A 61,117-nucleotide genomic window follows, 5' to 3' on the forward strand; every position below is an offset into this window, starting at 1 on the left:
GGGGGTCCAGCAGGATGCATAAACAGGATGTATTACTACCTCCAAGATGTTTGTAAGTAAGTGGAGTGAGCAGACATACAATGCAAAGTTTCCATGCCTTCAGTGCAACAAGAGGCCCCTCTTACATAACTATACTGCCCACATAGATTTAAAGATAACAAACTGAAAGAGCTGCAGGGTTAGAAATGCAAAACACATTAAGGTAATACTTACTTTTAATTTCTATTTTGACCTTTTAAAGGTTGAATTTGATTTGTGTTTTAGGCCTTGCACAAAATACCTAAAAAATTAAAAGAATTGCTGTTCTCTCAAACGTAAGGTATGGGTATTGAACATGTCTTGTGGCATCTTCAGAGACTGATAATGATCTGCTATTAAAATGAAATGTTGCCCATTTGAAACAGCTGTTTGAGCAACACGTATTTGCACAGTGTGCAGCCATAAAACGCTGCAGTACACAAAGACCTGCTCAAACAATACTCTCTAATAAAGTCCTGGATGCGGCCCACATGGCTCACCTTGTGCTGTCACTCAGCATAAGGTCCTCCGCTGAATAGCAGCTTACGCATCACTTTCACATTAAAAGCCTCTGGCCAGCAACTTCCTGACACTGACGCTGTTGGTGTTCCACCATCCTTGTGAGTCAGTAGAACCACAGTAATTTCCCATGACATTCTGTAACATTTAGGATAATCATCAGAGCTGATGATTCTTTCTGGGTTTTAACCTCTGTGTTCTGGCTTGCAGTTCCTTGTGCTGCAGCCCGAGCCTCATTTTCAGACAATAAATTATTTTGATCTTCCTACATTTAGTGTCAGCGACAGTGAAATGGGAAAATAAGGCTCGCGTGACTCATGGTCACTGCTGTATAAATGTTTTGGATCCTGATTCTGCTTGAACAGCTTGTTATTCAGGAAGTCAACTCCAAGTTCAGTAGGTGGGTGGCATCTAATCAAGTCCAAGCAGTATTATTTCATTTTTTAAAATGCCTTTAAAACCAAGAATAACATCATTATCACTTGTAATGACACATCAAGAACAACAAAAAGAAGTGGCTGTACGCTTCATGACTAAAACCAAAGTATGAGGAGGCAATACCGCACCCCCTGCTGAGTGCACATGGGAGTCTGCCAACAATAACACACAGCGCTGCTGCCAAAATAAAAAAAAAAAACACTTTATGCTTGGCCACCTTGCTTTTTACTCCAGGTTGAGCTGGACCACCCCGGTGTTTGAATCCTCCAGACATTCCGAGCACTTCAAGTGTTAACCATCAAATCATTGCAGGTACTCTGTGGTTAGGAGGCTTTTGTTTTCCCTCTTGTTTTCAGTGATGAGCTGTTTTGATTAGATGTTAACTAAATGTGTTGCACATGACATAGTTGGAATAGTTATCTCATCTGAAGCGTTCATGTGTGGAAGAAAGGGAAAATACCTCATGTAAAGTTTGTTTAGTGAGCCTGACTAAATGTCATTTCTTCAAATGAAAATAAAAACAGTCACCTCCCAATAAAAATATAATCCACCACCGCACATCTGAAAATGACATGAACATGATCGAGGGGGACTTTAAAAAAAGACGCATAACATTTTAACTGGAATGAAGTTTATTCATTTTCAAGACTACATGATTTCACTTTCATCTTATCTCGTTTGTAAAGTTGCTTTTGTTTCTTTAAACATAAGATGCTTAGCATTTTGGTCTCAAATTGCTACATGTTTAAGACCAAACTCACAAAACTCTGCACGTTGGACCATACACCTTTACTGATTTCTTTACTTCAACTCAGAAGTTTAACAAGTCAATAGTTAGAAAACCCCACTGGAAAAAAAACACATATGTAACGTACAACCCCCGTATATAAAAGGCTACGTGATGGAAGAGTTAATCATAAAAGTGTATGTTTATTATTAAACATTCAAACCACACTTTGAAATGTCATGATAACCACATCCCACATCTCCTGAAACAACTGAACCATTGTCATTACAACTACACAACTCTAGGTGCTGAAAAAAGGCTATGCTCAAACCAGTTATTCAGACGTTGTTATTCTCCCTATCGTTCTTACAAATAGCTCTTTATTACTGATTTCATGATAAATGTGTCAAGATGTCATAACTTGTATTAAAACAATGCTCTTATAGCAGCAATTAAGCGCTCAATGAACGCAATATCACACAGGAGGGAGAGGGCTGTTTACAGGATGACAGAACAGCTGTGATCAGGTCATGGTAAAAGGACACAGACTTAGCGCAGATTTTAATAACATCTGTGCTTATAATCAGCAGCGTGACAACGAGTGTGATATTGCTATCATAAAACAGTTCTACAACTTGCAGTTTGCTTTAATGTTAATTGATGGCACGCAAAAAAAACCTGAGTAGGAGCGAAATATAAAGTCCCACTCCAGTTGCACTCTTTGTGAGAACTCAAAATGTCTCTTTTCCATCTTAATTATATATAGTTGTATAAATCAGAATAAAAGATTGTTTTTTAAATATAAAATGGAGCTGAGATAAGAAATACTTGCTCCTGTATGTAACAGTGCCTCTCTCTCTCTTTTCAAATTCAAATTAAAAAAACTTTATTTGTCCCCGGGGGGCAATTCAAAGGCACACAGAGCAGTAAATTAACAACAGTGCAAGTATGAAACATTTTAACCTAAATATAAAGTGTCAATTTAAATACAACTCAAAGCTTAAACTTGTATTAAAAATACAAAATATAAAAAAGAGTAGATATAAGTGGACAGAGATCGGACTAACAGATGTAACCATAACTATGTGCAGTAAACGAGAAATAAATATATATATACAGAGCTATGTGCAAGTCGGCTAAATACTAAATGATAAGTTATAAGGTGCATGGTGAAAAATGGAATAAGAGAACTAATATAAACAATATAACTGTAAAGGTAAAAATGAGATAAATAAAGTGACCGTAGTGCAATGATGGATAAGAAACAGCAGGAATAAAGTAACCAGAAGTGTATGAATGTCCATATTCTGTATATTATCTGTAATGTAGTATAACATGCTCACTGCACCTTAATCTGAAGAATATACTTATATTTATAGCATTTATTTATATTCATAGCATCCCATTAATCCAGCCATATATACCCAATAATTCACTTTTTTTTAAGTCTACATCTGTAAATTTTGTAATTACTGTACATAGCACAGATTCATGCACTTTCTGCTTATTGCACTTCTGGTGAAATGCCAAACTTAATTTCATAACTCTATACTTGCATATGTGTAATGACAAATGATGTTGAATCTCATGAATACTGATATAAAAATGGATAGAATAAAGCGATGTAGTGCAAGTGAGACCAGATCATTTTTAAAAGTTATGTAATACTTCAAGTGCTCTTGTCTTATTTGGTGTACACTGTCTATGTTCCCCACTCACGGCTCAAGCTAAAGGGAGACAGGGCCTTTTCAGTAAAAGCCCCTAAACTGTGGAACAGCCTCCCTCATTCAATCAGGTCTGCACCCTCTGTTGACTCTTTTAAGTCCCGTCTCAAGACATACTTTTATATTTTAGCATTTGAGTCCCCTGGTTCTGAATAGACCATTTCTTTCAGGTTCCTTTGTTGCTTTCTTTATATATTCTTTCTTTTTATTTGTATATGTGTATACATATATATTTCTCTCTTGTGGACGTTGTGATCTGAAGTTGTTTTTTCTTTTTTAATGTATTGTACAGCACTTATTTTTAAATGTGCTTTATAAATAAATTTGACTTGACTTGACTATAAGGGATTACCCAGCTCACTCTCTCCCATCATAATCTGCTGATGATGACGTTATACTGCAGCTCCTGAGCGCTCCACATCTCGCGAGACTATGGAACACAATCCAGACGCCATCTCTCGGCCCCTCTCTCTCTCTCTCTCTCTCTCTCCTGCTCTCTCTCTCCTGCTCTCTCTCCCTCTCTCTCTCTCTCTCTCAGTTTCCCCCTCCTCCCTTCCCACGCCCCAGTGCGCTGTGGGATAGTGGCACTATAAAGTATATCCTCCTCTCTCTCGGAGAAAAAAGATAAAAAGAAGCCCCGAGACCACAGGAGGGGGATGAAGATGGCGGACGCCAAGCAGAAGAGGAACGAGCAGTTGAAGCGATGGCTGGGCTCGGAAACGGACCAGGAGCCTCCCGTGCTGAAGAAGAAGAAGACGAAGGTGAAGTTCGACGACGGCGCCGTGTTTCTGGCCGCTTGCTCCAGCGGCGACACGGAGGAGGTGCTGCGAATGCTCGACCGAGGCGCTGACATCAACTACGCCAATGTGGACGGTCTCACCGCCCTCCACCAGGTATGTGCGTGGGACACGTCTGTCACCGGGTGTCTGCCGCCGCTGCTGCCGCCGCCGCTGCCGCTTTGAGGGGGGGGGGGGGAACACCTGTCAAAATGGAAGAAGCCATTCTCATCCCGTTGTTTACCTTACCCCGCGGAGTAATACTGCATTTACCTCCAGCTTACACTTACATTACACCACTGACATTTTCAGAGTAGCAAAGTTTGAATGCTTCACTTTTTCCAGGACTTCACATTTCCTCTTGTGAAAGTAGCCTGAGTGTGTGTGTGTGTGTGTGTGAGTGTTGTTGGGCTCTGTGTAATTCCTGCGCTGCTGCTGCTGCATTTTCACACTGTAAAAATGTGTTTTTTTTTTTTAGTGTTTGGGTGGATCTATTTCCAGCTACTGCGATCGTGTTATCCCAGCAAAGTTATGTTTTTTTTAACATGTAACACCAGGTTGATGATATTTCGACTTGTAGGTGTAACCTGGCTGGCTGTTTTAAAAGTCAAAGAGGGGGGTTTGTTGATTTAAAAAAAAAAAAAAAACAATCCACCGCGTCTGCGTCTAGTCTCTGGGAAGGGCAGCAGGATGCTAAGCGGCTAACTCACTTTTTCACAACGTCACTCGGTTTTGCACGCTACGTTTCAAATAAAAAACTTGCACGACATTAAAAGTATGCAACACGTTGATGTTTAGGTCATGTTGTTGACACCGGTGTTTTTTGGTGAAATCTTGGCGATGTGGTTGAAATATCTCCGATGCAGTGTGAGCTCAGCGGAATGCATGCTAATGATACTTTTAGCAGGATGAGCTATCTTTTGGGTTTGATTCATTCGTTTCCCAGCGTCAGAAAAACGAAATAATTTGATGCCCCACGTAGTCAGAACTTCACGTTTGACTGCTAATGTGGTGTTTATGGGAGGCAGAAACGTGTGTCTGGTGGTAACATTGCAATTTTTTGCTGGGATGTCAGCAGTGCTAAGGCTAACTTGTGAAGCTACATCTTCTAGCCTCCTGTACTTTGAAAGCCAAATAATGAAAATGGCAGCCTGTTTTGGGCTGTCGTTAGTCAGTAAAAAAAAAAAAAATACCCCCAAAAAACCAGGTGCTACCAAATGAAAAAAGGCTTTTGAAACAGCTTCTGCAAAAAAAAAAAAAAAATGTCTGACTTTCAAGGTTCATAACACATTCACAGTCATTCAAATGTCATGGTATCTCATGGTGGCCAAGTTGGATTCAGTGATGATGTGTACTTAACAAAGAGTTGATTTGCTTTCGTTTAACTTCATGAAACATGGTTTGGTAATGCTGTTTTGTAACCTTTCAATTCTTCACTGTAGTTAGTGTATTTATCTGCATTGTATTGTTTGGTTAATGCTCTGCTTTTGCTCTCAGATATGACCTCACCTCTCTATTATTCAAGATTTTGTTTTATTTGTCACCTGCTCATACAGATGTGGAGTGAAATGTAAAGACTGTTCCGCAAAAGCCATGCAATAAACACTTAAAATTACTAATACACTTATATACATATATTGCTAAACATAGATTACCAGGTAGATATTGGTTGGCTTCTTTCTTTTGACAGGAACAATCTTAAACTATTGCTTCTGTTTTCATTCCTTATGGGAATTGGAATATAATAAGTTAATTACTCATTTAGGCTTTTTTTTCCAGTTTTAAATGCGTATATATTTGTTGGAAGTAAGCATTTATTAATGAAATGTGTAGGTACTTGGACCTTGCAGTTATGTTTTGTATCTTTGACCCTGGAAACAGGACAGCCCCTGACACATGATTGAGCAGTAAACAAGCGACTACTTATTGCTGGTGGAGATATAAAACAACACATGTTTCCGTGGATCTCGACAGCCACAGGATTCAGATAGCAAACAGTATATATTTTGGATCACCTGCCATGGTTATTTTTTTTCAGATTTTGTATGAATGACTCCATAATTGACAGAGAAGGCAAATTGCATTTTAGACAGGTAGGCTGAGCGGGGAAAGCCAAATATAACATTTGTTATTCACACCATCATTTTCACAACATCCTTTTTGTCAGTCTTATGATAAAGTCAGTATCTCTTTAATGAGCCTGTTATGTACCGTAGGTGGTTCAGTCTGTATGGAAACCAGTAATTTCACAGTTAAATTCATTGCACAAGCAAGGTTGCTTTATCCACCTGTTTGTTTGGACAGCGAGTGTTTATATAATCTAAGGATTAATGAAAGAGTTCTTACTTTAAATGTTTAATGCTAGCATAGATTTCCAATGATGTCACCTCATTACTCATGCCCACATGTCTAGTCTTAGTAAGCCTCAGTACTGTTAAGTGCACCACCTTGCTACATGTTATGTTTGTTGTCCAAGACTTGGCTATTAAAAGTTTTAAAAGCAAGTTTTCCGAGATAGGTCATTAGCTGTATATTTCGACGATGAATTCATTTTATTTGTGTGTATATTTCTCCGTCTGTTCATTAATGGTCTTGTTAAATCAACCATTTCTCTCTGCTCAGAGTCTGCTATAATTAAATCTGGAATTAACGTGGCCCCCTGTGCAAACTCACTGGGTGGAAACGTTGCCTTTTTTTGGGCCGATGTCCAGGGATGAGCTAGAGGGAAGAAAGAATTTGATTTGCAGTGCCGCTCTCCAGACCTAACCATCTCTGGAGACAAGAATGATGTGTGTGAGTGTGTGCAAGAGTTGTCAGCCAGCATGTGATCCAGGGGTTGAAGAAGGCGGTACAGGGATTCATGTTTAAAGTGCTAATCCTGTACTTTCAGAGTGATGAAGCTGATGTTCATCTCCTTTAATGAAGTGAAGATTTGATAGACAGCCAGAGTCATTTGATGTTTTCCTAGATGTCTTTGTTATTGTTACATTGGCAATAAAACCCTATTCTGATTCTGATTCTCTCCCTGTTGAATCCAGAAGGTAAACGCTGGAAGATTGTCTAAAACTTACAGGTTTTCTATTTTGGGAGAGAAAGCATACAGAAGTCTCCTCTTTCTGTTGAATGGCTGACCTCTGACTTTGTTGTGAAGTGTGTCATGTTGTTACATGAGGGCTCACTCCTCACTCGTATCACTCCAGACTGGTGACCAATGCCGGGTTATAAATACCCCTGCCACAAGTTCTCCTAACTGGGTTTCAGGAGATGATACTAAGTTTGGGTATGACTCAGAGTCTGTAGCTCTGCTTTGTAGTGCAGCTCTGGCATAATCTCACATTTAGACTACAGACTGTATCTTCATGTGAGTCATGACCCATCTGTCACTTTACAGATGAGTTGTAGCGGAGACATCTGTAAACATGTTCTCTTCATTGGGTTACGGTTAGGGTTACCCTTACAGGCCTGATTGTGTAAATGGACATTGCTGGGGATTTGAGAACTAAACCAATGATACCATGCGTCATCTTCAGTTTGTTGTAGAAGCAAAAGCACGAGAGTGATAGTTTGAGACTTGACTTTTCCTACCAAACCCCTTGTGAATTTTCCTCATGAAGTTGGGGTTAGCGGATGTAAGAATCCAGCAGGATATATTCAGGAAAATTCACCCTGAGCAACTCGGCAGGGGGTGGTGACGTTTATGTCCTGCGACCGCCGTGCAACTGGTGTGATCTCAGTGCACGCAATGAAGCTGCTGAATTATGTTTTCTGTTAGCCAGCATAGCTCTTCTACGCTCTGTGAGTGTGTACCGTGAATATGTCGAACTACTCGAAGCAATGATATGAATCTATTCCTGAAGATTTCAGAGGCAGCCGAAATTTGTTAGAAATCTACTGGCTTAAGTGAAAAGCACCTGTTTTGTGAAACATGACCGCATCGTCTCATGACCAGCCTTCAGTATTTAGTTAGCAGCTACTATCTAGACTAAAGCTCTCATAACTATGGTTTGGAGCACTGCAGCAGTCGAGGTAATGGTCTGAAGTTGATATAAATGTGAGGTGTTGTTGGATCTACTTCTGCCACATTATAGCTTTTTCTTGTTGCGTTGTTTTTAGCAGGCAGCTCCCTTCCATGTGTGTTTGTATTATGGGTATTTTATAGGCTAAATACATAGGTTTTATACTTCTCCTTATTGTTGCACAGTGCCTACAATTCCTCTTTTCATATTTCAGCCTTAGACCTAATCTTTTGTAGGTAAAAATAAAGATATGCCATTTCCCTGTTGAGTATCAAGAGACAGAGTAGTTCACCCAAACATAAACAGAATGGATTCAGGTTGCTGTAAAGAGGTCCTTTGAATGAATGGGGGGGTTCAGAAGACAAGTGGAGATTCCTGAACTCGTCGGCTAAACTCGTCTCAGAGAGTAGCATTCCTGTCGTCCCGGCTTGTGCATTCCTCACATGACAGTCGCTGGAAACCATGGCAAAGAGAGAGCAGAGCAGACATTCCTCAGCTGTCACCTAAACCCCTCCCCTCCAGTCATTCCCTCGCTCTCTCGCTCTGGCTTGCCTGTCCCCATGCAGTGCCAAGGCCCTGGCTGACTGTTGCCCACTGAGCTCCATCAAGGCAATTAGCGTGGAGGTAACCAGGGCTTGTCGCCTCACACAGGAAAATCTCCACACTGACCCACAACTGAACTTTTGTCTCTAGCGTCCATGATCCTTAGGATCGAGGTGACAGGACTCAGCTCAGCTTAACGTGTCCGAGTTGGGTATTACAATGCCTCTGCTCTGTTGACATTACACACCCTCATTATGGCCCTGAAGTCTATGAACATTATCTTGCACTGTCTCCATGACAACGACTCAGGCAAGGTTGCTAGTCACTTGTGTTGGTGGATTTGCATGTACAGAGTGGGAGTTGCATAACACAGCGAACAGAGAGAGAGAGAGCCTTTGGCAGTGCTCGGCAGTTAGAAATGAGAATCAACCTCCATGAATCTTGTAATGGAACAATTAGAGAGCATGTGATGGAAGGAAGATGGCGATGTGGCTGTTTCTTTTCAGCCTCACCAGCACCAGTCATATAAACACATTACATAATTACAGAGGATCTCACTACAGCCCCAGCCATGATATTCTCAGCTGTGCCTGGAGGAGCAAAAAAGAAATGCCTTTGACATGTCCCTGTCCCCCCTGTCCCCCCGCCCCCCGATGAAGACATCATGGCATCCTCTTGCACAGCCTGAGCCCCCTGTCTTTCTGCCTGAGGGAGAAAATCCCAACATCTCATGTGGAGCGGCCCCTTTGGCCAAGACAGGCAGAGCATCACATTGCATTTCAGAGCTTCCCTGTTGCTCTCACCTGTTCTGCTAGTTTACACAACACAGATGCTGGTTAGACATGTAATCCACTAGAATCTGTCAGAGCTCTAGCTCTCAAAATTTCTCTTTAATATCCCCAAGATTCAACAACAGTTAGCTTAAGACTATTAAGGATTGCATATTTTCAGGGGGAGATGTAATACACAGTGCTGGTTTGAGTTTTCAGCAGCTTGAATAGTTTGGGAGGATGTAGAGTACATGAGGCCCACATGAGAGAGGTTTGTGTTTTACACTAATGGGAAGCTTTTTGTAACAGCTCATTTGTTTTTGATAATAGCACGATTGGTTACTCTTTGTCTGAACTCATCTTTAGGCATCGATGTCCATGAAGTTCAGACTGCACTCACTTTGACTTTGAAGTGCAGCCTTTCATTCATATAGTTGTGTTCATTAAATTATTTAAAGAATTTCGACAGTACAGGATCTGATGAGCTAGACAATGGTGTGTCGTTGAGTCCATAGTACCCAGGAGCTTTGACGTGTGGAGGCCAGGGGTGCTTTTTGTCAGTTGTCAAACCAGCATGTCTAATTTTTTTTGTTGTTGGATTGATGCTGATTTGATGAGGTTAAACAGCGAGAGAGTGACTAGCAGGAGGATGAGCTTCAAATTGACGTTGTTAGAGGTTAATCGTTTTTGAATGTTTGCCCAATGAAATGAAAACGTATCATTGTGTTTTAATGGTACTTTACCTGAGTATTCAGTCTGGAACAGGATTTCTGTACCATTACTGTCATTAGGTGTTTGACCTGCCCATTTTAGAAGAAGTATGCTTTTACATCACATTTCCTGCAAGAGGTTGCACAAGGCTTCCAGGTTCTTTGTTTTGGCTTCAGGCTGTCGTACTGTAGCAGCTACTCGCTCATGCATTTCTAACATATTGCAGAATACATTAAACTGAAATTTAATAATTCATGGACTGGAATCTAGACAGTCTAGATTTGATAGTTCTTTGTCTAGCTCAAATAGTCAACTTCCCCAATCCTCTAGAATGTGTTTACCGCCGTGATATTTTGTTGTGGCTAATATTTAGGCTTAAATACTGCCTGCTGTATGAGTTATGATCGTATATAATTGCGATTTGATTTTTCAATACATGATCAAAAACTAATCCGACACTGACTCATGCTACTCGCTTCTGTGTCGACAAAGAGACGAATCGTAATTTAATTTTATTCCGCCCCTTGATGCCGTTGCACATAATTCTGATGAATGATCAGTTTCCAAAGGGTACAGTAGAGGAAATATTATTGCATCATAAAACCATGAACCACATGAAACAAAACAGGTCTTGCAGAAATAAACTGTAACCTATCTGCTGAGTTCAAACAGATGGCTGGAGCAACATTGGGGATACGGGGGAAGGAAGCTTGTCTGGGTCAATGTGAATCAAAGCCAACCAGCAGAAACAATAGTAGAGGGACAATGCAGCTACATTAAAGAATATTTTATTTAATTTTCTGCCAGTTCCTCCCTGTTTGCATTTTAATAATCAATAAGGCTGGCTTGTGTATAGTGTATGTCCTTTTAGGCTGTTTTGAATCAGCTTGGTAGTATCATAAGTCCACTGAAATGAGATAAACAAGACACCCTAAATGTATTTTCTTTCTCTGAAGTATAGGTCATTGTATGCATTGTTGAATTCCAGTCTGTAGTGAATCATTGCAGCAGTATTTTAACCTCAGCATGCTTGGGGGTTAATTTTAGAAATGCAGCCCTTGAACATGTCTATTTTACCTGTGCGTAATTGTCAGGTCTCTCCTTGTCAAGCTGGCTCTGCGCTCCGTTCCATTCAGCCTTTTTTTTTATATACCAACCCTGTAATCAACTGCAGGAAGTCCTTGCAGGGTGTTTGCGCGCCAATGCTTTGCAACACAGCCAGGTCATCTGCTCATTGTGACACGTCAATGTTGTTTCCTTGCACAGAGTGTCACGGTAACATGTATGACTTTGAAAGTATGCGGCCACTGTGTAAGTTTAAGAAAAGATAGCTTTCTACTGGTCTGTAGCCTTTTTTTAATTTTTTTTTTTAAAGGCAGACTTTTTAAATCCTAAATAGTCAGCCAAAATGTGTTAATTAACTTCACATGTCAGTACTGGATTTTAGTGTTGAGTAAGTAAAAAGGTGCCTATGATGTTGGTTTTTATTGATTACAATCCCTGTATTTACTTAAACCCCAATGGATTAATTGCAATATGTATTCAGTAAGAAACTCTCCTTGGATTTGATGAAAAATAATACATGAATCTCATCTGCTAGCTACAAAAACAACTACACTATAGAATCCCTCTATACTACACACCTGTTTGGCGCCGTTGACTCTTGTCTGGGTCGACTCTATGCATCCCAACTCTATTTCTGAACCTGCTGTGCTAATGCAGAGCAGGGATGAAAAGCCAGAGGCCTCCCTGCTGGTGGATGCGGAACAGTGAAGGCTATCTGAAGTATTTCGGATGAGCGTTGCTGCTGCAGGTTGGAACTGGTTCACCTGGGGTCGTAAGGAGAATTCCTCAGTAGAGTAAATCTGCTGCCACGTATATGAGCTGGGCTGTCTGCATTTCTACAGCAGAGCTATAGGCGCACACAGACTTGACCTTGCCTTATGGTTTATTTGATGCGGATTCTCTATTTTGACCTCATGCTAATGTCACATTGCTAAACATTGGAGTATTAATGTTTATGAGAAGATGGGGTAGTTGATTTCAATGTACAAGCTGCAATTTGTTATCTCTTCCTGCTGAATGTGTTGTGGTGATCTCAGTGAATACTTCTTGAAAGTTTTTTCACCCATAAATGATGTTGTATTTATCTGATAATCGATGGTATCCAAAAGCACCAAAGCTTTAAAAGAAATACAAATATTTTTAAATGGAAGCTGCAATGAAGGAAAGAGAGAGCACTGTCTTAATTGCACAAATATGTTGGCAATGTTTTTGGACCGAAATGTTGCCAGTGTTTTTGTGCACTTTGGTCAGTGTGCAGGAGTTTGCCTGCAATATTTGGTTATTGAAAATAAGAGATTACCAAGTGTTGGTCGCCAAACTTCTGTTTTTCTTGCTGTGATATTGAAATAGTTATTGATTTCGTGTGATTTAATATAATTCTGGTGTTGGGACTGTTCTGTCTGTGCCCCCCCTTGTCCTGGTCCTGCATAGTATTGAGCTGCTGTGAAATGTTTGTGTGATGACTTCAGCTTGTTTTTTTTCCCCCCCACCCCGTGGCACAAAGTGTCTGTCTTCCAATTAAGCCAGGTCTTCTTGAAGCTGTCCTGCTGCGGTTTCGTTGTCGGCAGTCACATGCCTCACGCTGGGTGTTTTTTATGAGCTTGTGTTTTAACCGAAAACACCTGGACCCAGAGACTCTGTGAATTCCTCATTGTCTTACAGAGCCGCGAGTACAATTAAGTCAGAGAGCGCGTGTCCATTTGTTGTCTGTACAAGGGTGAGGTTACATTCTTTCCGTTTATTCTCAAAATGGCTGCATCTTCGGATGATGTAATGAGGGGTAGAGGTGAACACGGGGATCGTACCATTTCAGCGGCGCATTTTGAGATCTGTATTCACCCGCTTATGAGAATTATTGTCCATATTCTCGTTCACCTGTCGAAAAATATCCAGTTCTATTTCTTTAAGTCCATCCTGATTTAACTATTATTTTGCTTTATAAAGAGTAGCAGTAGCTGACACTTCTTTGGAAAAATGAATAACTTTTATTCCAGGAAAACAACACCAGCGGAAATAGTATTATAGTGCTATAACATTAGCTTTTAAAGCTAATCTCTTTCTCCATTCTCACTTGATTGGCATTGATTTTTGTCAGCACTGATCCATGAGCAGCCATGAGATTAAATGAACCTGCTGTAAGCTGTGATGCTACCCCATTAGCCTTCTAGTGAGTGATACTCTTCCTGCAGATAAATAGCATTGTCAGTAAAAGTGCACAGAGCTTGACAGAGCACTTTGGCTTGTGATCCAAATGGACGTGCATGGCTTCTGTGTAAAGCAGGATACTTTAACACTGGGGTTGTGAATTGCAGGGTGACTCACAATATGACATGATGTGCAATACATGGCCCACAATAATACCACGTTTCTGCGATTACGTGATAATTGACATAGTGCAAGGCAATCATATAACAATACATCACCATATCTGATTAAATGAAGAATATGAAATGTCCTTAAAAGGCAAAGGGCATGATGAATGTATTTATTCACTGCAAGATAGTGTCAGTTTCACCTTTTTAATCACGCTTCATCTCTCAACTACTTTTTCACCGCTGTCTGACATCATCCCGCTGTCTGGCAACGTCTACTTTGGCCAATTAACTGCTGTTCAAGTTGCCCTCGTTAATGTCATAAACTCCACTGTGAGGAATCATGAAGTAGTGAGGCTGTGAGTCTATTGAATCGCAGCTCATGTACAATGCTACATATAGTGTTGACAGATTTTTGCTAGAGGACACCGCTGATCATAGTAATCTTTTGTTTACTATTGTAAGGATCAATTATCAGCATAGCTCTTTAAATACAGAAATCAGCTAATTCTCTTTACTCATAATATGAACTGGAAGAATACTTACAGAATACGTAACATTTTAATTAAATGCCTGATTGCAAAATAACAAGACACAGTAAAATGAATTCATTACATCGTCGTCTCCCATGTTTTATAGAGCATAAGTGTCCGGTCACTGAGTCCAATCGAGCTTAGATGGCCGCTGACTGTTTTTAATGAATATTTAATTAACCACAACCCGTCATCCAGCTGCTTACAGACCTAAAAAATCATCACAATGCGGCAGTCAGTCTATTAAAGATCAAGTTGTGTTAGAATCATGATCCTGTTGTGTCGTTAGCTGTTCTTATTTATTGATAACAAATGTGGCAAAGCATCAAATGAGACACTTAACGGTATTACCTAATTCATGCTTATTCAGAATTATTTGCATCCGTACCTCATTTTCAAAACATGCAATCTGTTATTTTTATGATCATTAGTATTGAGAAGTACCCAAGCTTTAAGAAAACTACAGATCGTCAGTCATATTTTCAATCCAAAACTGCTGCAAGAGGATTATAAGTGACAATTGAGATGGACGGATTGTGGCAAGATGTTGCCAGTGTTTTTGTGCAACTTGATGTGCAGGAGTTAGCTTGAAATGTTTGCTCAGTGACCTGTGGTATCAATACTTTTTAACTTGAACTTGTTTCATATCGGAGTATAACTCTTGGTATTGTTACAACCCTACCACTTTGTGTCCTATTCCAGTGGTCTAAAGTACAGGCGCTGTGTGATATCAGGCCCTGAACTTGGGGAGGAAAGAGGTATTGCTCTTCTTTGCTCACTGAGGTGGTGATGGTACGAGGGATCAGGGTGTTGGAGATTTCAGGCCAGAGAGGAACAGGAAGTGTGTGTTTATTTTTCTCATTTCCTCTTCGAGGCTCCACTGGTGAGCCTGCTTCTTCCCCTCCCTCTTCTTTATGACCGACGCAAGCCTAACATTGACATATGTACACTCAATGTAAGCAGAACACGGTTGTCTGTCCAGCCGTTTCTACTAATCTACCTAAAACTGAGGGAACTAATATTTATTATGTTTTAACATTTGGTTTGTTGAATTGAAAAGGTGTTTACATTTCTTATATGGAGATGACTGCATTGTGAACATGTTGCACATATCATTGCTTTGAAATCTGGACTACAGTATCACTCCTACATCTTAACCTTCTTTTTATTAAGGTGCTCAAGTCACCTGTTGGAAAAACTCTGATTTGTTTTCATGGTCAAATGCGAGAGAAAATGTTGGTGGTGCTTTTTAAAGTTATAGAAGCAAAATACTGAACTTACACAGCAGGTTGTTGACCACAAATAATCAATGGTTGTTTATTATCTTCTTACAGAAAAGGGCATTAGTAAATGCCTCAAAAGGAATAATAAAGTGTCAATGTACTATTAACATGTCTGATTATCATAAAAAAGTATAAAACCTATCAAAGCCAGAGCTTCGTACTATTTAACTAAATTATACATTACACAACTCAACAGAAAAACACTCATTAAGGCATTACATCTACTGGTAGGTCCTCAAAAGTAATGTAAGAGTATATACCGTACTAATGCACTGTATGCAACAAGTTAATGGTGTTTATATATGTGTACCTTGAATTATAAGTCTTAGTCCCATTAAAGCAGTCTGTTGTGTTGCTGTGATACTCTGCTGTGGATCCATATTTGTGCTCTGATGGCTGTAAAATAGGAGAATGCCTGCTGGGTAGTCCCTGGCACCCACACTATCCATTTAACCTCCCAGGTTCCCCGCTTGTTGGCGTGAGTGAGGACACAGTGCCAGTACGATGGGGAAAGAGGTTGGGGGGAGGGGGGGGGGGGGATCTTTCTCAATGCCTCTTTAGTAGACTGACTGTCAGTGAGTGCTGACCGAGCTATCTACTGTCCTCCGTATAGCAGCCTCCACATAAGGCTTCTATTATATGGAAATATCAACAGAGGTTGTATTCTGCCATCTCTCCATGGCTATATGACCTCTCTGCCTCCACCCACCGGTGCCCCCCTCTCGTCTTTGGACCCCTCACATGGAAACTAATTTGGCTCTCAAGTAGGGCTATTGTTTTGGCTGTTGAGCGAAAAGCCCAAGTGAAACATACAGTTACAATCTCGCCGGCATTTTTTTTTTGTTTTTCTCTTCTTCCCCCTCCTCTTCTTCCTCAATCCTGGTCTTCTTTTTCCATGGGAATCCCAAGGCCATATATGGTTGTTCTCAGTAGCAGGAGCAGCAGCTAGCACGCTGAAGGCAGAGGCTGTGTGTGTGTGTGTGTATATACGTGTGTGTGTGTGTGTGTGTGTGTGTGTGTGTGTGTGTGTGTATATACATGTGTGTGTAGTCTAGTTACAGCTCCCAACAGAGCTCATCTAGTGGAGGGACCCAGCTGGTCTCCCTGCAGCGCTCTAACCCTCCCCCTCGTACCCTCTGGCCTCATGAACCCTGCCAATAGCACAGGAGCTGTGAGCTCTTTGTCTCTGGCGTAAATACACACACACAAACATAGAAACACACCACTGTACAAAAAGGACAAACACACTTCAGCTTCCCTCATAAATATAGATTCACTCCTTCTCATACTGTATGATTCTCTTTGATATTATTTTTATTTTCTTCACCTTATCGTCTGGGCTGATCCGTTTCTAACGCGCACATGCAAACGCAGACACATAACGCACTCAAACTTACATGCAGGCGGTAAGAAGGAATTCCTTTTGTGGAAGTGGCTGCGCGCCTCTCAGCCAATGACGTAGCCCGCGAGGAGTGGCCTGAGCGCTGATGCCTGAAGCCCCAAGGCTAGGAGTATTACTTATCTGGGAATTTCTCCACTGGTATGCTAGTCCAGGGCCTCTGCTGCTTACTGGTAAGGTGGTTGCAGAGAGGATTGTGTACTTCTAGAGGCTGAGGGGGAGAGAAAGCTGATTTGCTGTTGCTTTATATGGCTGAAAACTGTGAGGAAACATAAAAGAAGTCCTGTTTTATTGAGCCTTACTGTAAATGCCCTAAGTACCCATTCTGGCCTCTTATTGTTTCCATTGTGTACATTAAATGATTGAGAAACCCTGCGCTATCATACCTTGATCTTTCTTGCTTTACTGACTGATGGTAGATGTTTTCAACCATCATTCATCTCCATGCAGAAATTGCAGCATTTCATCCCACCCTTAACATCGCACAAAGAAAAAAGCACCACACAGTGGCGAGAGCGAGAGCAAAATTAACAAATGTAACTTGTTTTTATGACTTTTAATGGGTTTTCTTTGAGAAAATTGGTTGTGATATCATCGCTTTCCTCTACATGCCTTTTTCTTTGTGGTTGGGAAGGTGCTTTGATCCCAGCCAAAGTCCGGATCACAATCGTAATGAAAGCCTTTTGTGGGTTTGGGAGGTTTAAACAGCTGTTGCAGACAATCCCAGTGATAATCTCTCAGGTTTGTTGCTGTTTTAGTTTTACATTTAGTGACTGTTGCATAATCCGCCGACATTTCTGTGCAGAGTTTGTCGTCGGGGCTGTTTATTCAGTGTAAAGTTCAGTTGTCCTTTATGACAACTGTTGACAGTGAGGTCTGCGGATCATCCTGAAAGAATCTGGACATTGTTTCTCAAAAGACATGTCTCTGTTGGATGACACTGTTCAATGATTGAGCACCACAAAGGAAATTCCATTCACCACCATTCGCAAATAAAGCCAAAACCTGAACTGTGCACAAGGCTTCAACGCCATCGGAAATAAAGTGAAATGATTTGAATAGATAGTCAGAGGGAAACTTTACCTTTAAGAAGAGCTGGTTTTTTGAGGTCTTTACGCACCTTCAGCAGGGTTTAAAAGTGCTTGGTACATGTTAATCAGAGCAGTATTGGCTTGACAATGAACCTGATGAATGAATGTACACTTTCGGTGAAGAGCAGCACAATTTAGCTGTATTAGAATCTGTGAGAAAGGATGGTTTGTAAATTGTATGATGATGCTTTTAACTGTATAATTAAAGATATCATGGATAGCAGTGTTTGTTGTTTACATGTCACGTGTTTAACATGTCTGATAATCACTTTACAACAAGACTTAAATGACCAGCTGTATCTTATTGAACGTCTTCTGATGGTCATTATATCCTTTGTTGACACTCAGGAGTGTAGAATGGCTGCTTGCACATTGAGCTTTAAGCTCGCTGCATATGCCACCCTCAGCAGTATAATGTGAAGGTGACACACCAGCAGCTTTCTGGAGGGAGCTTGAGTTGGCCAACTGAGGGGGCTACTGAAGGAAGTTAAGGAGGGGAGGGGTGTTCAAGTGTCTCCTTGATGTGGAGTGCTGCTAAATTAAGCTTACAGCTTTCTGCATGCTGGGCCAGAAGAAAATAAATGTACCCTTTTACTTACACACACACACACACACAAAATAGCTTTACCCCTTTACAGCAAAGTCGGGTACTTTTTATGGCTAATGTAGACAAAAAGCATGGTCACACACTTCCTTTTTTTAGAGCTGCTTATATCTGTAACGTTCACATTCATACACTGGTGTAATATATGGAAATTGTATTCAGATAATTGTTTGGGCAATATGTTTCCCTTTTTGTTTAACAGGACAGGAAGAAACAGAAAGGAAATATTGGGAAGTGAAAGTTGGGGATGACGTGTAGCAAAGAGCTGAGGATCAGAGTCCATGGGCTCCATGCTTCACCCGCTGAACTGGCATCATGGGCGACGAGTTTAAGACATGCGTCTGGTTGAATTGTTTTAAATGTTTGTAGGTATTTATTGAACACTTCTAGAAGATATTCAAAAAAAGATATCACCTTTTTAGCAAAAAAAAAAAAAAGAATGAGGAAGTGATTCTGTTGCAGAGTTACTATCTATAAAATGTGAAGCTGTTACTCTGTGGTTAACATCTGCAGACATTATGAAATGACTGTTCTCTGGATTCACCGTTCAGGTTCAGTTTTGGGTGAATGGATTGATACTCCGACACTTGGTCTTCTATTTCTTATTATGATGACTAATGTGTTTTGAATGATATTTTATATTTGACTGTAATTGTTAGCAGTGACCGCCACTTATAAGTACCACAGGACATCTTTTTTTTGCCATAAAAGGTCATGAGAATCATCCCTACAAGAGGTAAAAATAAAAATAAAAAGACGGCACCTTGAGATGCTCCATTCAACATGAGTTTTCTGATGTTGTCCCACAGTGGTTTGAGCTTTGTGCTGCCTTCAGGGGCTATCTAAGCAACCCCTCCGCGCTTTATAATGAAGTCTTTTCTCTATTTATTTATGTTTCTTTCAAAAGCCAGACAAAGCTTGAACCCATGTTCTCTTTTTGGCTTTTTTGTCATGGCAACAGGCCTGCCTCTTTTCTTAGGTGCATGTCATGGGTACATTTTTGGGCCTGCTCCGAGAATGGCTTAGTCCATCTTCTTTGCTGGTGCTGGTAGGGAGCAGGGCTCGAATTCCTACGTATTATATCAGGATTAGACTGATGCATATGAGGGATGCTATATTTTTTCTGTCCTAATCCTCTCCATGTTTATCTCCACTGGTTCGGGAAGGTTTATGAAGTTGATCTGTTGATAGCGCCCATAATTGGCCACGTTTAAGTGCAGTTAATTGATGAGTGCGTGACGTTTTTACAATATTTACACTGTATTTTCCCGTTTATGACTATGATTTATCTAGCTAAGTAAGGACATATAACATTTAAATGTTGCCTAGTCCAACAGGTTTGTTTTCCAGACGTAAGGTTGTGTGTATTATTTTACGTCATGCTTTCTTGAGGTACTTCACATTCACTCTGGCTGGCTCAGGACAGTTTTCTCTTAAATTCTCTTTCATAAAGTGCCACTTGAGACCATTTTCTTTCTCAACAAATACGAGCTGATTGTCCATCTACATCTGGCTGATGTTTATTTTATCATGCTCCCATCAGTGTACACCAGCTGACACATTTAGTGTTTCAAAGCCAGTGTTTTGAGGAGCACGGTACGAGTTGTCCTGTGTTGTGAAATGAGATGCTAAGTGGTTTGTCACAACCTCAAGGATCAAATAGACTGCTCTAGCATTATAGTTGATCCTGCTGCACTATGCAGTCCTACAGATATAAACTTTAGATCAACTAATGTGTTACACGTAATAAAAAATATTAATAACAAAATACTAATACTCCTTAAAGAACAAAAGGTCCCTCATTTCTGACTCCTGTTAACCCAGGTTCAGATTTTTCTACTATTTTTCTGCATTTCTTATTTGCTATTAGAAATAATTGTTTAGAATGTTTTTCCTGCTCCACACATCCCACAAAGTCTAAGAGATGAGCAAAGCTATGTCCAGTAGCTGCCTACATAGCATACATTAAACCCGGTCGGCAAATCAAATGGAGCATCCTGTGTCCATTGATTAGTTTCGTAATTGATTTTCTTTTCTTTTTTTTTTAAACGAAAGCTTCCCAGAAGCCTGAGTTTCCATTAGAGACGTCCTTTTATCAGAAAGGGCGGCAAGGACTTATCCTGCAGTTCAGCATGGCAAAGTGCTGAGATACATCCAGTGTTTTCTAACGTGTAGTGGCCACGTGCTGTCAAGCAAAACAGTTCACTTTCACTATCATCACAGTTGTTTGAAAGCCATTTTACATACATTTTGGCCTGCTCATTTGCTTACTTGACCTTTTTCTTAATATCTAAGACTTTTTTTTACTAGTGTAGCAGGTTAGGCCATTGCGTAGCGTCTTAAAAAATCCCCTCCCCCCTTTTTTTTAACCTGAGGTTTGGTTAATTTCAAGTCTTTGTCTTACCCTTTTTTTTTTTTTTATTGTACCATCTATCTTCTCCTCTTCATTCTTGACAGGGCCTCATCTCTTCTCCCCCTCTCTCAGGCACACTGGCCAAACAGGTTATAATGGCAACGTGTCTGCGAGTGAGTCACTACATGTCTGAATGTTTCACTGAAAGCACAGCACGGGGTCCTGTATGTCAACCCAGTGGGCTGATTGTGATGTGTGTGTGAGGGGATTAAACCCACTTTGTTTCTTAAAATAACTTAAATATAACCTCAATCCCACTCCTCTACTCTGTATGACTCACTCACTCTGCCTGCTGAACAATGGAGCTTAATTGTGTGCGTTTGCAAACTCTGTGCTACCCGGCCCCCTCCTCCTTTTCAGCAGAGTATATAGAGGATGCCACTGTACCTTCTCTTGACTCCTTACCTCCTTCTTTGTACTGTCCCTCCGGCCACTATGCTGCACATACTCTCGATGCAGGCTGTCACTTCAGCACCTGTCAGCCGCGGACAATTACAACCATTAAGGGATTACCTTTGTTGGGCTCTACTAGCTGCTGGGAGGAGCCGGTGTAGGAAGGTGACGCAGTGAAGAAGAGGGAGGTCAGAGCAAGCATATCGTTCGCCTTAAGGGGCTTGTTTCCATTCTTAGAGAGGGAGAGGACTTTGAAGAGATAATAAGCGTGTAGGGGCTGACTGAGGGGGAGGATTTAGATGAGGGTAAGGAAGACAGTTTTTTTAGATGAAAGGAAGGGGGCTGTAACAATCCTTATTTTTATTTTATTTTATTTTTTAGATTCATGTCATTTTTAAGCAGGAAAAGAAATTACCTGCTACACAATATCAAGACTGACTTATTAAATACTATGACACCAGATATCACCCTGAACCTTGAACACACTGGGAAGAATATAGTCTATAGTAATATCTAATAGTCAGTATTCTATGTGTCATTGAATAACAAAACCATAAAACGCTTTTGGATCTATGCAACAATTGCTCGTGAATCGTCATTGAAGTAGAAATAAGAAAGGATAAATGCAGTGATAGGTAGAGAGGCACCAATTGTGTAATAATGGCATAATATTCTGGTCTAAATTCACATTGTGTTTTCAGCTTTGTGGAAGCACGGTACTGCAGGAGCTCTACATGCACACACAGTCAGAAATGCATGCATGCAGTATGATGAATCTGAGGGCTAAAAAAAATAAACATGGTAACATTACCCGTAATAAACAAGCCATTCCTCCAGTGTTGTAAAATATCCTTTTCTTTCAAAGTTTTTTGGGTTCAGATACTTTATTTCAGGGCTATGACCTTGTAATTGTGCTTGCCAAAAAGTGGATTTGGAAGGGAACAACAATCTGGCCTTTTGATATGAATGTTTGGCCACATCATTTACACATGATGGTGACGTCCAGCAAACCCAGATGTTTTTTTTATTTATTTTTTTATAGTCTGCCCAGTAACAAAGTAAGATTCAAACTCCATCAGTACCTGGATAAACTCAGCCTGAGCACCCACACACCACCAAACCACATCATCATCAACACACACACACACACACACAGACACACACACGGACACACACACACACGGACACACGCCGTCAGATAAGCTCAGTGAGGCCTCTGCAGCAGGCGCTCTTCAGCTCTGGCCATGTACGGGGGTTGTAAACGGCCCAAATTTGGACAAGGATTCCAGCCAGATAGTCGTGTGCCCTAAACGTGAGGCCGCTGTGTGTCGGTCTGTGTGTGTCTGTTTCCCTTGTCAACGCTTTGGTTGTCATAGCAACCACAGGAGAGAGGGAGAGAGCAAGACAGCCCAGGCACGGTGTTCAGTGATGGGGGTTGAGGGGGTTTAGATGGTGACGTTTGCTTTTGTGTTTGATATAGCTTTGTGGTTTCTGGATTTCAACTTAGTAACTATTCAGTATTTACTACAACCACTGTAGAGCTTTCGAGGAAGACAGATCTGCTGTTTTTCCTCTCTAGACACTGCTTTGCTGGACATCTTGTTATGTGCCTTTTTGTTTTAAGGTCTGAACATCTGAACCATGTTATGTGTCCTGAACGAAGGGAGCACTGCAGTGCAGGCTCTCTGTTGCTGCATTTTCCTCTGGCATGTTGTTTTGGTTGTTAAGTAGTAATGTGACCTCTTTGACAGCGTGCTCCCTCTCAGGTGTGAGGCCAAGAAAAGCTGCTCTCTCTTGCTGTACATGAACATGTACATGAATGAGATTTGTATTTTAGAAATTGGTCTTGTAACAGTTATACAAATTCATATATCAAGCATGATTGTTCAAATGTACATTATAATATTCCCAGAGAGTCATCGCTTTTTGGATGAATTTGCAAACATATGATACGTTTGTTCCTCTCTGGCGGTTTAGGGGCTGTGAGTTCCATCAAACAGTTCAGGCGCAGGTGTAAAGAGGAATGTAAATTCCTCTTGCATAACACAATGTTGTATAACTTAAGTGTGAAAGAGAAACCCACCATACCCCAACCCTGGTGAAAACTCTGCATCTTAATTCAATTCACAACACCTCCCACTTCATGAGTCAGAAGATCTTAAATAAAATGCCTCCCACTTGAAGCATGTATTGGTTTATGTGGGTCGCACTCTTTGTTGGTTACCTTGTTACCTGTCATGAATGGTTTGCTTTACTGCACTGGGGCGTTCCAGAAAGTGGGTAAACACACTCTACTTATTCCGTCCTCCAGATGCTCTCTTGCGACAGTTTGGGGTGTGCCAAACATTATCAAAGAAGCTTGATTTTTTTTTTTTGTGTGTGTGTGTGTGTGTGTGTGTGTGTGTGTGTGTGTGTGTGTGTGTGTGTGTGTGTGTGGGGTTGTACTGCTAGCTTGCTAACCAGTGATATGACTTCACTGTGACATGCAGTCACCAAATCTATAGTAGAAGTAAAACAGGTCATAGCACACTCACCTTATACTGAACAAGGAGAAAGTCAGGGTTATGTCATGGCAAAAAATTCAGAGATTTGTTTTCACGTATGACGCTAACCCAGAAGGTTTAGAGCATGTGTAAAAGCAGTATGTTTGCGCTATCTAAGACGTGTGAGAGTGATCCTGGTTCAAGCTGATTGGAGACTTTTAATAGTCTGAAATTCAGTTATGCCTTAAGGTGCTACAATTTCCTTCCACCTCAAATGACACGTCTTTCACCCGTCTGTCTTTAGAACTGTAGCGTGTGCCTGCCACAGAGTTTCTTATGATTGGAACTGATTTAATAAAGATGACAAACTACGCTGGCAAATTTCTTTTTTTTTTTACTTTTGCTAAACCACAGATGTGGATTTAATCGAGTTGTGCATGAACTGCTCGGTGAATGAGAACAATGCATGACGTTTGTGTTTCTTTTGTTCTTTCAGTGGTTTCCTTTATCATAGCGAAGTATTTAGCTATTGTGCAAAGCAAAGTGATGCTAAAGCTGTAAATTCAAGTAGCTCTGAAAGCAAATAGTAGTTGCACATAAGCATAGCACCTCATTCCCTCCACCAGCATTACTGTGCTACGTGGTATTTAAAGCACCTCTGCTATGTGCCGGCATTTTGGGAATGCTCCAGCTGCCAAAATTCACTGACAGTTTTGGACGCACGTTGCAATCCATCAGAGACTGACATAAGTGCATTTGCATATGTGCACGTACACACACACACACACACACACACACACACACACACACACAGGGCAGGTCGAATATCTAGGTTCTTGCAGTGACCTTAATCAACTCTGTCTCTCTCTTCTCTCTCTCAGGCGTGCATAGACGACAATGTGGACATGGTGACTTTCCTGGTGGAGCATGGAGCTGCCATCAACCAGCCTGACAACGAGGGCTGGATCCCCCTCCACGCTGCAGCCTCCTGCGGATATCTAGACATAGCAGAGTAAGTGTTGAGCAGCCTCGGTTTCTAAGAAGCAGTGTTATCTGTCTCATCAGGGTTTATTTCAGCAAAATCAGCCCTACATCCTGTTTAGTATCTGTCTTATTCTAAGAAGCACTTTTTCTTCGTAATTCCAACACCTTTCAGTCTCAAGTTCAACAAAGCACAGGGGCCAGTAGGGTTCTTGTATGAAAGTCCCACTGGTACAACACAATTAAATTTGGATTATGAAGCACAAAGTGACATCAGGGCTGACATGGCTGCGCTCCAGCTGAGGTCTGCACTCTCCCTGTCACCTCTGTGTACCCCCCATTAGTGACCTTTGTCTTTATATCAGGGCTAGCAAGATTAATGCACGCTCAGTTTGGCCTAGTGTAGTTCTTTAATTTTTTGGGACTTGCAGTCGACACCTTTTTATTTTGGAAATGTACATGTGCTATGTCAGCTAGCTTGCAAGATCCAACAACCCAGAAGACTTTATTTTTTGTAGTAGTGTGCCTTCATAATGGGGGAGAAACGAAAATGATTATTTTGATGGATTCTGAAATATTTGGGAATCCTCATTTGCATAATTTTCATTAAAAAAAAATCAGAATTATGAGGCATTTATTGGGGCTTGTAACAAACGATCATGTTTTCCTACAGATACAAAATAAGATTCGTCAGCCTTTCTGCAACAAAGCAGTACTTTCACATCTTCATGTCTTCTCATATTTTATCAGAAAGTTTCAGTTCTGCTTCTTGAAAATTGTACTTTGATATATATTAATTTCACTGGCCTTTCCAGCAGTTCTCTGCAGCTGCAGCCGTAGCCAATCTGAGCTATGATCTCAAATCTGATAGCTCTGACACACATTGATAAAAGTGATGTAATCAAATATCTAGAGATCATTGTCGGCAACAATATCGGGACTCAAGCTCTAACGTTGCACTCTAGTGTTTTCTTGCCTCTAGTTCTTTTCAGGTAAGAAGACAGCTCTAAGAGCACTGAACACAACACAGAGATGTTATCTGGAGGATATTTAAACAGGCTAAAGGGGGCTGAAGGAGCTCCGTTGTACTCATTGTTCAGTATATTGGGAGTGTGCTGTGACCTGCTTTACTTCTGTGTTACATTACAGGAACATGGCTGCTACAGATTTATCCCCAAATACCATGCCCCCCCCCTAAAAAAAAAAAGTACAACTAGCTGCAGGAAGATACATATGTGGCTCATGTACAAATTACTTGCCAGGAAAATGTTTGCATGGCATTTAAGTTTTCAACCAATCCGTTCATCTTTGAAGTATCGAGGCAAACTCAAATTCACTGTCTAAAGTCTTACTGATTATAGGGATCCAATTTTTCCATGTGTCCTCATGTTCCACCTCCTATTGACCTCAGCATGAAGACACATCCTCCATACAGTTAATAGAGTTGATTATACGGGGTAAGGAGGTAGAATTTGGGATTTTTAAAATTAGTTTGTATAATTGTATGGAGCAAAAAGGATGAAACAAAATCTAGTTAAAGGTCTACAATCTCAGAGTAAATGGCCCACTCCTTTTTCAAAGGTTTGACCTGTCAATCAAACCCCTCCAAATAAATATGTAAAGTCCTACAAAATCCACTCCACACTCCCTCAAGCTGGAATGCTGTGACCTATTTAATTTGCACAACTTAACGCTGGTATCGAAAAGACTAATCAGATATTTTCAGCAGAAATCTCCTCTGAATCAGGAATTAGTGGCAGTAAATTACTTGAAAGCACTTGCTTAATGCACTGCTTAATGTATTTATACATTGGGCTTCTACTCATGACTTGAAAATACAACCAATTTCTTGATGATGCCTTTTGATTTTTTTCTGTGTTTTAAGTGTCAGTAAATACCTGAGGTATTCATTTGGGTTCTGCAACATTAGAAATTCCTTTTTTCTGGTTTATATAGAATATGTAGGCACTAATAAAAATCCTCTTTGTCCAGTTAACACCGTAAAGCTGAAATCTCTCTGCAAACACTGAACATCTTGTGGCCTTTTTGACCAAATAATGTTGAGAAATGAGTCTCTTCATTAACATAATGTCCACACCAGTTTGAGATATTTTTGTGTTGTTTATCCCAGACCCAGCAGGGCTGTTTCCAGTAGTCGTTATAAACACAACCTCAGCACTTGGCTAGAATTACAGAACACAATACGTTTTTTGTTGCCTCACACTGAGTGAAAAGGTCAAGTGTCTGGCCCGCTATGGGTGACTAATGGAGACATCATGTCATAGGGAGAAACACTGCAACCTGATGTGGGTGGTTGAACTCTCAGTGGACTCATTTGAATCCTAGCATCCTCATTTCACAGTAACGGGAACTCCAAAGACCCCCGATGTCACCGCAGCCACTTAATGCCAGGGTAGCCTGGGAAGCCCGCAGTGGGAATCTGGACCACAAAACAACCAAACCCAGTGATGATGACTGAAAATAGGCCGAATAGAAAGTCCAATCGAGAAGACATAAAACTTTGAAACGTGACTGCAGTCAGTCAGGACCATGTGTGGGGGAAGTCATAAGCACTGAGCTTCTTTCAAGTGGTGTGTCGGCCTAATGAGAAGGGCCTGAGTCTCACCGCAGCTGTGATTGGAAGCAGCTGAAGTCAAGATGTTAAATGGTTAAAAAGGTTTTCAGTCTGTGCTGATGGGAGACAAACTCATGGAGATCAAATCACTTAAAACCCATGGACCCATGCTCTTTCAGCCTCATGTTGACACTGGAAGAACTGCAGTTTGTTTATTTTTACTTCTGCACTGGCTTTGTTTTTCAACACCAAAGGTTGCTGCTTGGTCTCACTTTACTAACTTAGCTCAACTAAGCAGATACTCTTACTTGAGTGTTCTTCGGAGTATAGTATTGGTATCAATGAATTCAGTGTCAGTGCTGTAACAGGAGATGAATGGTAGTTAAGAGTCAAACATCAGAGAGTTGTAAACAGTCCACAAACCTGCCTGGATTTGTGCCACTCCTCTTTGTCTTTACTATGTAGGTGTGTCATGTTACACTCAGTTTGGTCAGCCCCAGGAAGACCCTCTGACATTTCCACACACTGATTGACTTGCGTGCCTTGAGTTTCATGTCCATAACATTTTATTTGAACACTTACCATAGTAAAATAAATTTGCCATACAAGTCTTTTGTAATTGACTAGAAAGCAATAATCTTCTACTTGCTCTCCAGTAAAGAACATTCATATAAACATGTCCCAGGGGTTTCTTTTGCAGAGAAAACTCAAATTGCAACAAATTAAAGTTTGCCAGATAATGCTTTCAATTATCGTAACTATTAAGGTAATCTATGTAATTGGCGAATGTGTTTAAGTTGGCCTGGAGGTGTCGAAAGATGTGACTGGTCTAACAGGAGTTTCAGACTGCGGTTGCCATCTAACACTGGCACCGACCCAAAAGCAACATTACTCAGCGCCGTCCCTTTAACTGTTTCCTCATCAGTTACAGGACGTAAATAAACACACCGCACATTTTATCCTTATCATCTTGTGAAAGATCTGACCTTTTTATCTGTTTATAAATAACTTTCAAAGAATGATAACACTCCATAATTATCAGTGTGTTTTGTTTTTGGCTTAAAACATTGAATGTTTGTTTGTGTTTCTCTTGCAGGTATCTCATCAGTCAGGGTGCCAGTGTAGGTGTCGTGAACAGTGAAGGTGAGACACCGATGGACATCGCCGAGGAGGAGGCGATGGAGGAGCTCCTGCAGAATGAGATCAACAGACAAGGTATCAAAGACACCTTGAATTCTTCTTTCTGGTCCATTTTGGACTAATGGATCATCCTTCCCTCAACCCAAAATGCCCTGTGAAGAGTTTTATAAACTCTTAAAATGTATCAAGTGTACTTGGATAGAAGGATACAATACAAAAAGTGGATAGGGATAGAATATGATATGGGGAGGATAGGACAGAAGACGATACAATACTTTGTAAAGGATAGGATAAGATATACTTTAATGTCCCCTCTGGGAAATGTTCTTGGACTCAAGGGCTGCACACATTTAGCAGCCTCTACAGTGACAACAATAAATACAAACAATAATAACAATCCACATGTAAACAGAGAAGCACATACCTGATAAAACCACAAACATTATATATTACACATTACACATAATGCTCAAGTTCTGCAAAAAAACATCATCAGTATAAGAAAAAGATAAAAAAATACAACTACACTATTGCACAACACACACAGCCTTAAACTTCTTTAAAATTTTGATTGTAGTCGGCACAAAAGAGTTTTCAATAAACTGTTGGTAATATAGCTTTAGCCCAAAAGTTCTGTATCATTTATGCAAATTATTATGCAGTGATGTATTTCTGTGCTCTAGTCAAATATGCAACATGAACACTGTAAAGGTTGTTTGTGTTTTCTCAGTGACAGTCTCTGTTTTAGTACCACGAAATTTGATAACACCATGAAAGAGCACTAACATGTAATGAGCTGTGCTGTGCTTAGCGTCTTAATGTCACCATAGCTAGGAGGGGCTCGTATGAGTTTGTTGTAAAATAGAGCCTGAGCTCTGACGGTTTTGTACTCCCTTCCTTGAAGAAAAAAATCTTACATAATATCAAAAGGTGATCCAGCTGTGTTGTGAGCATTCATGTGATGATTCCAAACTCAAAATTCGAGTCTTTCTATTTTTGGCCAGGCAGGGCCGGGGCATTCTTGAGATGATGAAAGGCCCTCCCCTATGGTGAGAGGCCAGGCACAGACGTGTTAACTGGCCCGGGGCCAGAGGGGTGCTCCTCAGCTCATATTCACTAATAAAGCTTTGCTGGCTTTGTGTTGTCTGGGGGCACCTTTAACCAGCTTTAAATTCTCTGATTTTACTACAGGTGTTTGTGGCTTGCGTGCAGACAGAAATGCCACTTTTATAGCCACGGTGAGATGTGAAATTAAAGCCTGCACAGCTAGCCCAATAGGGTTTATGGTTTTTAATCCATGCATCTACCAGCATCATCATTAGAAATATAATGTATCAAATGATTATACACTGCATGTTTAATAAATGATCAAGACTTAATTTATACAGCACATTTGATACGAGGGGGAAGTTTAAAATGCTTCACAAGAAACAATGGAACCTTTTACGAAACAGGCCAAATACTTTTCATTATAAATAAATAAGGGCCCAAAAATGCAGCAAAAGGCAAGAAGAGGTTATGCTACAAACAATACAATATAAGGAAGAGGAGAGAACAATATGTAGTGCATCTAGCATCTGTTGCAATCTTGGAGAAGAAAATCTTTCAGATACTTGTTTATTTCCTGACAGGCCTCTAAGCTAAGGTCAAAGTGTTTGAAAAAGGATAATGGCAACCAGTGATAATTGGACCCAGAGTACTGTTTTCATACTGAGCTCCTTGAACTTGTTATATAACGACTGCGATAATGTACTCACCCAAACCTTTAAACTTCTCGGCCACCAGCTGCTGTCAGCTTTGATTTGCCGGCGTCTGATAGATGCGCCGCCTCCTCTAAGATCCATCGCTAATGGATGCAGAACCAAAAGTACATCTTCATTTATCATGCCCCTGGACGAACTTTTAAATATCTTTCAGTATTTTGGACATTATTTCCTCAGGTTTGTGAGCAATATAATTATTCTTGACAGACTTTTCTATAAATCAGTTTTTTTTTTGTTGGTATAAATCTCCAGTGAAGAGTGAATCTGTGCTGATCCTGGCCCCGGGGGCAGCTGCAGACAATCCACTGCTCAGTTCAGTCTCTATGCTACTCGTAGCAGGCAGCATTATGCAACGAGCTGTTGTGTAACGCTCCCGTATGTTTGTAATGTGATTTTCTCCTCTCAAAGAGACACCAGTCATGGGGTTAAACTTGTTAGCGAGTGGCCATAGTTTACCCTCCACGGGAACAACCTCAAGATGCTCTCCTTGACCTCAGTTGGGTCAAGTGACTGGACAGCCTGTCTGCCAGCCTCTCTCTCTCTCTCTCTCTCTCTCTCTCTCTCTCTCTCTCTCTCTCTCTCTCTCTCTCTCTCTCTCTCTCTCTCTCTCTCTCTCTCTCTCTCTCTCTCTCTCTCTCTCTCTCTCTCTCTCTCTCTCTCTCTCTCTCTCTCTCTCTCTCTCTCTCTCTCTCCCCCCTTTATCAGCTGCTTCAAGAGGGCTGCTGCTGTCCTTGTAGTGGACTAAAGGTGGAGAGTATCACAGATGTCTCTAGCTTTTAGATTTGAATGATGGTAGTTTACGCCTAGCTAAAAAAACAAAACAATTTGGCTCCTTTCTTCTCGACTTATCTTGAAAGCGAGTCACTGTTGTAAGTCTTGCTCCAGGGTAGATTTCTTGAGGCCATATTTTTTTTGATTGATTCAGGATGACTGTACCAAACGTTTGTCCCACTCTGAGTTGGTATATTCCCATTGAACTTAAGGGGAATCCACATTGGTCTATTACATTTTCTCTCCGTCTGCTCATGTAGAAGATGTGCTGTTCTCTGTAAAAAATAAAAAATAATAAAATAAAATAAAAAAAATCTAAACTTTGAACTGCTGCCAAGTCCTCCGCTCTGTTCTTGTTTTGTAGTTCCTACTTAGAGGCCATTAGGCTCACTGCTTTTTATAGACTCAGTGTAGGTTACTTCCCAAGAGATCACAGGACTTCGCCCTACCTGGCCGGCTCCCATTGCCTATATTCACTGAACAGCTCTGAGGTTTCTTCTGTTCCTTTTCCAGGTGACACGTATATCAAACTTAATAGACTTGATGTAAACATACCTTGCATTGAATATAAAAGATTAATAAGCATATGTAACTGTTATAAAAATGTGGCTTGAAATAGATGGGGGGAAAAAACCTTGACCCCTTGATTTTGTCACTATAACAAGGTTTAAATGTCTACAGGTACAGGTAGAAAAACAAAGAGAAAAATCTGCCAGTGTGCAGGGTCTCTATCCCAGTATTGTATCAAAGTTTGAAATTCTGCTTTTTTGACAACCTCACGCTGATGGCCAACATTACTGAGTCAACCGCTTGGTTTGAAATAATACATGAAATCAAGTCAAACATAAACTCAGACACTGAGTCATCTTCTTCCCATTTGGTTTCACTTTCTTGGACCTCGGTTCACAAATCATCTCAATGAGTAACATGTCCGCCCTCGAAAAATGCAGAATATTACTGCTGACTTGCTCTCTTTGAGCCTTTGTTGAATGCACACAGCTTTTTGACTGATTTTTGAAGACGCTTAGGCCAACTTTCAAGCACACAATCCTTGACAAAAGGATGGCTTTGTTTTTGGAAACATTGCTGCTCATTGCTCATCAGCTCTCCTTGTGCTTCTTCCAGCTTTCAAACCTCCTGGTTGATTAAGACTTTTCCTCTGCCTGCCCCCTTTCTCTGAAGCCAAACTTGCACACGCAGATGTCCTCTTTCATTCGCTTAAAGCTCGAAGGCAATCTCCGAGCTTTCTAGGGGTTGTCAGGAAGTGAGTGATGATGTACTTGGGAGTAGAACAAAAAACAAAAACCTATAAGATCAGCTGAAGTTTTGGCTCCGTCCCCTGCACACTTCTCGAATCACTGTTTATACAGTTCGGCGCTGTTAACTCTCAGCTGATGACTCGACGGGTCGCGCTGCAGCACATTTCATCCCGTCTTGTGTTTCAGCCAGGTGTCAACAAGACAATACAGGCCTCCTTTCTCCGCTGCGCCGCTTGCAGCTTATAGCTTAGACATATTGACCCACTTAACCGGCTGAGGCCTGTGTGTGTGTGCAGCCACTATTTCATTGTGGAATTGACAGAATTTTGGTTAAAAAAAAAAGAAACCTGAAGCAGAAAAAGTGCTTTACAACTCCCTCTAGTGGCCAGAAAGGTTGCTTGAATCATTTGATGTAATTTTTCCCTTCTGAGATCATTGAATGCAATGAATTAGATTAAAGCACCTGTGAGGAGTTTTAATCTTGTTATGAAGCAGCTTGAAATGAATAATGATGCGTCTTACTGACCTACGAGTTTATATAAGAACATCAGTGAGAAGATGACTTGCTTCTAAATGTCTGTTTTTGATGCCAGTAAACTCTGCGGTGGGGGAGGTGTCAGACTAGGCCTTTTTTTTCTTCTTCATTTACCACAGCAAAAATTGAAGTTAGTCCTATGTTTGACTGTTACAGGTAGCAACGGTTGTTTCTTTTGTTGGGGAAAAAATTACCTCATTACCTCAACATGTACAGGACAAAATCATAAGGAGGATTAAAGGTATCGCTTTGTCCACAGGGGGCGCCAAAATCAATTCAAAGCAAAAGTCCCTCATAGGAGCGTTTACCAATTTCTGTTCTCTCCATTGTGTTTTATGCTCAAAAACCGCTGTAATCTATTCCACACATTCACATACCTCTGTGTAGATGCTCAGTCCTCGGCTCGCTGAGGTTCAGTGTTACAGCTGGCAGCTTGTTCCTTAAGCATGCAGGTAATCCTCCCGTGCCACTTTTAACAGCATCACTCTCTTCTGTCACTCACCAGGGGTGGATATCGAGGCAGCCCGCAAAGAGGAGGAGCGGATCATGCTGAGGGACGCCCGGCAGTGGCTCAACATCGGCCAGATCCAAGACGTCCGGCATGCCAAGTCCGGGGGGACGTCGCTCCACGTGGCTGCTGCCAAGGGATACGTCGAAGTTTTAAAGTAAGCAGTCGCTTTGATTGTACAGGTAGAAGAGCGAGCGCATTATTGCTCTTTCTTGTATAAATCATTTCCTGTTTTCTACCATATGAAAAGCTATTTATAGTCAAGGCAGTCATGAGGCCTAGCGTTGTAGGTTCTTTGCTTTCTGCATTTTGTCAAAGTGTTGTTCTGACAGTTTCTGTGGGTTGTTAATAAAGCTCCACAGCTCGAGGAAAGGATCCTCAGCTGCTTGTCCATCTGCTCTGGGAAGCCAGCCAGCTCACTCTACTGCCATAGATAGCTCTAAGATCTCTCATGTTTAGTGTGACTGCCTTTTGCAAGACACAGATCTAAAATTGTCCCACGTCATAGCTGAAACATTAGAGTTTTAAAAAATCAGCAAATCTCCTCCTGCACTTGTTTAGGGATGACTCAAATTTTTCAGATTATGTGTCCACGTGTTTAGAGGTTGTATCTCATAAATCTGATCCGAGGCCACAACGCTGACGCACTTCCAAAAGCCTCGCTGCACTTTGGAAGATTAGTACATTTAATTCTAAGAAAAAACTGGGTTTTTTTGTTTCCCCATTCCTCCTCTGTGCAGGCTTTTAATCCAAGCAGGGTATGATGTAAATATTAAAGACTATGATGGCTGGACTCCTCTACATGCGTCCGCACACTGGGGCAAGGAGGAGGCCTGTAGGATACTGGTGGAGAATCTGTGCGACATGGACCTCATTAATAAAATGGTGAGTTACTAGCACTGTCAAAAAGCCTGTTATTGAGTGCAAAGCAACCCATATATTAGATAACTTTTACTTCTTTATTTCCCTCAGGGCCAGACGGCTTTTGATGTAGCAGATGAAGACGTTCTGGGATACTTAGAAGAATTACAGAAAAAGCAAAATCTGGTGAGTCAGTGTGGCTGCAGAGGACAACTTCAGCAACCGTTTTAATGCTGGAATAAATTAGAATCAGATGACGGATTGTGTCCCTTGTGTTCCTCCCCTCCCTGAACATATCTGTTTTTCTTTATTTTCAGCTGATTGGTGACAAGAAAGATGTTAAGAAATCTCCTATAATCGAAACAACAACCACTGGGGACAACAACCAACCACTGAAACCACTCAAGAGGTAAACAGCGTAATATTGTAAACTGATGAATAGAAACCATTGATTCAGCCTGCACATCTGGGGTTGGAATATTATGTTGGAACAACTGTTATTATTTTTTACTGTAGCCTTTATTTCATCAGAAAAGGCTTGTTGACAATAAAAAAATCAAAAAAAAATCTCCTTTTTGTGTCCTTGCCAAGAAAGGCAGCAGCACAGTTAACAAAGTTACATACAAACAGAATTCAAGATTCATGACTTTAATACATTTACAAGACTTGGAATCAGAAGTAGAGCCCGACCGACTTATCATATAATTTTATTTAAAATATATTTTTAATTCCTTCTCCCAGCTCAGAATACAGATTTACTGAGGTGTCGTTGTTTTCTGAGTTACAGACGTGTACTTTTGTGTTTCACAGCAAAGAAACGCTGCTCCTGGAGCCGGAGAAGAGCGCCCCACGCATCGAGACCTTAGAACCCGAGAAGGTGGATGAAGAAGAGGAGGGGAAGAAGGACGAATCAAGCTGCTCCAGCGAAGAAGAGGAGGATGAAGACTCGGAGTCAGAGACTGAAGCAGGTACTGTGTGTGAGGGTTTATGTCAATTATTACGCTGACTCGGTCATCAGGTCAAAACTGAAAAGAGGTTCATGATTTCATAAAGCGGAGTATCAGGTCATACAAAATAAAACAACAGATTTTGTGAATAAAGTTGTAATAAAACAAGAATGAAGGTATAATATTATGAGAATAATGTTGTGATTTTACTAGTGTAAAGTTATTCTATGAAACAAAAATGACATGATGAAGTAAAGTTATCTGCTGCCATGGTACAACGAACAGCGGTTGTAGAAACCTGCTCAGGCTGCTGAGGAGACTTAGTTTCATGCACAGTCCTTTCAGAGTCCTGGTACTTATGACAACAATTCAACAACAGCAGGTAGAAAATGAAGATATGCCAAAACTCTTTCTCAGTGCCACAAAACAAGTTTTGAAATCACAATATTTTGACCAGCGTTCATCTTCAGGTGATTATTCCATGTACCACATCCCTTTATATTTAGATTTGTAAACCATTAGGCTGCCAGGCGCTGTGATGGCAGGTGTCGTCAAACATTCAAAAACACAAATATATTCAAATTTTTCTCATAATGTTAGGACTTCATTATGGAAATCAGATCATCTCAGGTTAGGCTCTAAAAGTTCATCAGTTAGGATGCTAATACATCAATGATCATTTTCTTACTTTTTCAAGCGCATGTCTCAAAAATGGTTCCCATGCATTTGTGGGTGTACTCAGCTCCTTATATCTTATTTCCTTTTGACCTCCTCCAGACAAGACCAAGCCTGCAGCATCAGTGAGCAACAGCACGACGCCCGCCCCTTCCACCATCACAGTGACCTCTCCAGCAAGTCCAACTAACCAGGTGACGACCCCCACTTCACCAGTGAAGAAGGTATGATCTGGTGGATGAAAATGTTATCACCTGAACCCTGCGCAGACAGCCGGCAGAGTGCACTCAGATGAAGCGACTTAGTTTTCAAACCAACCTACATCATAGTTTTAACCCTCAAACCACATTACATGGTCGCTGCACCTCCCCGCTTTCACGCAGCAAATGGAACTTCGCTCCACTGAGACACATTGGAGCCTTTCTGTGTACGCAGATCAGTCAAATTCATAATCTATTTAGTTTTTCCTCCCCCTTGAATACAAACTTAATTTCACAGTCGGTTGGATATTTAAGGGGTTTGAATAAATGAGTTCCGATTATTCTCGAGGCCGTCAGAGAAATCACTTTTGATTTACTCTTCATGTTGCAGCACACTGAGCATGCAAAGTAAATGAACGCCTAGTTTTTCATGAGCTTTCATGAAATATGGGAATGGCTGGCACAGATGGGATGATTGGTGGATGTTTAAGATGGAGTTAGCAGTTTACTAAATGACTGTTGGGGTGTTATTATAGAGCAGTGGATATGGATGCTCTGCAGGAATAAAACTAGGGCTTCTCAGTAGGCATTTCCCCCCCCCCATTTGTGAGTCTGCTGCCCTCTGCTGGTCAAATAAGGCCAAACATTTTAACTAAACTGAACCCGGTGTTCACTTTCCAAGGACATGTGTGCTGCATCAGTCCAATACATTTAAACAAAAACGTAATGTGGCATCGTGTTTAACCCTTTAGGCTCCCAGAATGTGCGAGAAATGTTTGCAGTTCACTTTCATTTAGAAAAAAACAAAAGGATTATAGAGGGGATCAAATGGAACAAAATGACCTTATTAACACGGTGGACATTTTTTCTCTCTAACCTTCACACAAAGCTGAATTAGTAATATAAATCATTTCAACGTCTCCTGATTGATAAGATACTACAAAGACTAGCTCGACAAAAACTCATTTTTTACAGTACGCTACGGGCAGACGCTGTGTTCTTACCTTCAAGATCTGAAGGTTTATTTTTAAGCTTTGACGCTTTCAGTACTGTCGATCATTTGAAAAACAAAGATTGTACCATTTTCAGACATGCGGTATCGAAGAGTACTGAAACATTTTAAACCCTTACTCCGGACCGCATCGTCATTTCACTCTCCTGAATGCAGCCCCAATACAGAGGCCACCTTTTTGGAGGGGGGGGGGGTCTTCTTTCTGAGTTTGCACCCTCAGTCCCCATGTCTTGCAATCAGTGTCCCACCTGCCTTAGACGACCTGAATGTTTCTGTTCTCGGCTTCTTTTCTCGCAAAGATCTTCTTGTTTCAGTCCTTTCTTTGAGGCCTAGAGCTGCTCACACAACACAATGTCTTCTGTCTTAACAAGAGTGAACCAAATCATTAACAACGTCCAGTTTTTGACACTACCAAACAGTAATGGTAGCCCCCCTCCCCTTCCCCCCCTTCCCTGGTTTGGCAGTAAACATTGTGTGGTGTGACTAGGCCTTTAAAAGAATCTATCCTTGCTCTGAAGTGTGTTTCTTTTGCTGCTTCTGTCTTATTCTGGCTTCTTTTTTTTGTTTCTGTCTCATCCTCCCCACCCCTCCCTTGCTCTCTGTCTCTGCGTCTTTCCTCATCCTGGGCTCTTGTCTTGGTTGGCTTTAGTCTGATTGTATTACTCCCCACATGCCTGTGGCGGAGCCAGGCTGTCCTGCATTGTGGCGACAAGGCTTGCGCAAAACTGGCATTTCTCTAGTGCCTAAAAAACCTATGGTGAGGCATTTGGTGTGCACCAGAGTTCTTCTCTCATCCTACATGCACCTGTGCACTCACAAAGAACATAACACCCCCCCCCCCCCCCATCCCCTCCTTCTAACCACCCTGGCTCCATCCAGTTGATGCTTACGGTCACTCATCAACCCTCCGTGGTGTTGTTTGCACTTTTAGTCAGACGTTGCACCGCCCTGATTGTGCCTTCACCGTGTTTCTGTGTGGCTTTTCTGTGCTTCGTTTAGTTACCTGTCTTGTTTTTGAGAGTTTGTTTTGTGGTTCAACTTGACTTAACAGTCAACGCCTAACAGGTTAATGACCCCTTCACCACCTACTGAACGAGAGCGTTTCGTAGCTGAAGTAGATGTGATCGTGACTCCTAACTGGCATGCCCTTCCTTAAAGAATAATCTCATCTTTAAAAACCAAAGCCTTTGAAGCTTAACGCAAACCCGGTTTGGACTTCTCTTTGTGTTCACTCACCAGGACGACTAAAATCCTAATTAAACATATTCATAAAAAGCAAAGATTGTGCGTTGACCTGCTGCCCTTCATCCCTCCCAGGCCACTCAGCCCGCTCCGAAAGTCTCCGCCAAAGTGGAGGACGACAGGAAGGACGAGTCCCCGTCATCATGGCGGCAGGGTTTGAGGAAGACGGGCAGCTACGGGGCGCTAGCGGAGATCACAGCCACCAAGGAGGCTCAGAGGGAGAAGGACACGACCGGGGTGATGCGCTCAGCCTCGAGCCCTCGCCTAACCTCCTCGCTGGACAACAAAGAGAAAGAGAAGGTCAACTGTCACAACGTTTCATTAACTTTCTCAGTAATCTGTTTTCTACTCAGACTGCTCAGTCTCTAGAATGTCACACACATAATTAATCCTTAAATCAAACTTTACTCACCGTATACATTACAGCAAGGCTTCAGGAAAATGTATTTTTCCCCCAAAAATGTTGTGACTGATACAACATAGTGCACGGTTCTGTTTTCATTGCGAATAGAAGACAATACGCTGATAGAAAATCTCCATTTCTATTCCAAAAACCAAAAAAGCTTAAAGTGTAGGACATAAAACTAAGATTCTGGTTTGTCCCTTCGTCTACAGGAGAAGGATAAAGGGACCAGGCTGGCCTATGTGGCCCCCACCATCCCCAGGAGACTGGCCAGTACTTCGGACATCGACGAGAAGGAGAACAGGTAAGCCGAGCTCTTCTGCGTCAACATGTGTTTAGCATGAGCGGCACCTGCTGCCCACTGCTGTGTGTTGCTGGCTAAAGCCACAATGCTCTCTCTGCATGGCGTGTGTGGCACTCAGTCACTGCGTTTGGTTTACGATGTGCAGAAGAATATTTGGTAGAAAAATAAAGAGAACATATTTAGCATATATATTGCAGTTTCTATTTGTGGAAGATCCGGGTACTATTTTAGCCTGTGGTTCCCCAGGGACTCTACTTCTCTGATACGTAGCGGCTCATACACCCGGCGGCGCTGGGACGACGACCTGAAGAACAGCGAAGGCAGCGCCTCCACCAACCGAACCCCCAGCTACCAACGCAGGTCAGCCTCTGCCGCGACACAATCCTCCAACCTTCTTCTTCATCATCATCATCATCATCAGATCTCTGTCCCCGTCTGATCTGATCATCCATTATGAAGTTGACTAGCTCGTAGACAGCATTGACAGTTATATATCCATCATCTACTGTACATTCTGCTCGGGTTATGTCATCAGAGATATGTCGGTACATGCTTTGATGCACAGCAGCAGCAGCAGCTACTGAGATAACCGTGCAGAAACGCCTCTCTCTCTCTATCACTGCCACAGAGTCTGTTGCATGACTGTACGTGTCCTGTCAGGTTGCTGTGCCAGTGAGTTTACGCTGCATTACTCAGATATTTTTACGAGTCTATATACCTGTCTGGCTACCAAATCAAAACACATTTTCAGGTGTGATCATGGCACAGAACCTCGATTTGGACTTACGCTGCACGCATGTCATATGGGGAACATACTTGCTGGAAACCCTCTTTTTAGAATTAGTTTTTAAGTTAAGGCTTCTTTGGAACTTGGTTTGGTATTTAAAAACAGAAACTTGGAAACACCTTCCCAAATTCCCAATTAAAAATGAATGAAATTCATATATATTTTAAGGTTGCTTAAGCTCCTCTGGAATTTACTTTTTATTCAAAACTTCAGGAATAAAATCCTGAAATATGTTAAGGTTTAGGTTCCTTTTAAGTATTGGTAAGTTGGGAACTGTTGAATTGGATTTCTCAAAGTTTCCAACATGAATTTCTCCCAAGTTGTTCGAGTTACTTAGGATCTTGTGTTTTATACTTCTAAGGTTTCCGACAAAATTCGACAACAAGCAGTTATTTACGTGGCGAAAGCTGCTGGAGAACTTGTAGATTTCTTGTTTTCCCAACAAAAAACCTTAACTCATGACAAGCCAAACCCAGGATAACTTTACAGATGTTGCTTTCAACATTCCCAGCTGACCCCATAAGACATGAATGCAGCGATAGTGTGCAAAGCTTTAGTCCTGAATATAAATGTTTCTTATTCTGTATCTGTGTGTTTTGTTTGTGTGTGTGTGTGCGTGTGTGCCACCAACGCTAACATGCCTCTCTCGCCCACCCGCCTGCCAACACACCAGCACGTCCCACACGCTAGCACTAGGGCGGAGCGGCAGCACGCGGGACGTGCCAGCCAAGTCTTCGTCCACCTCCAACTTGGACCCTAACACCTGTAATACTAAACCCTGGCAGCCACCCTCCTCCCACTACCAGTCTTACAGCATTTACCGCAGGTACACCAGCCTCACGGGGGGCACCGCCGTCTCTACACCCACCTGTCCTCTCTGACTGTGTGTCTCTGCGCTGCTGGAGTTCCTACCATGTGTTGTGTGTTCCTCTGGTTGCCTTTGATGTCATCATGATCACTCGAAGGGGTCAAAGCTGGTTCACTACAACGATAATATGTTACTGAAGTAATAATGTAAATCAAGTCTGCTGTGTTAGCACTACACTGCAACCAGTCAGTTTGTTCAGCGTCATATCTACTGCAGCAGAAGCAGTTAAACTGTTCTTTCTAATTCAACTGTACAATATAATGTAGGCACTAATCTTACACAACATTAACAAAACATTAACCCTTCCTTTGAATTTCTAAAAAAACAACATGAATCCATCACTTCACAGATATAGTGATTTACTTTAAATAACACTAATCACCACAGAAACATTTTCCTTTCCTGATTTTAGCTCATAGTTCTAGTAAACATTTAGTCGTCGTTTTTGAAGAGATGGTGAAATAACAAGCCCGTGCTGCAGCGCCACAGAGTGGTCGACGGTGGTCACTACTTCCCTACGCTCTTTTTGCACTTAGCTGAAAGCTATGAACAGACTGCAGTAATATTGTGATGTCAATTCAAGAAGCATTAGGGGGAAATAAAAGCTGGTTCCTACAAAGAAAAGTTGTAGTGAGAGGAAGAAGGAACAGTTAATTCTACAGTTTTGAGTCACAAATGTCCAGAAATTCTTCAGTGTAACAGTTTGCTAAAACAAAAAACAACCCATCACAGTGAAACACAAGTCCTACAATATATAGATCCTAACACAACTTTTTTGCTTCCAGAATGCTGGTTGCTTATTATCTCAGTGAATCCTCTCAGCCGAATAAGTGAATGCATTCGTCATCGTTGTTGTGGTCATGTCGCTGTGGTCATGTCGCTGTGTCCGGGCCTCTTGCTGTGTTTGATGTCCGACTCTTTGTCCTCCAGCGGCTCTTTCGGAAGACGACACGAGGATCTGAGTTCTTCGACCACCTCCTCCACGACCACCACCACCTCCTCATCTGTTACCTCGCCCACAGGCCACCGCGGCCTGCTCTCCAGCCTGGGCTCCTCCTCCACCCGCACTGGCTCCACCAGTCTCACCAGCAGGTACACCAGCAACACCGCAGCTTGTATATAAATTACAATGTAAACTAGTTATGCTACTCGGTGGCTTCTGATAAAGCAGCCGTATTCAATTTAAAAACTGGTGATATGCAATTAGAAGTGATGTAATTTCCCCTGGTAGACGATCTACTGTATATCTAGGTGGACATAGTCATCCTGATGTCACACACTTGTTTTTGAACCACCAATCTGAAGCCTCCACTTTGGCAATATGTGTTTGTTCATCTTGTTTGGTTTAAGCGCCAGATACAACCTTTTGGGACCAAAAGATAGAGTTTGAGATGAGCGAGGTGTCATCATATGCTATGATAGAAGCTAGCGATAGCAATCTGTATCTGTAATTCATGTGTGTTTCTAAACATATCCGATGTGTGAACAGGTACTGGTCAGAGGAGAGTGCAGAAAGGGAAAAGGAGAAGGAGTCTGCTGCAGTCATCCCCACTATGAACACTGGCTCTACCACGACCACCACTTCCACCACTACCACCGCCATATCTACCACCACTGGCACCGGCACTGGGCCAGAGAGACGCAGGTGACAAAGCCACACACAGTTTTAACTCCACATTTCACCTACGCTTATCCTTATATACAAGTATGCTAATTAATGCCTTATCTGACGGAATTAATTTATTTTTAACTCCCTATTTTCTACTCCTCCTATTTTGGAGCAAATCGCACATCAGCACGTCTTTACTTAGTGAACATGAAGTTAACAGAAAGCTACTACACATTCTTTCTGTCAATGTCAGGGAACAAAAAAGAAACCCTTGAAAGTACAACATATGAAACAATATAATATAAAACGTGTAGAAATAGATGTAACAGGAGATTTGTACAGTTGTGCGGGAATTTAAATTAAAACGAGAGCATTCACCTTCTTAGCTCCCGTTAACAAACAGTGATCTGGATGCATTTCCTCTGTTTGAGAAAAGGGTGTGTGTGTGTGTGTGTGTGTGTGTGTGTGTGTGTGTGTGTGTGTCGTCTTCACGTTTACAAACAGTGAAAGGAGAAGGAAGAGTTTGTCACAGGTGCAGGTCAGAAGTGGAGCAAGTGAGTGTTTGTCACCGAAAGCACAAGTGTGTGAAAGTGGCTTTGAGTGTGTGTGTGTGTCTCCCTGAAATAAGCCTCCTGTCATGGTGGGAGTCGGCACCGTTTCGCAGCCTGAACCCGCTTCATCGACTTTTCCCTTATAAGGACGGTGGGCAGAAGCTGCAGATTCTCCTCGAGGATAAAGCCCCCCTTCTGCACTGAATGTGTTCATACGTCTCAGTGTGTCACACTGACAGAAAAGTGCCAGAATAGCTCACTGTTTTGGTTCCCGAGCTGCGTTGCCTCTTTGAGCCTGATACTGTTTTAGCGGGAGGTTGAACATCCTGTTTCAACACTTTAACTTAAAGATTGTTTTTAAAGCGTCATCCTTGGAAACACAAACATTTTCCAGGAATGTCCTGCCTCACATCATCCTCAGTGCCTTGTACCCCAACGTTCATTTGGACGTAGATAGCTGCATATAAACACATATACATTTATGTGTTTATATGCAGCTATGAGTTAACTGAAGTGTGCTGACATTAGCCTGCTAACACAACAATGCAGGACACAGGCAATTGCAGCTCGAGCCAAGGACATTTGGTCCACCCGCTTTATTATTTTTCTCTATCCGGTTGATCACATTCTGCCTCCTCACAGAATGATGGAGCTCTTTTGTGATCGTCCGTGTCGTTTTGTGTTTCAGATCATACCTGACGCCGGTGCGAGACGAGGAGTCCGAGTCCCAGAGGAAAGCCCGCTCCAGACAGGCTCGACAGTCGAGGAGGTCTACCCAGGTCAGATCACCACCTCTTCAATAATACATCACTTTACGGACTGTACCAAGATGTGAAACGACAGAAGAATCTACATTTCAACTAAATATGTACAAACCGTAACTTGTAGGCGACCCGGGTTAGCATTATGATTTTATAGCTATAGATTGTTTGAATAAATGACGTCATCCGGGCAGAGACGGCAGGTTTTGTGTACACAGGCTGCACTTAATGTTAGACTTGTAAGCTTGTAAAATATTCAGCTCTCTGTGCCAGAACGCTGTCTTATCCTGGATGAATCAAAGAGTTAGAGTTCAAATTAAACGACCCAGTTACACTTCTGATTTTTACTGCAGAGCTGAAAGATTTTATGAAATTGGAAGATTTTTGAAATGAAGATGATGAACTCAAGGTGATTATATTACTCTCTTCGTCCAGGGTGTGACTCTGACTGACCTGCAAGAGGCCGAGAAAATCGTACCCCGTCGTACCCCGAAGACCCGAGAGGAGGAGAAGGAGGAGAAAGAGAAGCAGGACAAGGAGAAGCAGCAGGAGGAGAAGAAGGAGACAGAGACAAAGGAGGACGATTACCGATCAAAGTACCGCAGCTATGAAGAGGTACATTCTTGCTCTCGGCGTCTGCGTTCACTTTTCCCCACAAACATGCCAGTGTGTCTGGAAAAATAAAAATAAAAATGTCTTCCCACTTGTCTCTCCCTTCCAGCGCTACCGGCCCTCGTCCTCCTCCTCCACCTCCGCCATTTCCACAGTCAGCACTGCCTCCACCCCGTCCTACTCTAGCACCGCGTTGTCCTCCAGTTCCAGCTCCCTCAACAGGCCTAACAGTCTGACGGGGATCACCTCCTCCTACAGCCGTTCGTCCAGAGATACAGAAAAAGGTCAGTAATTTAAAAAAAAAAAAAAAGGTGTAAAAAGGATCTTTTCCTGATGTGAAATCTGATTATTTTAATACCTTTCTATTTTCCCTCCTGTCCTTCTCGATGGTCAGAATTGGACAAAAAGGAGGAGGAGAAGGAGGGAGAGGACAAGTCTCAGCCTCGCTCCATACGGGATCGCAGGCGGCCCCGCGAGAAGAGACGCTCCACTGGAGTCTCCTTCTGGACCCAAGATGTAAGAGAATGAACACTTTGTGATGTTTAACATGAAGCCTAATACTCAGATTTTAATCACAATACATTTACATTCATGTAACTCATCTAAATCTTAGTGTGTTAAATTAGCAGTAGCTCTGTTAAGACAACTTCAAACCCCTGTGGCTTCTATCGTATAATCTGGATATCGCAGAGGCATGATGTCATCCCTCCTCTGTCTGTATCGCCACAGAGGCGTCAAAGGGGCGAGGCAGGATCGGCAGGGCTGTGTGTGTGTGTGTGCATGTCTGACTGTGTGTGTATGTGGAGCTCCTGCTTATTCTCTACATCTCGTGCTTCCGCAATTCTCTAACAAAATGTGAAATTCACAAAGTGGGACCCCAATTTTCAGCAGTTGTGTAATCAGTCTGACTGTACAGAGATGTAACGACAGAGGAGCTTTGTTACGGCACTGTTGTGATCTAATTCTAGTCCTTTTCAGAACGCAATCCCACATCTCATCTCAACAGCTGTCCTGCAATCCCTAAAGCTCCTATTGAGGACCTTTCAAGTTGTTTTGATTGTAGCGCCCCCTGTGAAAATCGTAGTAGTTTTCTGCTCCTGCTGTCTTCACAGTAGATCGTATATCACACTGTGAGGCTGTTTCTGCAGCCCGATGTTGATTGTCTCGTCTAACACCAACCCTGCAGCAGCTATTTCAGGCGCTAAAAGACACTTCATAGAAATAATAAATCTTAATGCAAATTGTCATTAGTTTTAATTTCAGTCTGTTTAGTCAGCAGCCAGAAACTCTTGAGAGCCGCTTTGATCTTTGTGATTTCAATCAGAATGTAAAAGAGAGCATTTTAACACAGCCACTCATCTAAATTCCTTTTTATATTTGATTAAAGATGACTCATTTAGGTCACTCCCCTCATGAGGTGCAGGAGTTTATGACACCTGTTCGACCCTCTTTGATCGCTGGGGAATTGAAGCTGCAAGTCATGTTTAACCCTCCTGTCCCCTTTTTTAAATCCAGGGTGATGAAAATGATCCGGACCAGCAGTCGGACTCGGAGGAGGGCAGCATCAAGGGAGACACACAGGTGACCCCATACACATACACACACACACACACACACACACACACACACCAGGAAAAAGTAGATGAAACTGACTTTTAAGCAGGAGCCCTCCAGCCCAAATCCAGCCAGTCCTCCTGCATTTGATGTGACTTCAATTTGATTCCTGCCCCCCTGAGCGTGCTCTCTCCTCTTCTCTCCTCATGTCTCAGACCAAACATTTCCAGTAGCCTTTGATATTCAATCTTCTGCCCTGTCCAGCTTTGATTTTCTACCCCTCCCACTTATCTCCCCTTTGCACCCTCTGCAGCCTTCAAACTTTCTCTTTTGCAACTTAGACATTCAAGTAACGGATTAACCATTCCTCCTCCTCATTGAAACACAAGCATAGAACAACATCCAGTTTTTGCACCGTGTATGAAAGACACAGCATTGGGAAGAAAGGGCACTGTTGTGAAAAAGAAATGGTGTTTGTCTTCTGCAGCACAACAGAGATCAAACAGTAGAATACAAAAAAAACCCAAGAACAATCAACAGGAAGGACACACGGCTTCCAGCCATCATTGACAGTAGGACAGAATAGAGGGTGGAGCTGCAACACATCACAGAGAAGGAAACGAGCAATCATCGCTGCACGGACATAGAAGAGCTTCTTTTTGTAGCGTGTCTTTCTATATGGAGTTACACTTGAATGTAAAGTGAAAAAAGAGTAATGCAGGTGTGGTCGAAAGTCTATACAGACTGTGAAAGCTTTCACATTACAAATATTGAACCTTGCCAGATTAAATAATGAGACAAGCAGACGGCCCGGTATGGCTCCTTTCCTGCATGTAAGTCCCCACTCTCTCCCTCCCTATAACTTCTGACTCCGCCCACTGTCCTATCTCTACAATAAAGGCCTACAAATCCCCCAAAATAAACCTTTTAAAATGCAGAATGGGACTGTAGTTCTCTTGCTGTTTATCTGATCATGTATGTAGATCATTTTCCTCTCAGGCTTCAGGGCTTCTTAACTCATATAGTAGCATTGTTGTGTCCCCCGCCCTCAGGAAACTGGCTGCAATTTCAAAATTGCTGGAAGCCAAAACCTCCCCAACCCGACCTCCTCCTCCTCTCCTATCTGATTTTCCTCTTGCACCGTTCTCAGGGAGTCTGACTGAGCACAGCAGGCCTCGAGGCGCTGTCTGACATGGCAGCTGTTTAGGAACAGGAGTGCATGTATTAGATGGTAGTGTTGTGTGTGTGTGTGTGTGTGTGTGTGTGTGTGTGTGTGTGTGTGTAGGAGGCTGATTGCAAAGGTCAGGAGCTGATGCATACAGAGAGGCTGCAGAATCTGAGAGTGGAGGTTTCAAATGAAAAACACATTCTGTTTCATCCTCCTGTTTAGTTTTTTGCAGCGAGAAGCTTATTGAAAATTCACAACTGGCATTAACATTTTATTTTGTTTTTGCTTTCTTACAGAGTGACAGATTGTCCAGGTAAATTCACCCCCATTCATATATATGTTATTTTTTTAGCATTATTCCTTTTATGTCTTCTTCTCTTTGTTCCCTTAATTAGAAGAGCCTGTTATTATCTCTTTACAGCACTTCATCCGTAGATCGTAATGATGCTCTTTTCAGTCGTGGCTACGGTGAGAGTCGGAGGACGTATTCGAGCCGGCTGGATAGAGACGACACCACTGACTATAAGAAGGTATGAGAACACGTTATAATCCTGACTGTCACAGTTTTCATGATTAGAAAGAAAAGGTGTCACTTTTTTTTTTTCGTACATGAAAGATATTTTTACTCCAAAATAAATTGTTCACATCCATTTTTTTATTCAGCACGTCTTTTTAGCCGTCCACCTGTCAGGGGTTACATTTCATTCAGCCGATTAAAAACAGCCTTGCTGTCACACAGGTGTGCCTTCAGCCTGCCACAGTAACACCTCCAATAAAATGTACAAAACACAACGCGTTGCCAAAGATGACGTAGATTTAGAGGGAGGCTGCAGGTGGCTTCCTTCCTGCAGGAGTAATGCCAGGAAAATGAGTAACAGAGCTGCAACAATAAATCAATCATGTGTCAACTATTAAATGAATCATCAGCTATTTGGATGATTGATTAATTAGACTGATTATTCAGAAAAAGTCAAACTGATTACAGCTTGTATCTTAACCCCTCTAGAGTAATGAACTGATAGTTATCTTTACTTTGTGGACAAAACCAAACATTTGAGGGGTTCCTTTGACGCTTTAGGGAACACTGATCTTGATTATTAGCAGTTTATTGGATGCCCGTCTACCTCAGGGATCAGTGCATGCACATCTCAACGTAGACTCAGTTCTGTATTGCTTCGTCAATATTGTTTCTGCAGGTTTTAATCGAAGTGTAGAAATGAGAATACGTCATGGATGGAATAAATTGACACTCGTTGACTTACCCTGTTGTCTCTCCCTGCAGCTCTACGAGCAGATCTTAGCTGAGAATGAGAAGTTGAAGGCTCAGTTACGTGACACAGACCTGGAGCTGGCAGACTTGAAGCTACAACTAGAGAAGGCCACACAGGTACACAAAAAATCCCAGCGCTCCAGACAATCAGCACTGAGTGAGGACTCCTGATGAGCTTTACCTCTGTTTCTTTTTTTCTTTTTCATCGCAGAGGCAGGAACGCTATGCCGACCGATCACAGCTTGAGATGGAGAAAAGGGTAAAGACACGACTACTTTATCAATGCAGCCCTTTTACATCACATACCTTTTACTTTAAAATGTTTAACTTGTATCTCTCTAAGATCTCAGACTGACTATAGAGCAGAAGTGCGCCTTTCTGTCATTCTTTAAAAACCCATCCTGCTGTAAACATGCTGGTAACACTACCGATCGGTTTATGTCTAAAGGTAACAAGCAGGCCCCAATTTCATCTGGGTGGTGGTATGATCTAAACCTGAGTTCTTTTTTTTTTTTTTAATCTTCTGCTGCTTCCTGTCATGTGTCACATGTGCCCTTATAGCCCGGGGTCAAAGGGGGAGGGGGGGGGGTGCTTTCCTCCCTCTCTCCTCGCCCCCCCCAGAACACACTGCCACCTTCTCTCTCTCACCTGTTTTTGACCCTCAGAGGGCAGCGTGTGGTCACCTTTTCTCAAGCTTACTCTGTGTGGAAAAAACAAAGTGTAATATAAATTATGCAGAAAGTAGAACAATTGTAGTCTTTACATTTGCTGTTGGAAGAACCCGTGCATGTGTGTGTGTGTGTGTGTGTGTGATTTGTCATGTTTTCACTCTCTGTTTTTTTTTAGTAATCTTGCTCTCTTCATCTGTGCAGCCATGAAACCATAACCTCCTTCTTTTATTACATCATTGATTCGTCTTAAGCCCCATTCCAGACCATCCTCCATGTGTCATTTGTCTTCACAATCATCATCACTTACAAGAATGTCCTTTTTTTTTTTCCACACAAAAAAAAAGACATTGAGTCCTCTGTTCATGATTCATTTCATAACCTTTCCATCCAACACGACCTCTAAGCGTCTTTCTCGACATCATTGTTTTAAAACCTCAATGATTGTCGAGGTTAAAATAAGCTGAATGAGTGCATCATTCCTTTTAATAGCCTCAGTTTTACACACATAGATAAAAGAGGGAGAGGGTGTAGCCACCGTTATGTAACCAGTTGGTTTAAGGACCATTCTTTTGACCCCACAGTTTAAAAATGCCAAAAATGACCCATATTTAGACTGAAGGGTGGAGCTGGAAAAGAGCAACGGGGTTAGTGGAGGTGTTAGCTAAAGCTATCAAACAAAAGCAGGCTCTGAAGTTCTTATTGGACCGCTAGCAGAGAGTTTTACAACTCCACATTATTTAGTCTTTTACCTTTCAAAGCCACAAGCTAGGGAGGTGCTGAACAGATTTGTAATTGATGTTTAAGGCAGCCAATAGCAGCCAGTTTCAGAACAACACAAACAAACCATAGCTTGATATTTGCTAGCTCACAGGTTCTGTGCAGGACAGACTTCAGAATTCAAGATTTTCATTAAAGGCAAAGAAAGTAAAAGTCCCTGAGAGCAGGAGGAGTTGACTTTCTTTATGTCACCCAGGAAACGCTCAACTTAAAATGTTATTTCCCACAAAAAAACAACAATTTTTTTTAGTTTTAGGTGATTAAAAAATGTAGGTTTAAGGCTTCACTTTTTTCAGAACTGGAGGTTACATCCACTCTTTTTTTTTCTCAGTCTGTGTGTTTTCATCCCTACATGTATCAATCCAAACTGGCTGTTGCTTGCAGACCCCCCCTCACAAGCGTTTGTTCATGTGTGAGTGTGTGTGCTGTCACTACACCCTCACCCATCTTCCACACCTCGTGCAGTGTGTGCAGAGTCCGCGTCAAGTCTATTTCTCTGCTGATTGTCTCCCAGTCCTCAATTAACCCTTGTCCCCCCCCCCCCCTCCACCCTGCAGGAAAGAAGAGCTCTAGAAAGGAAGATTTCTGAAATGGAGGAGGAACTTAAGGTAGCACAAAACACACACAAACACGCATAGTGCACTACCATGCCTGGTTCTGTAGATTTCCATTAATGGAGTCAGAATCCCAGCTAGTGTGGAGGTGGTACGTGTGAGCTCTGACACAGTGCCAACAGCTGTCACTTCAGTCAGTGTCTATATTTATAAATCTGGGTCCCTTTTTTGTGTTTCATAGAAGTCGTGATCTCCAATGTTATTGTGCTTCAGATCGTTTATTTATATAGCCTCAGTGGAAGAACATCTAAGTCACTTCAATACTTAATTGAGACGAGCAGCAAAAACTCAGACAGCAGACTGTTAAACCAAAATACTTGCTGTTCTTCTCAAGATCACAATACTTGCTGCTGTTTAAGAATATGACATTATGGACAAGAGAACTCCCTGTTTGGGTGAAAGTTTAAGTTTCCTTAAAATAGTAGGATCCCTAAACCAGCTGAAGGAAAGTATAAAGATGCCACAGTCATCAAAAGTGTTACTTGGTGTTGTACATATGAGCTTTAATATCTACAAAAATGTGTTCATACATTTGTGGTTCTGTTGCCTAAAAAAGAGAGGGAGTGCGTATCCTCCGCTTAGCTCACTATTCTGCGCTCTACAGAGTGGACAAAACAAATAAAATATGGATGGCGCTTTTGAGTTCAGCATTAGTTTTCTTTTTCGGTTATCAGTAAAAGCAATCTGCAGCCTCACCACTAGAGGCCGCTAAATCTTACACACTGGCTCTCTAAAGCAGAAAAAAAAAAAAAAAAGTGGATGAATCAGCTGGTGGATACAGTTACTCATGATATGATGACACCTGTAATTCTTGGCAGCTTTAGAGATTATTCGATCTGCTTCCTGCCGCGCAGACGTCAGGGGCGATCAACTGTGGCGGCAAAACAAGTAACAACCGGTCCTACTTTCCACCTGTGGGGCCGAATAAACTGACTCAGAGACACTCATAAATAGACACAGACATCAAATGTTGCACATTATGTTATCTAATGTTGCTCATATGTAAATATGAAGTCCTCAAACTGTGCACTCTTCGGATGTAATTTGATGATTGACACAGTTTGAAGTGTGCTTCATATGGAGACTTACCTCCTTGTTGGACTTAATGAACTTACTCTGTTCAGAGCACATCTCAGGTCCGCTCTTGTAATCTCTGGTGACGGCAATTTACACACTCCTTTCCTTTAAAATGTGAGAGGACAGACGGGGACAAAAATCTCTTAAATTCTATTAATGGAGTGTTGTTCCCATGACTGCGATAACAAAGTGTGTTTATTTTTAGGTGCCAGAAAGCTGGCCGATCTTATCAGTGTCACTTTGTTTCCCCCCGTTCTATCTACGAGACAGAAAAAAAGAAGCTCTTAATCATTCCTTCCAAAGTCTGTCCCCATTTTCTAACAGTCTTCCTTTTTCTGTTTCCCTTTTGTTTCCCTCTCTTCTGTTAATTTTCGCCGTCCTGTCTTTCATTAATCCTTCTTTTGACACACATTTCCTCCTCCTCCTCTTCCTTACATTCTTTCACCCTCCTCCCTCCCCTCTCTCCTTTTCTCTGTTCTCCTGTGTTGTGGTTCTTGTCCCCCCTCCCCCTGCAGAACCTCCCCCAGGTAAAGCAGGTTCAGGCCCTGCGGCAGGTCAAAGAGCGGCTGCAGGCTGAGAACCGGGCGCTGTCCCGCGTCTTGGCAAAGCTCACACAGTCCGCCTGCAGCCAGCTGCCCTCCGTCGACCTCTAAAGCCACGTCCGTTTGTCCACCACCATCTTCCCCCTCCTCCTCCTCCTCCTCTTCTTCTTCTTCTTCTCCTTCTTCCTGTTCTTCTTCACCTTTCCCCTCCTCCAAACCTTCATCTTCTCATGCTCCATTCGTGCTCTGCCCGCACCCATAGACAGGCAGGTTGCCCAGCCGCCCACTGGTTTTTGTAAACTCCCCTCTGCTTCCCCAGAGCTTTTGGTTTTTCAGATTGGGGAGGGTGTCTTTTTTTACAACAGGACACTCTCCTTTTACAGTACACATCTGGCAGGTTGTATTTGCACCAATCAGCTTATATACAAACAAAAAATAATAATATATATATGATGGAATAATCACCAGCAAAAAGCCTCATGTAAATTTAATTTCAGACCAAGACATTTCAAAATGTACCCGACTCCACACCAACACCTGCAGTACTGTACAGGAAAGTGTCCTCTTTGTAGTTCCTAGATGTGACGCTTCCTTCAGAAGGAGCTCAGTCGTTCAGTTTGGCTTGATCTGGCATCTTTGCATGAAGTGGCTTCATTATTTGGCATCAATTTCTTTTGGTCCAAATCTTCAGAGACTGAATCTTAAAAAATGTTTTGTCCTTCCCCTTCTTTCGTTTCCTCCCCAAATTTGAATTTGACTGATGAGCAATCAGTCAACGAGGATAAAGTTCGGCTGCATGCACCTTCTGGTTTTTATGTGGAGGTGAAGCATTGTGCCCATCAGAACACGAGGATATGTGAACAATGAATGGGAGTGTGTTTCTTTCAGGGGACGGAAGCCTTTCTTGTGGTATAACGGAGAATCTGCGGAAAAATGATTCTGACAAAAAGTTTCTGTTTATTTTGTTTAGTGAAGTTTAAAACATCAGTTAGTAATCATGAGCTGGTTTCACACATGCACTCCCCCCCCCACACACACACACACACACACACACACACACACACACACACACACACACACACACACACACACACACACACACAGAACATTTCTGGCAATTTTCAGGGGTTTTGTGCATGTGTGAAAGCAGCTCTTGAGAGGGATTTAAGGCATCGTCATGTTGTAAATGATCTGCATTGTGTCACCTCTTCAGTATTTGAACAGGGAGGTCTTATTAGGAAATCTGGATTACTGATTGGCTAAGCGTGAACTTAGACACTGCTGTATCTAGACAGGATTTATAAGAGCAGCCTTTAAAGTAAATGTTTGTTTCCTTGGACCTTCCAGGCGCACACAGTATTCAACATCTGAAAACAAATATGCACTATCAAAAAAAAAAAAAAAAAAGTGACTTTATTCTCTCTGCTGTGCATCTTTCTGTCTGCCAGAGAGCAGCCGGTTGGACTATGCATGGCTTTCTCAGGATCTTTGGCCTGTGGTGTGCCTGCTTTTTTTTTTTTTTTTTAATCTCTCTCTCTCTCTCTTGGTTAAAGGATGTTTGTCTTTTTTTTTTCTTTTTTTAAATCGAACAAAACAAAACCTGAGAGATGCTGTGTGACTCCCAAGATTTGCTTTACACAGGCTGCAATTAACACATTTGTCAAACTGGCCTGACTGGTTTAATGACAAACACGTCGATGTCCAGACTTGTCTAAGCCTCCTCTCTCTCTCTCTCTTCTCTCTCTCTCTCTCCTTCTCTCTCTCTCTCTCTCTCTCTCTCTCTCTCTCTCTCTTTTTGTTTCTCTCCTTTCAGATGCTCCCCGACTTGAAAGCCGACAACCAGAGACTAAAGGACGAGAACGGAGCGCTCATTCGAGTCATTAGCAAGCTTTCCAAGTAGAACACACCCCCTTTTACACCCCAAACCCCCTGTCTTCTGCACCCCCCCTAGTCCCCCCCCCCCCATGGCAGTGACTAATGGATTGCACATTTAGATATTAATTGCAACAGACATCAGAGACAAGACTCCTTTTTTATTCTTTCTCTCCTTATTGCTCCTTATTTTTTCCCCTCCTCCACCGCTGCAGCATCCTTCCCTCCCTCCCTCCCTCCCTCCCTCCCTCCCACCATCCATCCCTCCCTCCCTCCCTCCCACCATCCATCCCTCCATCCTCATCTATACTCCACTCGATTGAGTCCCGGTAGAACCACTGAGTTTACAGAGCTAAAAAAAAAAAAGACAAAAAGGGGTCGTGTGATGAGCATGTAAAAGCATCGTCTGGGGCGGGAAAAAGCCTGAGAACTATTTAACCAATAAGCCTTAGTTGTACATAAAGAGAAACACACTGCATCGATCTCTTCTTCTCTCGGCTATCACTGAACGACAGATATTATCCGACACCTGATTTTATTTGTGCCACAGTCCCTCTTTTTTTTTTTTTTTTTTTTGTTCCTCGTGTGCTGTGCGGTTTCCTCCCTCCTTAAAGTGCCACTTCTCCTTTCATTTTTTTGCCCCCTATATCCACTCCTTGTGGCCCCCTTTTTGATTTTGATTTTTCCCACACATACACACACACACACACACCCTCTCCTCCATTTTTTTTTTTTTGTACCTCTGTGTGTCTTCCTCCAAGAGGGAAAAAAATATTTGAATTCTCGCTTTAGCGAAAAGAGGCGGACCTGGTGGAATTTAAGCTTTCACTGTATGTGCAATATGCATTTCTTTTCTCTCTCTCTCTCTTTTTTTTTTTAATGCTTTAATGATGAGTCCATCACACGTAGGATTTTTTTTTTTTCACTCTTCCACCGCTTCCATCGCTCACCTTCCTCCTCTTTTTGTTTGTTTTGTTTTAAGTTTGTAGTGTAGTCAGTTTATACTCTGTATTTCTCACTTTTTGTTTTAGCAGGTACTGAGTGACGCTGTATATACCTGTATGTATTTGTTTGAGACCAGCACATGGCATGCGTTTATGGTTCCCGTCTGTTACTATTAAAAAGTATACAAATTCCAGAGGACAAAAAGGTGTGTTTTAATTCTTATTTGTTCTTTTTATAGTCTAAAAAAAAAAAAAAAAAACCATTGGACACAGAACAGTAGAGCCGCTCTCTTACACGGGGAGAGGCGGCAGTGTTCAATGCTTTTCTTCTTCTTCTTCTTCTTCTTCTTCTTCTTCTTCTTCTTCTTTTTATTTTCCAGTTTCAAAATAAGTGTTCACATAATTGTGAGATTAAAAAGAAATAATCGCTTCACTACATTTCACTTTCATTGTATCCAATATCTTGGAAGAGTGCTATTAATTTTGTTTCAGTTTTTTTTTTTTCTTTTTTTTTTTTAAAGCTGTAGTATTATAGCCGAGGTGTTGTCACTAAAAACATGAAACAGAATATCTTAGGTATCGCTAACCCAGTCCTTTTTACAAATGTCTACATGCACTGTCGATGCCATGTGAGGAGTCTTGATGTCAGGTTATAACGCAACTATCGCCACCGTCAAATATTTCATGCATCTGAAAACCATTTTATGCATTTCCGTGGCCTTTTAAGGATATTTTAGTATAAAGAAAAAGTTACTGCAGATGGACTGATGACCATCTTCTCTGGTTTAGACTTTTTTTTTTTTGTTTTGTTTTTGTTTTTCTTTATTATTATTATTATTTTTTCCCGTCATCTTGTAAAATAGGTGTGTGGCTTAATACATGCAAGCTGTGCTGTGACTACCAACCACTGAAGAGTTCATTAAAAATAAACTTGTACATTGTAAAGTTCCCACGTCTGATTCTTTTTATTTATCCTTTTTTGATATTTATCTCACTAATCTCCTTTTGGTTTTCAGAAATTGGGGTTAAATGTTTTGCCCAAGGCTGCAGGAGTGGGGGATCGAACCCGTGGCCCACTGGTTGGGAGACGACCGACTCAACCACTGAGCCACAGCCACTCAATTAGCTGCCATGGAATAGTTATCCTAAAAGAAATTGAAGGTTTATTTTTGGCCTTTTTAAGAGTTTATTTAGAAATAGGACAGGCGAGTCAGAGATCTGCTGCTACACTCAGTCAGACCAGTAGATGGTGCACACATTTGCAGGCAGTATTTCACTGTGAAGATATGAGGCTGTGTTAAACTAGTGTGCAAACAATTCACCCTCTTTTCTTTGAATTGACCTTATCCCATAGTTACATGCAGATGTAACGGCACATACAGAAACACTAAGCTTATATGCAAAAAAAAACTAGACATGCAGGGGCAAGAGTCTCCACTCCCATTAAGTCTCATGAGCTTCACATTATAAAGTCAGAGCTCTTCACCTAAAGTCACTGTCTCTTCAATATTAACAGAGGTTACTGTAAGTTCAAATATGCATACTTTAATTCTATTCATTAAGGATTACGTATGTCCCAAGACATGTAAAACTAATGCAGTATGCTTAATTAATAAAACCCCAGCATGTCCTTCTTCATGCACTGGTTTACAGAATGCAGAATTTTTAACCCCCCAATCATCTGCACACAGCAACCAATAAGCTTCTCAAATGTCTTTAGTGTTTTATATATCTATGGCTGCCATCAATATTCAAATGTATGCAAGAGTATATGCAATGAAAGAATACATGAGGTCAAAGTGTAAGGTGGAATAACATGACAAAGAAGTGTATGCATACTCAAAAAGTAAGTGAATTAAAACATTGAAAAACTGTTTGATTTGAGATGCAGAAACTGTCTCATTGCAGCTCTGCATCAAATACAAATCAAGGACTGCTCTCCTCGTCTTCCTCGAGCATACAGGTGTATTCACACAACATGTGACTGTTCTTTTTTTTTTTTAATCCCAGAAAGCAGCAGATTTTAGATTAATTTAGTGCAGTACGGGGTTAAAAACAAACTGCTCACACAACTTAAAGTGAAAGAAAATGGGACTATTTCCACATCTTAACAAGAGCGATTTAAAAGACTGATTGCAGACTTAATCTTTTCTTTTGCAGTATGTGTCGCTCATCGCTCACCAGTTGTGACTTGCTTTGTAAACCTGTGATGAAAGGCTCCAATATTTAGATTTTCGGCTTTTAGGGATAAGCGCTGGTATCTGCAATAATTGCCCCGAGTCATGCAAAAGTGTTTGGCTTCTCAATTTTCCATTGCCTCAGTGCGTGGTTAGGAAGTCTGGTTTGTGTCTGTGCTGTGATATGGACACGCTTCCTCAACCGTCCCGAGCACAATGTCTTCATCAGAACGTGGACAAGGGAAACAAAAAAAACATCTCCCCCAAACAGATTCCCGGACTCACAAAGTGACCGAGCACAATTATAGTAACGAATGGTTTGAATTAATTCTGCTTTTGTGTTTTGTTTGCTTGGCTCTAAGGCAGAGAGGGCAACATGAGGTGATTCATCTCTTGTCACTTTACTGCTACATACCTCATTGTGTTCAGATGTTTAACCTGCAATTTCTTATTCCACACCTGTTCCAGATGATGAATGATCCTCTGCAGGTTTTCTTCTACACTTTGGTTCATTCAGTTGGAGGCAGATTCATGTATTGTGAGTTTGTCCACCTGGGAAGTCTTAAAACTGCATTTGATCATTTTCATTTTCTCTTTTAAAGATCTAAAAATGCTCCTGATTGCTGGTCGCTGTCCTTGAATCCTGATTCGCTGCATGTGCTTCTCCAGGCTGGAAATCATCCATAAATAAGGAATTAGATTTTGGCAACTGCTGTCACACCGCACAGAGACACTCTAACTGCTCATTTTTATTTCCACTACGGCCTAATCTCCCTCTCTCATTTTTAAAACCCAACCACACACACAGTCGACTTAGACACGGTGGAAGAGCAACACCCTCCACAGTCAGTCGGCGTCGGGTTAGTCGGGGACAAACAGCAGCAGGGGTTTCTCTGCGGTGACAAACATCACGGTGAAGTGAGAGCTCGAGTCTGTCGCTGTCTGGAGCTGAAACAAAGACAAACACTCTGAAAGAAACCAAGGATTTGTCGTGGATGCTTCTTGGAAAAAAAAAGAAAAAAAGGATGTAGAGGCATCTTCAACTTTCTGACTGCAGCTTTTAAATATCCTGTGCTGAAATGTGTCACACAAATACTTCAGAGTTCAGTCAAGGAGAGCACAAACAGGCTAATTGATGTGTTAGAATGATAGGTTCATGGATCAAAGAGCAGGCTAATAGAAAAGTTATTAACTGTGGTGACATTTTAGATCATATGGAAAACAAAGGGAAACGACAAATGCAAGTATATACACATATATACCTAATTAAATATCACAGTTCACCCATAATAACAACATAGATTGAACAAAACAGATTAAGTATACAGGTAGATTTTGTTAAAAAACCGAGAGCAAAAATAAAAAAACAACAAAAGCGGACAATACAAATCTTTAAAAAGCTGTGTGTGCTATTTATAGTAAGCCGCTTCTGTGGCACTTCTTCTAAAGAACATTTCAAATGTCCTGCCTAAAAAAATGACTTTTCTTCTCTTTATAAAAGAAAGTGAAGAGACTCCGTCATGTTCCACTTCTATATAAGTGTCCTGATCGCAATTTTAAGAAGTTTAAATCATCCTTTATTAGACAAAGAAATCGTATCATGAAATGTACCTTTGTGTCAATCAAATGAGATTGACTTCCATGCTTAAGCAGAATATATTTAACCTCTCTGTTAATACTCCAGGCCTGTCTGCAGCAGTGTGAATCTGCAGAGCTGCTGGCCTTCCTTCCATCTGTGGGAGAAACAGTGCTTCTATACTCGCTTACTCTTGGATAAACAATTTCATGGGGGAGCGGGCTCCTAATTGAGGCTCCATCGCTGCAAGATTACCCTCCTATAAAAGCCTTTGACTGGAACACAACTGTCAAATAAATGAAAACGTGTCAAAGCAAGAGCGGCTAATATACCAGCGTTATATTTGATGTGCATTTCAGGTTACTTGCTGTGCTTATTTAACATTCTTCCACTTTACTGCAAACGTGTTCGGGGTTTACAAAATGCATCTTAAAGGATGGTCTGAATCTTAACATTTGAATAAAAATGGAAACTAAGCATGCTTCCTTTGAGAATCCATTACAGGAATGCTAAGTGGGATTAAGTTTATGTTGGCATGGAGGAAAACAATCAGCGACAGCCCCTTTGTGCCCCCTCATTCCTCCTCCAAGTGCAGACAGAAATATGCTAAATATGCAGCAGTGTGACCCGGGTGCAGAGATTTATTTTTAGTTCAGGTGAGGCCTCACTCTCTCCCTTTTGCTCCACCCAAGTTTTCTCATTATCTGCAGCCGGGTCGTCACATTGCAGAGATAACGGCAGAATGTGGATGTTCGTCATATTTTTAAGCAAATAGGTCCACAAGCACGCACACGGCCTCTTTTTCTTCGATATTTACATGGAATGATAAACTTACCTGAAAGTCAGTGCACCCTTGGGAGGCTTTTACGCACACAAATCTAACCCCATAAGGCCTGTACCTTTCAGTGAAGTGAACTTATAGCGCCATTATCCTTTCATGGAATTATCCTTCTGACAGTTGAGCAGCTTTAAATCACCGCACGGGGAGAAAGCTCCTCGTACTGCGAGGTAATGGCACAAAGCACAAGGATGGAATATCGCTGGAAGGCCGTGCAGAGTTACTACGTTGGAGTGAGGACTTGCAATGTGTTCGATTCAGTATATTCAATCTCTCTAAACTGGGATCATAACACAGGAGAGAGCCGCAGAGGGAGGTGTAATGGTGATGCTGATTATGTGACTGTTTTTAGAAACTGTTAAAGCCATTCTGTGTATGGTTGTCGTTGTTCCTTTTATTTGTTTTAAGACATTTTTAAATAAAAATGGAATTTCTTTTTGGACCCGTCCTCCACTATTTGTCTGTTTTCGACTCACTCTCCGTCGTCACTTCCGGCACTCCCCCTCGGTTGTCCTGCTTGGTGCTCTGCCCACTGACCCACTGACCACGCACTGCCCTCCCATGTTGCTGACCTTGTAGTTTTACTCCCTTTACTAGCGAGGCGTGCTAATTTGCTGCCACTGGAAGAGACCTCACCCCCCCCACCCCCCCCTCTCATACCACGTAGATAAAGGACGCCCTGTCCTTTATGAAATTAGAAAAAATATGAAATACTCTCTCAGAGAGCTTGATGCAAAATGTACCAAAATGTGGTTATCCTTTACGGAGCATGTTAAATCCCTCCTACTGGAAGCCGTGCCCTTTGACCGAGTGACCTCTGACACTTCTCCTCACCTACATCACACACTTCCTGGTTCTGAATTTTCATACTGCAGTTTGCAGTTTTCTGTTAAGAATCAAAACATTTGATCAAAGTTAAAATAAGACAAAAGTGATGCAAATAAATCTTTTTACAGAAGAATTAACTGAAATTAAATTGTAACATTTTTGTTCTAATTCTTTTTCTATTGAACTTTTACTGTTTTATCCATTCCTTTTCATGGTAAGAGACTTTTTTATTGTCAAATTTGCAAAAAATACAAAATAACTTTTGCCTGTGCATATGTATGTTAAATCTGAAGCACATTTGTATAGGCCTGGATTAACTGAAACGACATTTAGGGTGTTTTTGTTATCTAAAGGGCACAGTATGGACATATGGAGGTGTGCAGGAGGTTTCACTGTTCTTTCTTTTTCCACCATAGCAAACAAAAGTAGAAATAAACCTGTCAATCATATCGTGCTGTCCTCAATCTCCCCTGTACCTGGAATGACGAGTGTTCGTGAGCATGTGTGAGATGAGATGAAAAAGGAGTCTCTTCTCTGATCAGAGCTGGTTGGGTGAGTCATGCGGCGCCTAAGGGAGTCGGTCTGTGGGATTTGGGTGGGAGGCTTTAATCTTCAACAAAGTCTTCAGACTGTGTGCAAAATATTTAAAGTTTAGAGGATTACAACTGGGTTACATTTTACACCTTAACATTTAAACAAGAAGGTTTAATGAACTCTATGTCAGTAGTGATAAGACCAACAGATTGCTTTGAATTCTCTGCAATCACTGGGAAACCTTGAAAGTTCAGCATTAAATTAGCAGTATCACTGATTGCACATCTCCCTATGTCAATACTGTCCATTTACAACTCTGTTTTTGCACATTTACATTTAATCTTTCATATTTAAGTCTAGTAATGCTAAGTTAAATCCTGGTTGTATATATTCCCATTCTTAGTTTTGATATTTTTAATGCTTATTTACTTTGTATTTAATATTATATTATGTTTAGATTTGCTAATATTGTGTTTTTTTTCTAATATTGTGT

General features: G+C 41.5%; 1 protein-coding gene across 8 annotated transcripts; it reads left to right on the forward strand.

The window, feature by feature from the left end:
• The first annotated feature begins 3,932 nt into the window (after positions 1–3,932).
• On the forward strand, positions 3,933–55,620 carry ppp1r12a (protein phosphatase 1, regulatory subunit 12A). Of its 8 annotated transcripts, none has more exons than XM_065951079.1 (27): positions 3,933–4,319; positions 24,700–24,830; positions 28,471–28,589; positions 33,348–33,507; positions 34,091–34,235; positions 34,323–34,397; positions 34,529–34,620; positions 35,022–35,179; positions 35,936–36,057; positions 38,363–38,587; positions 38,903–38,994; positions 39,241–39,354; positions 40,455–40,607; positions 41,580–41,741; positions 42,139–42,294; positions 43,498–43,588; positions 44,006–44,185; positions 44,292–44,466; positions 44,577–44,698; positions 45,698–45,763; positions 47,201–47,217; positions 47,326–47,434; positions 48,187–48,291; positions 48,386–48,433; positions 50,180–50,230; positions 51,829–52,121; positions 53,669–55,620. In XM_065951079.1, exons 1-26 carry the CDS (start codon positions 4,083–4,085, stop codon positions 51,964–51,966), a joined length of 3,243 nt encoding a protein of 1,080 aa, XP_065807151.1. In that variant the 5' UTR covers positions 3,933–4,082; the 3' UTR covers positions 51,967–52,121; positions 53,669–55,620. The 8 variants fall into 8 exon arrangements, with proteins under 8 accessions (XP_065807151.1, XP_065807156.1, XP_065807157.1 ...); XM_065951082.1 differs by lacking the exon at positions 51,829–52,121 and adding an exon at positions 48,623–48,656 and having other exon boundaries at positions 3,934–4,319; XM_065951083.1 differs by lacking the exon at positions 53,669–55,620 and adding an exon at positions 48,623–48,656 and having other exon boundaries at positions 3,934–4,319; positions 51,829–51,968.
• Positions 55,621–61,117: the final 5,497 nt, after the last annotated feature.

This window comes from Labrus bergylta, chromosome 23, assembly GCF_963930695.1.
Source record: "Labrus bergylta chromosome 23, fLabBer1.1, whole genome shotgun sequence".
Classification (NCBI taxonomy): domain Eukaryota; kingdom Metazoa; phylum Chordata; class Actinopteri; order Labriformes; family Labridae; genus Labrus; species Labrus bergylta.

What these genes read in the sequence shown, in the direction of transcription:
- ppp1r12a (XM_065951079.1), top strand. Translation starts at nt 4,083, where the DNA reads ATGAAGATGGCGGACGCCAAGCAGAAGAGGAACGAGCAGTTGAAGCGA. An exon ending in GTCTCACCGCCCTCCACCAG is followed by an intron (nt 4,320 to 24,699) that starts GTATGTGCGTGG and finishes TCTCTCTCTCAG; the next exon opens with GCGTGCATAGACGACAATGT. An exon ending in CCACTGAAACCACTCAAGAG is followed by an intron (nt 34,621 to 35,021) that starts GTAAACAGCGTA and finishes TGTGTTTCACAG; the next exon opens with CAAAGAAACGCTGCTCCTGG.